This window comes from Heptranchias perlo, chromosome 4, assembly GCF_035084215.1.
Source record: "Heptranchias perlo isolate sHepPer1 chromosome 4, sHepPer1.hap1, whole genome shotgun sequence".
Taxonomy (NCBI): Eukaryota; Metazoa; Chordata; class Chondrichthyes; order Hexanchiformes; family Hexanchidae; genus Heptranchias; species Heptranchias perlo.
The window spans coordinates 109,573,970-109,646,058 of NC_090328.1; positions in this window are offsets into that span (position 1 = coordinate 109,573,970).

Below are 72,089 nucleotides of genomic sequence, written 5' to 3' on the forward strand. Positions count from 1 at the left end.
GCCTCTGAAGGATCAACAAGGTCATCTATGTGCGGAACCACAAGAGATGGGTGAGATCCTAAATGAATATTTCGCATCGGTATTTACGGTTGAGAAAGGCATGGATGTTAGGGAACTTGGGGAAATAAATAGTGATGTCTTGAGGAGTGTACATATTACAGAGAGGGAGGTGCTGGAAGTCTTAACGCGCATCAAGGTGGATAAATCTCCGGGACCTGATGAAATGTATCCCAGGACGTTATGGGAGGTTAGGGAGGAAATTGCGGGTCCCCTAGCAGAGATATTTGAATCATCCACTGCTACAGGTGAGGTGCCTGAAGATTGGAGGGTAGCAAATGTTGTACCTTTGTTTAAGAAGGGCGGCAGGGAAAAGCCTGGGAACTACAGACCGGTGAGCCTGACATCTGTAGTGGGTAAGTTGTTAGAGGGTATTCTGAGAGACAGGATCTACGGGCATTTGGAGAGGCAGGGACTAATTAGGAACAGTCAGCATGGTTTTGTGAGAGGAAAATCATGTCTCACGAATTTGATTGAGTTTTTTGAAGGGGTAACCAAGAAGATAGATGAGGGCTGTGCAGTAGACGTGGTCTACATGGACTTTAGCAAAGCCTTTGACAAGGTACCGCATGGTACGTTGTTACATAAGGTTAAATCTCACGGGATCCAAGGTGAGGTAGCCAATTGGATACAACATTGGCTTGACGACAGAAGACAGAGGGTGGGTGTAGAGGGTTGTTTTTCAAATTGGAGGCCTGTGACCAGCGGTGTGCCTCAGGGATCGGTGCTGGGTCCGCTGTTATTTGTTATTTATATTAATGATTTGGATGAGAATTTAGGAGGCATGGTTAGTAAGTTTGCAGATGACACCAAGATTGGTGGCATCGTGGACAGTGAAGAAGGTTATCTCGGATTGCAACGGGATCTTGATAAATTGGGCCAGTGGGCCGAGGAATGGCAGATGGAGTTTAATTTAGATAAATGTGAGGTGATGCATTTTGGGAGATCAAATCGGGCCAGGACCTACTCCGTTAATGGTAGGGCGTTGGGGAGAGTTATAGAACAAAGAGATCTAGGAGTACAGGTTCATAGCTCCTTGAAAGTGGAGTCACAGGTGGATAGGGTGGTGAAGAAGGCATTCAGCTTGCTTGGTTTCATTGGTCAGAACATTGAATACAGGAGTTGGGATGTCTTGTTGAAGTTGTACAAGACATTAGTAAGGCCACACTTGGAATACTGTGTACAGTTCTGGTCACCCTATTATAGAAAGGATATTATTAAACTAGAAAGAGTGCAGAAAAGATTTACTAGGATGCTGCCGCGACTTGATGGTTTGACTTATAGGGAGAGGTTAGATAGACTGGGACTTTTTTCCCTGGAGAGTAGGAGGTTGAGGGGTGATCTTATGCAAGTCTATAAAATAATGAGGGGCGTAGATAAGGTAGATAGTCAAAATCTTTTCCCAAAGGTAGGGAAGTCTATAACGAGGGGGCATAGATTTAAGGTGAGAGGGGAGAGATACAAAAGGGTCCAGAGGGGCAATTTTTTCACTCAAAGGGTGGTGAGTGTCTGGAACGAGCTGCCAGAGGCAGTAGTAGAGGCGGGTACAATTTTGTCTTTTAAAAAGCATTTGGACAGTTACATGGGTAAGATGGGTATAGAGGGATATGGGCCAAGTGCAGGCAATTGGGACTAGATTAGTGGTATAAACTGGGCAACATGGACATGTTGGGCCGAAGGGCCTGTTTCCATGTTGTAAACTTCTATGATTCTATGATTCTAACCCTCTCATCCCAGGAATCAATCTAGTGAAGCTTTGATGCACCGTTTCTAAGGCAAGTCTATCCTTCCTTCGGTGAGGAGACCAAACTATACCCAATACTCCAGGTGTGGTCTCACCAGAGCCCTGTGTAATTGCAGCAAGGCCTCGTTATTCTTCTACTCCAATCCTCTTGCAGTAAAGGCTAACACACTATTTGCCTTCTTAATTGCTTGTTGTACCTGCATGTTAACTTTCTGTGATTCATGTGCAAGGACACCCAAATCCCTCTGATGACCAACATTTCTTAGTATCTCACCTTTTAAAAAATATTCTGCTTTTCTATTCCTACCAAAGTGGATAATTTCACATTTCCCCACATTATACTACATCTGCCACTTTCTCGTCCACTGACTTAACCTGTCTATAGCCCTTTGCAGTCTCTTAGAATGAGAGAATTATAGAAAGGTTGCAGCCCAAAAGGAGGCCATTCGGCCCATCAAATCCGGGCCGGCTCTATGCAAGAGCAATCCAGTTAGTTCCGCTCCCCCGCCCTTTTCCTGTAGCCCTGCAAATTTTTTCCTTTCAAGTACCCTTTGCGTCCTCCTCACAGCTTACTTTCCCACCTAGCTTTGTATCGTCAGCAAACCTGGATACATTACACTCGGTCCCCTCATCTAAGTCATTGACAAAGATTGTAAACAGCTGAGGCCCAAGCACTGATTCTTGCAGCACCCCACTAGTTACAACCTGCCAACCCGAAAATGACCCATTTATTCCTGCTCTCTGTTTTCAGTCCGTTAACCAATTCTCAATCCACGTTAATATATTACCCCCAATCGTATGAGCCCTATTCTTGTGTAACAACCTCTTGTGTGGCACCTTATCGAATGCCTTTTGAAAATCCAAATATACCTTTATCTACCTTGCTCGTTACATCCTCAAAAAACTCTAATAGATTTGTCAAACACGATTTTCATTTCATAAAAGCTCATTGCTGCTCCTGCAAATTAAATTAACGAAAATACTTACTGCCGGCACTGTGGCGTCGAATTGCTTGATTTTGAACTGTTTGTAAATTGTCCGATATCAACCCAGCCTCTGAGCAGCATGAGTTGATGCACATGGAACAGTCTGTGAGAATAGAAGACACGCCCACAAAATCTGTCAGGAAGAGAGGCCACACCCACAGATTCAGGCTGCATTGCTCAAACAGGCAGCAGACTTCATTCATTTAAAGTTAGTATTCTGGATGTCATTGTAAATTTAAAAAATTACATTGTTTTTATAAAAAGCCAAATAAATAATTGAATTAAATTAAAGAGACAGAAGGGAAAAATAAAAAAAATATATTTTTACATTTTTTTTTAATGACCAAAAACTATTAAAATAAGGAGTAATATGAGACTTCACATTTTTAAAATTTAATTTTTAGTTGTTTGGCAGTCATTAAGCGTAACTTTTAAAACTTAGTTTAGACCTGGTATTTTTACGTGTACCTTTTGGTGGCATAATTTGTTACTTTCCAACTGGGCAGATCAGCAAGTTTGCGATTTTTCAATGATTTCTCTAATGGCAATGTGCGATGGCCCTTTAATTCAAAGCTGTAAAATCGCTGGCGAACCAATAGGAGCAAGTTCACAATTTCCACATTTTAGTGCGCATGTGTAAACATGGGAACTTGCTCTTTCAATTCACCACTAAAAACAGAGAGCGCTGTTCAGCTCCTCCATTATTTATGGAGCAATTTCTGGCCCGTTGACTCTACCTAATCATATTATAATTTTCTAAGTGCCCTGTTACTATGTCCTAAATAATAGATTCTAGCATTTTCCCTACCGATGTCAGGCTAACTGGCCTATAGTTTGCTGTTTTCTTTCTCCCTCCTTTCTTGAATAGTGGGGTTACATTTGTTACCTTCTAATCCATGGGGACCGTACTGGAATCTAGGGAATTCTGGACAATCAAAACCAATGCATCCACTATCTCTGCAGCCACCTCTTTTAGGATCCTCCTAGGATGTAGGCCATCAGGTCCAAGGGATTTGTTGGCTTTTCTTCCCATTAATTTCTCCAGTACTTTTTCTTTACCAATATTAATTACTTTAAGTTCCTCACTCTCATTAGACCCTTGGTTCCCCACTATTTCTGGTATGTTTTTTGTGTCTTCTACTGTGAAGACAGATACAAAATATTTGTTTAACATCTCTGTCATTTCCTTATTCCCCATTATAATTTCTCCTGTCTCTGCCTCTAAGGGACCCACGTTTACTTTCGTTAATCTCTTCCTTTTTATATACTTGTAGAAGCTCTTACAATCTGTTTTTATATTTCTTGCTAATTTGCTCTCATATTCCATTTTCTCCCTCTTTATCTATTTCTTGGTCATCCTTTGCTGATTTCTAAAACCCTCCCAATCCTCAGGCTTACTGCTCTTTTTGGCAACATTGTAAGACTCTTTTAATCGAATACTATCCTTAACTTCTCTAGTTAGCCATGGTTGGATCATTTTTCCCGTGGAGTTTTTATTGCTCAAGGGTATGTATATTCGTTGAGAATTATGAATTATTTCTTTAAATGTTCGCCATTGCTTCTCTACTATCATATCTTTTAATCTGATTTCCCAATCTATCTTAGCCAACTTACCCCTCATACCTATGTAATTGGCTTTGTTTAAATTTAAGACCCTAGTTTCAGACTTAACTACGTCACTCTCAAACTCAATATGAAATTCTATCATATTATGATCACTCTGCCCCAGGGGATCGTTTACTATAAGATTACTGTTTAACCCTATCTCTTTACAGAATACAAGATCTAAAATAGCCTGTTCCCTAGTTGGTTCCTTGACATATTGTTCTAGAAAACTGTCGCAAATGCATTCTATGAACTCATCCTCCAAACTACTTTCGCCAATTTGGTTGGCCCAGTCTATATGAAGATTAAAGTCCCCCACGATTATTGCATTACCTTGTTACATGCCCTAATTTCCTAATTTATATTCTGCCAACACTATAACTACTGATAGGCGGCCTATAAACTACCCCCACCAATGTTTTCTGCCCCTTGTTATTTCTTAGCTCCACCCATACTGATTCTACATCCTGATTTTCTGAGCTATGATCCTTTCTCATTACTGTTTTTATCTCATCTTTTATTATCAGGGCTATCCTCCCTCTTTTTCCATTTTGCCCATCTTTTCTAAAAGTCAAGTACTCTGGAATATTTTGTTCCCAGCCTTGGTTACCCTGCAATCATGACTCAGTAATGGCCAATTCAGCCACCTTGTTACGAATGCTTCGTGCATTCAAAAAAGCACCTTTAATTTTAACCTTTTACTAAATTTCCCTGATGTGACCTTAGTCACTGATGCTCTGTTACCTTTGTTAAACTCTCTGTCCTGACACACTCGGCATGTTTTTACCCAAATCGTACTCTGCTCTACAGCCTTGACTTTTCTCTTTAGACTGATAAATTTACCCTTACCTGAACCCTCCCTTTTTTCATCTAATAATTCCTATGTTCCGATGATATGTTTGGAAAGAAAAACTACTTAAATCTTCACCCTAACTTTTTTTTGTGCTCACGACACTTTGTACTTATTAAGGGATATGGGCCAAAGGCAGGTATATGGAGTTAGATCACAGATCAGCCATGATCTTATCAAATGGCGGAGCAGGCTTGAGGGGCTGAATGGCCTACTCCTGTTCCTATATTCCTATGTTCCTACTGTCCAGATATAGCAACACAACTCCAAAAATTCATCAGTGAACTGAAGAGATTGCCATAAATATCGGGCTTAAAAACCCCTCACTGTGTTTGTTGATTTGCTCTGTGCTGATGAGGGTTGGAGAGTTACAAAGTAACTTGTACAACACAGCACAACTAAATATTGTCACAAGTTTCCTGCCTGTAATAATGGTGTGATTGAACAGAAATAATCACACTTGTACCCAAGTTACCCATTCTGGAGGGTGTGCAATTTCTCATTAAGACTTGGCCCCTGTGAAACATCAGGATTGTTTTCTAAATTATATATTCATTCGTTGACTATCACAATAGTAGCAAAAGAACTTGGCTTTCTGTGAAGCAGTGTGTCCACTCATATATTGTAGAGATTGGGCCTTGGTTTAATGTCTAATCTGATGCACATCCAACAGTGCAGCACTCCCTCAATACATTAAAATCAACAGTGGAGGTGGTACAGGAGGAGGCAGCAGCTTTTATACTCAAGATAAACCATGGATAAATGGCCTAGTTTTATTCATAGAATCATAGAAAATTTACGGCACAGAAGGAGGCCATTCAGCCCATCGTATCTGCGCCAGCTGAGAAACGAGCCACCCAGCCGAATCCGACTTTCCCGCGTTTGGTCCGTAGCCCTGCAGGTCATGGCTCTTCAGGTGCACATCCAGGTATTTTTTTAAAATGAGTTGAGGGTTTCTGCCTCTACCACCCTCTCAGGCAGTGAATTCCAGACTCCCACCACCCTCTGGGTGAAAAAATATTTCCTCATTTCCACTCTAACCCTTCTACCAATCACTTTAAATCTATGCCCCCTGGTTATTGACCCCTCCGCTAAGGGAAATAGGTCCTTCCTATCCATTCTATCTAGGCCCCTCATAATTTTGTACACCTCAAACAAATCACCCCTCAGCCTCCTCTGTTCCAAGGAAAACAACCCCAGCCGATCCAATCTCATCATAGTTAAAATTCTCCAGTCCTGGCAACATCCTCGTAAATCTCCTCTGCACTCTCTCTAGTGCAATTACATCCTTCCTGTAATGTGGTGACCAGAGCTGTACACAGTACTCAAGCTGTGGCCTAACTAGTGTTTTATACAGTTCCAGCATAACATCCCTGCTTTTATATTCTATGCCTCGGCTAATAAAGGAAAGCATTCCATATGCCATCTTAACCACCTTATCTACCTGTCCAGCTACCTTCAGAGATCTCTGGACATGCACTCCAAGAGCCCTCTCTTCCTCTACGCTTTTCAGTATCCTTCCATTTATTGTGTATTCCCTTGCCTTGTTTGATCTCCCCAAATTCATTACGTCACACTTCTCTGGATTGAATTCCATTTGCCACTTTTCTGCCCACCTGACCATTGATATCTTCCTGCAGTCTACAGCTTTCATCCTCACGATCAACCACACGGCCAATTTTTGTATCATCTGCAAATTTCTTGAACATGCCCCCTACATTTAAGTCTAAATCATTAACATATACCACAAAAAGCAAGGGGCCTAGTACTGAGACCTGCGGAATGCCACTGGAAACAGCCTTCTAGTCACAAAGATACCCGTTGACCATTACACTTTGTTTCCAGCCAAAGAGCCAATTTTGGATCCAATTTGCCACTTTCCCTTGGATCCCATGGGCTTTTACTTTTTTGACCAGTCTGCCATGTGGGACCTTGTCAAAAGCCTTGCTAAAATCCATATAGACTACATCAAATGCACTACCCTCATCGACCCTCCTTGTTACCTCCTCAAAAAATTCAATCAAGTTAGTCAGACACGACGTTCCCTTAACAAATCCATTTTGATTGTCCTGGATTAATCCACGCCTTTCTAAATGACGGTTTATGCTGTCCCTCAGAATTGATTCCAATAATCTGCCCACCATCGAGGTTAGACTGACTGGCCTGTAATTACTAGGTCTATCCTTTTCTCCCTTTTTAAACAACGGTACAACATTAGCAGTCTTTCAATCCTCCGGCACCATGCCTGTAACCAGGGAGGATTGGAAAATGATGGTCAGAACCTCTGCTCTTTCCTCCCTTGCTTCTTTTAACAGGCTGGGATACATGTCATCAGCTCGCACTTCCAGCAACTTACAGTTCAAAACATTTTCAAGCTGAAGGGTGAGGGAAAAAGTCTAACTAACAGATCACACCGTGAGATCAAAGAATCATAGAATGGTTACAGCACAGAAGGAGGCCATTCAGCCCATGGAGTCCATGCTGGCTCTCCGCAAGAGCAATCCAGCTAGTCCCACTCTCCCGCCCTTTCCCTGTAGCCCTGCAAATTTTTTCCCTTCAAGTACTCATCCAATTGCCTTTTGAAGGCCAGGATTGAATCTGGCTCCACCACCTCCTCAGACAGATCTTGACCACTTGCTGTGTAAAAAAGTTTTTGCTCATGTCACCTTTGGTTCTTTTGCCAATCACCTTAAATCTATGTCCTCTGGTTCTTGACTCTTCCACCAATGGGAACAGTTTTTCTCTATCTACACTGTCTAGATTCTTCATGATTTCGTATACCTCAATCAAATCTCCTCTCAACCTTCTCTGCTCTAAGGAGAACAACTCCAGCTTCTCCAGTCTATCCACATAACTGAAGTCCTTCATCCCTGGAACCATTCTAGTAAATCTCTTCTGCACCCTCTCGAAGGCCTTCACATCCTCCCTAAAGTGCGGTGCCCAGAATTGGACACAATATTCCAGTTGTGGCCGAACCAATGTTTTATAAAGGTTCATCATAACTTCCTTGCTTTTGTACTCTATGCCCTTATACTCTATATAAAACCTAGGATCCCGTATGCTTTTTTGACCTCTTTCTTTACCTGCCCTGCCATCTTCAACGATTTGTGCACATATACCCCCAGATCTCTCTGTTCCTGCACCCCTTTTATATTTGTGCCCTCTAGTTTATATTGCCTCTCCTCATTCTTCCTACCAAAATGTATTATTTTGCACTTCTCTGCGTTAAATTTCATCAGCCACGTGTCCACCCATGCCACCAGCCTGTCTATATCCCCTTGAAGTCTATCACTATCATCCTCACTGTTCACTACACTTCCAAGTTTTGTGTCATCTGCAAATTTGGAAATTGTGCCCTGTACACCCAAGTCCAAGTCATTAATATATATCAAGAAAAGCAATGGTTCTAGTACCGAGCCCTGGAGAACACCATTGTATATCTTCCTCCAGTCCGAAAAACAACCATTCACCGCTACTCTCTGTTTTCTGTCACTTAGCCAATTTCGTAACCATGCTGCCACTGCCCCTTTTATTCCATGGGCTTCAACTTTGATGACAAGCCTATTATGTGGCACTTTATCAAACACCTTTTGGAAGTTCATATACACTAAATCAAGCACATTACCCGCGTCAACCCTCTCTGTTACCTCATAAAAAACTCAATCAAGTTAATTAAACACAATTTGCCTTTAACAAATCTGTGCTGGCTTTCCTTAATTAATCCACACTTGTCCAAGTGTTTGTTAATTTTTTGCCAGATTATCATTTCTAAAAGTTTCCCTACCACCGAGGTTAAACTGACTGGCCTCTAGTTGCTGGGTTTATCCTTACACCCTTTTTTGAACAAGGGCGTAACATTTGCAATTCTCCAGTCCTCTGGCACCACCCACATATCTAAGGATGATTGGAAGATTATGGCCAGTAGCTCCGCAATTTCCACCCTTTCTTCCCTCAGCAACCTGGGATGCATCCCATCCGGACCAGGTGACTTATCTACTTTAAGTACAGCCAGCCTTTCTAGTATCTGCTCTTTATCAATTTTTAGCGCATCCAGTATCTCAACCATATCTTTCTTTACTGTGACTTTGGCAGCATCTTCTTCCTTGGTAAAGACAGATGCAAAGTACTCATTCAGTACCTCGGCCATGCCCTCTGCCTCCATGCGCAGATCTCCTTTTTGGTCCCTAATCGGTCCCACTCCTCCTCTTACTATCCATTTACAACTTATATGCCTGAAGAAGACTTCTGGATTCCCTTTTATGTTTGCCACCAGTCTATTCTCATACTCTCTCTTTGCCCCTCTTATTTCCTTTTTCACTTCCCCTCTGAACTTTCTATTTTCAGCCTGGTTCTCACTTGTATTATTAACCTGACATCTGTCATACGCCCCCTTTTTCTGCTTCATCTTACTCTCTATCTCTTTCATCATCCAGGGAGCTCTGACTTTGGTTGCCCTAAAGTTCCCCCTCGTGGGAATATACCTAGACTGTACCCAAACCTCTTTAAAGGCCGCCCATTGTTCAATTACAGTTTTGCCTGCCAATCTTTAATTCCAAATTACCCGGGCCAGATCCATTCTCATCTCACTGGCCCTCCTCCAATTGAGTATTTTTACTCTAGAGTGCTCCTTGTCCTCTCCATAGTTAATCTAAAGCTTAAGGGGCAATTTTCAATACGGTGCGGTTGGGAAGCAGCCTTGACCAACGGCAGCATGTATTTCAAATTTTAAATTCCGCAGTGTCACTGGACAGAAAATTGAGGGTAGTGCACCGATGATTTTCCAACATGCACTGGTTGTATGCAAGGCCCCGTTGGCAATACAAGTCTTGCAAAATTCACCCTTTAGGGTGAGCATCACCCTCCATCACAGCTCAGAAATGTTACTATGAAATCATTGCAGCAACCAAGGAAGTTAATTGGAGCTGCCAACTTACTGGTTCAACACAAGCTGCTTTTAAAAATAAATTGTATGCTAATTTTCCCCTTCTCTCCTGAAAGCATTGACTCCAGTGGGGTATACTGGCCCTCCAGTACTTGGCCCAAGAAGCCAATCTTCATGTGTGAGCCTAGACAGTAGGCAATGTCGAACTGATCAATGATGGGCACATCACAGTTCAACACAATCCTGTCCTCAGTTGACGTACAACACTCGTATCTTCTAGCTGGAATCACTAGATGGCAGTTTGAAATGTGAAGCTGTCCTGAAATTTTCCCCCTTTCTCATCTCTCTCCCTCTTCCTTTCTTTTCATCTCCCCTATTTGCTCCTCATTGTCCCCTTTCCCTCCCTTCTTATCTATGTAGGAGTAAGTATATTGATGTATGCTTTTGTAATAATTGATATCTTTTTTGTACCAAATTGTCTATTTAACAATAGTTCACTGCAAACAGTGATAGTTGTTCACCAATAAGACTGGCAAATACACCCAAGTCAACAATCTCCAAGTCATAGCACCTTAATTAAATTAGGTGCATTATAACTACTCCAGACTATTCTGAACATGCCAACTGTGAGAGATTGGCCAAAGGATGTACAAATCCTCAAAATGGTGATAATTTGCATTCTAGGACTATATATAATTCTCAATTTTATATATATATATATATATATATGTATATGTATGTGTATATGCATACATGTGTGTATGTATGTGTGTGTGTATATATACATTTGCCAACATGCTCATTCACTACACTATGTTCACACTTCTGTTGCCAAGGTTGATGCCTTCCATTGATGTCAATGCTTTCTCCTACTTCTGCACAAAATATAAGACTAAAGTTCATAAAATATACTGGTCCTATGATACCCGTGGTACATCCAGCTACCCAGATCTTGTGGATGAAAAATGGACGAGAGAATTAATAGTTTCTTAATTACAAGGCCTGCAAGAAATTGCTTGTTAATTGGTTACTAATTTCCGAACACAAGCAAAGGGCAGCATTATACTAGTATTATTTCCTCATATCTATTTCAATTATGTCAAGACCCAATTTCCATGGGCATGGTATTCTTTGATTGTGGTCGATTTTAATGGGAGCACGAGTAGTATTGCTTACTATGCTGTGTCTTCAGTTATCCTTCCCTTGTTTATCTTTTCTTGCTCAGGTTTTCTTTATTTTTTTGGCTCCACAGTGAGTTATGCGAGAGTGATATTGACAGAACTTGCTTTAGGTAATTCAAGAATCAACCAATGGGGGCATGTTTCCAGAAGTAATGAAGCTTATTGGACCTGTTGGACTTTACTGAAAGTTTGGAAAACTTAATTTTCTCATTGACATTTTCTTTCTGCATGTAGACTTCACTACAGACTGTTGTGATACCTGACTCATTTCTTTACACTGTTATGTTGATGATCCTTGTTGTTCAGATGTGAGGGTTGAAGATAAGATTCCCTCAAAAAAGAAAAAAACATAAGGCGCCTTGGGCAGTAAAATCAACTAATTAAAGAACTGGAGTATACAAAGGCATTTGCGGTTCATTAAAAACAAATACTTGGAAAGGGATAAGTGGGAGGTACACATGCTATTGAAAGAATTCCAGTGCTGTGGCAGTACTTCAATCTATGAGGTGCTGTCCTTCAAATGAGATATTAAACTAAGGTTGGTGTTCTGTTCTGTTGATTCAGGTAGATGTTAAAGATCCTACATTTGAAGAGGAACAAAGTTTTTCTAGTGTCCTGGGCAACATTCCTCCCTCAACTCCATCAAAAATTTCAGATTAGCTCACTATCCATTTCATTGTTGTTCTGGAATTGCTATGTGCAAAATAGCTGCTGCATTTGTCTATCTAAATAATCAATGCACTTCAAAACAATTAATTGTGTAGGAAGCAATTTGCGAGATGCTTTTGAGAGATGTGATAAGGTTTTATAAAAATGCAAGTCATTATTTCTGAGCATCCTTTAACAGAGACGTAGATATGAGAAATCTCTCATGTTCTTACCAATGTTTATAGTTTTCTTCAAATCCTTAAAAGTGCTAATCCAGCTTCTGTTCCTCCCACAGCACCAAATGGTCCTGATAAATGATATTCTCTGTGACTGTGACGATGGTGCTTTATTCCTCCTCGATACCTCAGAAGCCTTAGACATAATCAATCAAACCACCCTCCTCCAATATTTTTCCCCTGCTGCCCTCACTTAGTTCCACTCTTGCCTATCCAATCATTGCCAGAGCATCTATAGCAATGTCCTTTCTTCCCACCCGTGCACTGTCACATCCAGAGTCCCCCAAGGATCCATCCTTGGCTCCCTCCTCGCCTTCATCTATATGCTGCCCCTTGGCACATCAACTGCATAATTGGGGTCAGCTTCCAACTTAATGCCAATGACAGCCACCTCTATCTCTCCACCGCCTGTCCCGACTCCTCCACTGCATCTGTGCTTTCAGGCTGCTTGTCTAACATTCCGTCTTGGATGAAGCGCAATTTCCTCCAGCTAAACATTGGGAATTCAATCCCCGCCATAAACTCTGTACACAAACCTTGGCCAATTGTCTCAGGCTGAACAAGATTGTTTGCAACCTCTGTCTCCTGTTTGACTCTGATCTGGGTTCCTATTCCCATATTCTCTCCACCACAAAGATCACCTATTTCCACCTCCATATCATCGCCTGCCTCTGCCCCTTCCTCAGCCCATCTGCCCCTGTATCAGTCATAGGTGCCTTTATCACCTCCAGACTTGATTATTCTAATGCTCTCCTGGCTGACCATCCATCATTCAGTCTCCATAAACTGCCTCAGAGCAGTGTCCTAGGCCCAACCATCTTCAGCTGCTTCATCAATGACCTTCCCTCCATCATAAGGTCAGAAATGGGGATGTTCGCTGATGACTGCACAGTGTTCAGTTCCATTCGCAACCCCTCAAATAATGAAGCAGTCCGAGCCCGCATGCAGCAAGACCTGGACAACATCCAGGCTTGGGCTGATAAGTGGCAAGTAACATTCGCGCCAGATAAGTGCCAGGCAATGACCATCTCCAACAAGAGAGAGTCTAACCACCTCCCCTTGACATTCAACGGCATTACCATCGCCGAATCCCCCACCATCAACATCCTGGGGGTCACCATTGACCAGAAACTTAACTGGACCAGCCATATAAATACTGTGGCTACGAGAGCAGGTCAGAGGCTGGGTATTCTGCGGCGAGTGACTCACCTCCTGACTCCCCAAAGCCTTTCCACCATCTACAAGGCACAAGTCAGGAGTGTGATGGAATACTCTCCACTTGCCTGGACGAGTGCAGCTCCAACAACACTCAAGAAGCTCGACACCATCCAAGATAAAGCAGCCCGCTTGATTGGCACCCCATCCACCACACTAAACATTCACTCCCTTCACCACCGGCGCACTGTGGCTGCAGTGTGCACCATCCACAGGATGCACTGCAGCAACTCGCCAAGGCTTCTTCGACAGCACCTCCCAAACCCGCGACCTCTACCACCTAGAAGGCGCATGGGAACAACACCACCTGCACGTTCCCCTCCAAGTCACACACCATCCCGACTTGGAAATATATCGCCGTTCCTTCATCGTCGCTGGGTCAAAATCCTGGAACTCCCTTCCTAACAGCACTGTGGGAGAACCGTGACCACACGGACTGCAGCGGTTCAAGAAGGCGGCTCACCACCACCTTCTCGAGGGCAATTAGGGATGGGCAATAAATGCCGGCCTTGCCAGCGACGCCCACATCCCGTGAACGAATAAAAAAAAACTTCAATTTGTCCAGTACTCTGCTGTTCATATTCTGTCGTGCACCAATTTGCGTTCACTGACCTAGATTGCCATCCAGTGCCCAAATGTCTCAAATTTAAGGATGCTGCCTGTGTTTTTAAATCCCTCCATAGCCTCGCCAATCCATATCTTCAAAGCCTCCTCCAGTGTTGCAACTCACTGAATTTTCGTTCTTCTGATTTTGGTGTCTTCTTTATCCCCCTCCCTTTGCCTTACCGTTGGCAGCTGTGCCTTCAGCCATCTAGGTCCCACTCTCTGAAATGTCCTCTAAACCCCTCTACCTCTCCCCCACCTCGCCTAGTTTAAGACACTCCTTAAAAACCACCTCTTCAATCAACCTTTTGCTTATTCCTCCTACTCTTTCCTTTGGCTCAGCATCCGTTTTCATCACTTTTCTCTGTTAAAGGTGCCATGTAAATGTAAGCTGTTGCGATTAAGGGAAATGAAAGAAAATCATTGCCTTGTTAAGAGTTGATCTGCACTGAAGAATTCCTCAGCTTGGGCTAATCAAACCAGACCTGTGAGTAAATAATACAGAAGATGGATGAGTTATCAAAGTCTGGCCAGTGACAGAAAACAGCGCAGGAATGAGGGATGAATGGGATGTGACCACATCTCCTCTATTAACCCATCCTTGCCCTGTCAACCCAAAGCAACCTGACCCTACTGTCATCCAAGTTCCCATTGCCCTGCACATCCTTCACCAACTCCTGGACCCCGCTAATACATTCAAACATATGAACTTTAAACTAGGACGTCAGTCACTGTTAGATAGGGTGACTGTAAGACCACAAAGTGTTAGGATTTTTAAAAAACACTAATTACAAATGGAAAATAAAAACATTCACATGAATGAAGTTACAACTTCATACCTTTGAATGCGTGACTTTTATTTATTCATGCTATTAAAAAAAATCTTTAATAATTACTTCAACTTTCTTCTATGACTACTCTATCCACATTAACAGTTGCTGGTCAGTGAAATGTGCTTTGCATATTCTCTGCTGTTGCTCGTCCATCTGATTCTCCACATTCCACAACTGCGTTCATGGAGACTTTGCCATCTTTGCAGACAAGAGCCATCAGGCTGATCCCCAGTGTCAGGGCCTCCGTTATCAGGAAAGACTGGAGAGACTTGGGCTTTTCAGCCTGGAAAGGAAGCAACTGCGAGATCATCTTATATGGTTATATAAGATTGTTAGCGGTATAGAAAAGTTTAACATGGCATGTTATTTATAATTAAACTGCGGAAGTACAACTAGGGGACATGAGTTGAAGCCAGGGAAAGGTCATTTTAGGACAGATATTCTTTTTCACACAGTGATCAACTTGTGGAACAAACTTCCAGATAAAGTAGTGGAGGCAAAATCCCTGAAATCATTTAAGAAACAGTTGATTGCTGCAGTGTCCACCATCCCCATGGGAGGGGGGTGTTAAGCTCTCTCTGGATGGATGAATTAAGATGGGCCAAATGGCCTTTCTCATCCATTATTATCTTGTGATCTATATCACTTAAATGATACTTCACCAGCTTAAGAAGTGTGAACACTCCATTATTACTGGTCAATGTTTAGCAGCCCACTCACTTCTGTTAATGTGGGTTTGAAAAGGAAAATGACATTTTCACTACATAGACACGTTCTTTGATTATCCAGGAGATATGAGCTATTCACCTGTTCTCTGGAAATGAAATGGGCTATTGGGGTAAATTTTATGATTTATCGCTCCTTCTGCATGGCCTTGCGTGATGGAAACGCGTATTGGGAATTCGGGAGCACAAGATTCGCAGATGGTGCAATTTTTCATTTTAAGTCGTGTGAGCCACGAATCAGGTGCACTAACCTGTGCAGCCGAATTTTTGACAGGGGCCCCATTGTACAAGCTATGTGCTGGTAACAGTAAATTGTAACATTTACCCCAATATAGGAACAAAGGAACAGGAGTAGGCTGCTCAGCCCCTCGAGCCTGTTCTGCCATTCCATGAGATCAAGGCTGATCTGTGTACTAACTGCATTTACCCGCCTTGGCTCTGTATCCCTTAACACCCTTGGCTAGCAAAATTCTATCGATCTCAGATTTAAAATTATTGATTGAGCTCGCATCTACTGCTTTTTGTGGGAGAGAGTTCCACACTTCTACCACCCTTTGCATGATGAAGTGATAACTTCTCTCTTGAATGGCCTGGCTCTGATTTTAATGTTATGTCCCCTTGTCCTAGACTCCCCCCACCAGCGGAAAAAGTTTCTCTCTATCAACACTGTCAATTCCTTTCAAAATTCTAAAATCCTCAATCAAATCACCCCTTAACCTTCTATATTCCAGGGAATACAAGCCTAGTTTATGTAATCTCTCCTCATAATTTAACCCTCACAGTCTTGGTAACATTCTGGTGAATCTACGCTGCACTCCTTCCAAGGTAAATATATCCTTTCTAAGATGCATTGCCCAGAACTGTACACAATATTCCAGATGAGGTCCAACCAGGGCTTTGTATAGCTGTAGCAAAACTTCCTCCCCTTTATATTCTAGACCTCTAGATATAAAGGCTAACATTCCATTAGCCCTTTTGGTTATTTTTTGTTCCTGGCTACTGCATTTTAGTGATCTGTGTACATGAACACCTAAATCTCTTTGGGCCTCCACTGTTCTAGTTTTTCACCATTTAAAAAATACTCAAATCTATCCTTTTTTGGTCCAAAATGGATGACCTCGCACTTACCTGCCTTGAAATCTATCTGCCACAGTTTTGACCACTCACTTAATCTATCAATGACTCTTTGTAATTTTATGCGCCCATCCACACTACTTACTATGCCACCAATCTTTGTGTCATCGACAAACGTGGATGTATGGCCCTCCATTGTGGTACCTAAGTCATTAATAAATATAGTGAATAGCTCAGACTCCAGCACAGATCCTTGTGGGACACCACTAGTCACTTCCTTCCAATTTGAGTACATAGCCATTAACCCTACCCTTTGTCTTCTACCGCCTAACCAATCTCCTAACCAGGTCAATAATTTGCCTTCAATTCCATGAGTTTTAATTTTAGCTAATAGTCTCCTATGTGGAAGCTTATCGAATGTCTTCTGGTAGTCCATATAATCTACATCCATAGACATTCCCCTGTCTATTACTTTAGTTACTTCCTCAAAAAATTCAATTAGGTTCATTAGACATGACCTATCCATGTTGGCTCTCTCTAATCAGTTCAAATTTTTTCAAGTGCTCAGTCACTCTGTCCTGAATTATAGATTCCAATATGTTTAGTAAGCGATGATAATTGATGCTATTAGTAAAGGCAGATTGAAGTAAAGAAAAGACATGCCTTCAAGTGGCTCCTTATCCTATTTCTCAGAAACACTGCATAGAACTTCACGTACAATTACGTAGCAAGATCCCACAAACACCAATGCAATAACTGACTGGTGATCTGTTTTTGGCTGTGTTGGCTGAGGGAGGAATATTGGACAGGAATACAAGTGAACTCCTGGCACTTCTTTGAAAGTGCCATAGGATCTTTAACGTCTATTTTAGCATGCAGACAGAACTTCGGATTCATGTCTCATTCGAAGAATAACACCACCGGCAATGTAGCACTTCCTTAGTGCTGAACTGAAGGGTCACCTTAGACCCACAAGCTAAAAAGGTTAACATGGGGCTTGAACCCACAATCTTCTAGTATAGAAGCAAGACTCCTACCAATTGAGCCAAGATGGTACACTAAATTGCTCTAAATAAACACCTTGTAATTTGAGCCCTTCACTATAGTGAAGCTGAAAGTAACTTCCCTAGACCTTTACCAAAACTAATGTCAGTTGTTGCACAAACTCCACCTTTAAAAATAAGCTCCAGGGAAACCAGTTTGAACGAAAGAACAAATGATGTTGATTTGCCCAACTCCAACTGTTTATCAGTGTGGACTTCTCGTCTGGGTCTGTTGTAGACCAATTGAAAGAGAGATTGACTGCTATGATTAGTCAACACCTCCATTATCATTGTATCATGCGACTACCTGGTTGGTAGAAGATGAGCTAGATGGACCTTGGTCTTTTCTCGTCTAGCAATTTCTATGCTCCTACGTTCTCCAAATTAGTCATCAAAAAAGACAATAATTCATATCAGTTAAAAAAACTTTTGGGGAAGTGGCTATCCCTATGTTTGTCTCTACTTAGCACCTTCTAGGATTTCCTACAGTGACTGCAAAGGTATGTTCAATAACCCTTGAGAAAAGAGTTGAAAACCGATTCTGCTGGTATTCCACTCTGTGTTGTCAGAATATTTATTTTATGGCAAGGGGGGAAGTGGACATTTGCCCCCTACAAGTTGGCCAGCTACATAATAATGGGGGTGAATTTCCTCGGGGCTTCTCGTACTCCATAACCACAGCTTCAGCGGAAGTTTGGCAGAAACCCCATATTTATTTACATGCTACTCTCCCTCTTTCAGGGATACTAAGTTTACATAAGTCTCCTGATTCAATATTTAGTACATGGCAGCTGCACAGTGAATTACTGTTTCTGTAGAATTAAATCCAATTTACTGTAATTTAGCTGAAGTTTATTGACAAACTCGTTGGTGTAGTCATGGAATGATGCAAGTTTCATTTAGAAGGTTCACTACGGAAAACAAATCCATTCTGCAGTGTTTAACAAAAATAAATCAGTGGGCCCGAAACTCCAGCCTGAGCCAAGGCAGAAACCTTTCAGATCTCTGGGTAGGGGAACAGAAAATGGGACGGAACCTGGATCTGCTGGGATTCTGTCCCTTATTTTCGGGAAAGCCACTTTCTGGTTGGGGGAGTAGGTGGAATTCTGCCCCTACTGTCCTTATAAGGCCTCAGCGGGTCTCTCGTCGGATGAGAGATGGCATCAGTTCCCCTGGGAGCCTTACGAAGGCCCCAACCATTTCCCAGGGAAAGGTAATCAATCCCAAAGGGGATGGATTATCTTCTGCCAGAATCCCACTTTGATCCACTTGGAGCCTCTTTCCACCACTGGAGTGGCATGGCACTGCTCTGATCTTCCTGTCAGCGGTATGGGGTGGGTGCTGCTGAAGCACCTTTATTAGTGTGATGTGCCCATCCCCTCCAATACCTCACCTCAACTAGCCATTCTTCATGTGTGTACCTCACCAATCAACTTTTGAGCGGGGGCTCACAGCTGAACCCAATCTTGTCATCGCTCTGTCATTTAGTCCGGGGCACCCCCAGCAGGTGATTAGAAGTAGGGGACTCTGCCTGATAGTTTCCCCAATTTTAGGATGTGACTGCTGCCAATATGGAGATCAACTAACCCAGCATAGCCCAAGGGTTGAAACTGGAAGTTTCCTCGACTGTGTGGCTCAGTAATAAACCCATAGTATTATTTATTATAGTGACATTATCATGGTTTGGGTGTAGCGAGTAGTCTGTGCTCATTATCTTACTAATTATACACCTTTGCTGGGAATTGTCTTGTGGATTCACCCAATCGGCCTCTGTAACTTTAGCAGAAGAACGACAGGAAAACCTTTCACACGTCTTTCTGGGATTTCTGCCAACCTTCCGCTGAAGTTACAGCAACTGATTGGCAGAAACTCCAAGGAAATTCCAGGCACCTGTATAGATTCAATAGCTTTCTTTGTAAGGGGGCACAGGAAGGAGAGAGTGAATTCTGAGTTCTATTAAGGTGGTACATTGTAGACCTCAAATGGATGGACAAAAGGTTGACAGGATGTTTTGTGTGGCATTGGGAGTGCACTGCACCTTAAGGGAGACTCATTTTCAGGAGAGAGTACTGCCTTCCAATTTTGGGCTTTGTTACTGAAATGGTGATCAAATTAATGGAATTTATTACTCTTTAAAGTTTGGATTACTAATAATACTTGATGTATTTGAGTTTCTTATTCAATGAATGATTTTCCCCTGCTCTTAATTGTTTTCATAACTCAACGCTTCACTTCCATTTGTCAAATTACTTCATCAAATTCTACTTCTCTTTGCCTTGATAGAATGATGTGCCCGTTTATTTTCTGTTATTGTGTAAATGTTTCTCTGACTAGAATGCTCCTCAGTCTGCCTCCCAGGAGGAAGGAGAAATGGTATTGGTGGCACGTATGAGATTACCAATTCATACAATGAGCTGTTTCACTGTTATGACCTCTGGTATGACCAACTCCTGATCATGGGTGATATGGAGTCTGCTTACAGGAAAGACCAATAACATGGAAGCTGTGGGAATATCTAGAGCAGGCTTGAAATTTGTAACAGGGATTTAGATTGAATTTATCTACCAAGGCAAATTATTTTTTTCTGATCCAGAAGATAAAGATAAAGAGGTTAGAAAAAGGACCTGCCTTTTGGGGGCTCCTGATCAAAGGATAAGTACAAATGGCTTTGTTGCCTTTGTTAATACAAAGCACATTTCTGTGCAAAGAGTAAATTCCATTTGGCACCAGGCACAGTGTCATACTGCCAGATGAACATTAATAAATTTCTGGATCAAAATCACCTTTGAACCTTAAAGATGAAATGGCATCACATGACAGAAGAAATCTAAACAGATCATTAACAGTGCCCCGCCCTTTCCATTTGGCTCATGGTAAAAATGTGGAAAGGACAATACAAAAGGAAAAATGGGCATCGCTTGAACATTTTTAAATAGCAATAGTGCTGTCGATCGTAACATTGGGCCTGAATTCGCTGCAAACTTGCGCCATAGTAATGACGCATTAATGATGTGTGCCAATGTTAATACATAAAAGTCGCAGGAAATAATGGAGTAAGTGAGTTATGCCACTAGTTTCGTTGCACCATAGTTTCCTGGCACATTTGTGCCGCTCTGTCATTAGCTTCGCCAAAGCTGATACAAATCCGTTCTCACCGCTCAGCTCTCCATTACAGTCAGTGGCAATCACTAATTTCCTAGATTTATGCCATTATTCGCTCCGCAGGCAATTAGACTGAAAAATAATGGCGTCCATGACCTGGTAATGACTTGATTTATGACCTAGACATGAATCTCAGCCTGGGAGGCCAACAAAGGAACCACTGAAGCTGTGGAGCCTCACCCCAGCAGGCTGGAAATTGTATTTTCTTCTTAAATCGCTCATGTTTGGCAGTTTATTCTTGCCAGCTTTGCCATCCAGAGCGTTGTTAGTATCTGAAGGCAATTAATTTCAGGACACTCACCTACTTGTACGTGTAAGGAAGGTGAAAGCATTGTAATGGCTCATCCACTGAGCAGTCCCCTCTTCCTGATTATTATGGATGACCTGGAGAAGGAGTAGAGGGAGGTGGTGTGGCACGTGAGGCACCATGGCCGGACTCTGAACCAATCTCACTCCTACCCCCCACATAGAGTGTGTGGGAACAGATGCCGTTTGAGGCACTGTTGGAGGAGCTGTTTGTGTGCAGACTGCACTTCAGCAAGGAAGCAATTGGCCACCTGTGTGAAGAACTGGGGTTCAATTTTAAAAGGGCGAGGGATGGCAGCGGGGAGGGGGGGGGGGGGGGTCAATGGGTGCTCCGCAAACCCGAATAATAAAAACTTACCTTTCCCCACGTGATGGCGACTTAATTGATGGCCATTAATCTTGTTTCTGGGATTGTTGTCTGAAAGCTGCACAGTGGGTGGAGTGCGCACCCGCATGTCAGGCTGTCAGCTGGAGTGTCTGGATTTAAAGGGTCTTTGCTCCATTGGATTTTGCTGGATCAAAGATCCAGAAGACCCAATGGAACAGCACAGGGGCAAGGCTGCTTCAAGATTCAGCGATGCCTCACTTCAGGTGCTACTGGTCGGGGTGAGGAGGAGGAGGGAACTATTTTACCCGGCCGACAGGAGGAAGTGCTCTGCCTCTGCCACCAAGAAAGCCTGGCTCGAGGTGGCAGAGGAGGTTACCAGCAGGAGCAACATATCCCGCACCTGGGTCCAGATCAGGAAGAATTTCAATGACCTAACTAGGTCATCAAAAGTGAGCACACTTATTGATTCTCCTACATTTCAAGGTGCACATCACCAACCCACCACCACCACCCCCCCAACTCATTCTGCACTGCCAACACTACTCCATCACATCACTCCTCACACCCACTTAAAGCTCATCCTCAACTTACCTGCACTTCCTCACCTCCCCATTTGTGACCCCACCACAACCACTCACCCCAATCCTGATCCAATGTGATGGCTTTGTCTCGTACCCTCTGATGCACCTCTTTCATGGTCAGCCTCACCTGAACCAATGCATTCATTGGTTGGCCACTTCACCATCACTCACTCGCACGTCTGTACTTTCTCCCCTTCTAGGAGAAGAGAGCGCAAAATGCACGGGAGAGGGTGAGGACTGGAGGGGGGCCACAACAAATAGTGGTCCTCACAGACGCGGAGGAGGAGGCCCTGGAGATCAGCCGCACCCTCGAGTGCCTGTCTGTCGGGGACTCCGAGACTGGCACCCCACAAACATCTGGTGACACAACTTTAACATTCATCGCACACAATATAAATTGATGTTAACAATGTTTGCCATGTTGAACACCTCAGTATGCTCATCGCAACATGATACATCTGTGATGATGCTTAATATTGCCTTCTGTTCTCTTACAGGCCAATCAACGACTGCAGTGTTGGCAGGGGGCGATTCCACAGAGGAGCTCCAGGCCTGTGAGGGTGCACCGCCACATCATAGTGAGCCATACTCACATCTCGGTGGGTCCTAGTACTCAGTTAGTTGGGTTGGCACCTGGTGAGTCACCACACACAAGTGAGCATGAGCAGACACTGGTGGGCAGGGAAGGCTGTGGAGAGATCGCGTCAGGGGGCGCACTCCTCTCCAGGCTCTGCTCAGCTGGACGCAGATGCTGAACCCCGGGGGCCATCCTTTAAAAGGAGAATGATCGAGGGACAGCAGCACATTTGCGAGGTACAGGAACAGGTGCCATGCACACTCTCCACTATAGCGCAGAGGATGGAGGAGTCCAACTGCTGCATGAGTGGAATGGTGGTACAAGTACGGGAGGGAATTTCTGAGATAGTGTCACAGGGACGTGAGCAACTGTCTGAGATACTGTCGCATGTAACTGCTGAAATGTCTGAGATAGTGTTGCAGGTAAATGCGGGAATGTCTGCGATGGAGAGAAGGCTAGCCTCCATTGAGCTTCAAGCACAGCTCACAAATGAGTCAATTCAGGCCCTAACAACGGCCATGCAGACTCAGGGTGAACAACGTTCTGCGCCTTAAACAGGCTGACAGATACACTAGCATTGTCCTTACAAGACATCACACATGTCCTCCAAACTGTTCTCCAGCAGGATGGTAGAAGTAATGTGGGCCTGGCCCAAGGAAGGGATGATGGTGAAAGGGGACATGGAAGTGGGGATGTCACTCAAAGCGCTCCCACGTCTCACCCATTGCCCCCCAGTACCCACAATGCTGCCTCCTCTCCAGGTGGCCAAGTCCGCCCCTGCACAGGTGCAGGTGGAGCAGTCATTGGCGGGGCCCTCACAGGCTCCAAAAGCAAGAGGCCGTAGACCAAAAGCATCTATGCAGTCGGGCCATGGACATGAGCAACCTGCCACTACCTCTGCTGCAGCCACAGGGGATGCACCACATAGAAGTAGTAGGAAGAGGAAGCCTAAGGTTTTGAGAGCACGCCAGGTATGCACAAGGGGTCTGACAGACTGTCATGTTTTTCATTTATATTTGTTTTTTGTTAAAGTCACATTAAATGTTATCATTCTCATCACTACTGCCACGTCGTGCCCATTGTTGAATGGCTTTTGCAATAGGGCCCTTTCATGAACTTCACCATGAACGGCGACACTTGATGCTACCCAGTGGGTTACTTTACAGTGGGGTGTATGTGTAGTTGCAGGACCGCTTTGTGCGGTGGGAGGGGGTGGGGGTTGGGGCTGGCGTTGGCGCTGATCTTCCCAGGTGGTGTGAGGACTGGACTCCTCTCACTTTCTGATCTTACAAGAACCGTTCACATATCAGTGACTCCCTGGCCTCACAAGCAGACTGGTGAGCCGTAGCTCTGCCCGTGGGTTCGTCTTCCTCCTCCTCTTCCTCCTCCTCCTGCCCCTCCTCAATGTGGATGGCAGATGTGGATGGTGGATGAGGGGATGGGGCCTCCTCAACCGGTACCCCTCTCTGTTGTGCCATATTGTGCAGGACACAACACACCACTACATGCGACCCACTTTCGCTGGAGCGTATTGAAGTGCTCCCCCAAAACAATCGAGGCACCGAAATCGCATCTTGAGCAGCCCCATCGCATGTTCAATTATAGACCTGGTGCCGATGTGGCTTTCGTTGTATCGACGGTGTTGCTCGCTGATGGGGTTCCTCAGAGGTGTCATGAGTCACGTGTGCAGGGGGGTATCCCTTGTCCCCGAGGAGCCAGCCCTTAAGGGTGTTCGGTGCGTGGAAGAGGCACAGGATGTTGGATTCCCTCAGAATGAACGAATCATTGAAGCTGCCAGGGAATCTGGCACATACGTGAAGAAATCTTTTGCGGTGGTCACAAACGAGCTGAGCGTTGATGGAGTGATGACCCTTTTCTATTGATGAACAGTCCTGGCTCATGTGGAGGTGCTTGAATTACTATATGGGTATAATCGATTGCACCCTGTACACGCGAGAAGCCAGCCACAGAGTGGAATCCCACTGCCCTCTCTGTCTGGCTGAGGTCGTCCATGGGGAAGTTGACATATTGCAAGGCCCTGCGAAGCAAACCGTCGGTGACCTGCCTTATGCACTTGTGTGCAGATGACTGAGAGACCCTGCCGATGTCACTGGTGGCACCCTGGAATGATCCGGAGGCGAAGAAGTTGAGGGCAATGGTGACTTTGACAGCGACGGGTAATGAGATGCCGCCAGTCCCAGCCGAGAGCAGCTCTGCGTGAAGGACACTGCAGATGTCTGCGACCACCTGACGACTCACTCTGAGGCTCCATATGCACTGCTCGTCAGACAGGTCCAGGAAGCTGAGCCTCGGTCTGTAGACCCTCTGACGAGGGTAGTGCCTCCTGTGGCGTCGCTCCCTCTGTTGTTCCCCTCTGTGCTCTTGTGCAGGTGCCTGTGGCGCAGCACTGTGTTGTGGAGCTCCAAGTGGTGGAAGTGCACGCCGTGCCTGGCGAGGATGGTGATGTTGCTCGTCCTCGGATGTATTGGTGAATCCCGATGGTGTCATTTTGAGGGGGTCTGGAAAGTTGGTAAATATGTGTAAACAGAACAATTCTTAGTGGAAACCAAGAATTCTTAGTCTAAACACAAAGATCTCCCAGCCAAAGGTTTGTCTGAGAGAACTGAGTGCCCTGCTGCAATAACTCACCTTTTATCCCCATCTGTCAAACAGGCATTTAAATGTCAAAATGGCTGTCGGCTGAAACACGACTCCTTCACCATGGCGTGTTTCACACAGCACGAGAAACACACTGAGGCAGCATTGAAATCGCTTGCCAGCATAATTGATGACGTTCATGCATATTTCAAGTGCATGCCAGCTTTAATTGCCGGTGGGACTTCTGGGTTCGGGAACAGCGCACACACCCAGATGACTCTGGGTCGTGTGTGTTCTTCAATGTGTTGGAGCCAGGATTTCTGCCCGCTCCAAAAAAACACCATTTTCTTTGCCCCTCCCCCGCCTCCACGCACCTGAACTTTGCTTTTAAAATTGAGCCCCTGAAGTCCACCTCCCACAGGGCCTTGATAGTGGCCATGAAGGTAATGATAGCTGTTAGAATTTGCTTTGTGTCCCATCAAAGTTAATCACATCTCGGATCAGGATATGTGTGAATATCAGAGGTTAGCTGGAACAATGGAGGCCAGCCAGTCATCACATTATCTATCTGGGATGCCCAGGGCATCTCCTGTCCCTTTGTATTACCAGGCAGGAGACATCAGGTTAAACAGATTAGCAATTAAACTATCAACATGGCCGTTATGTTGGGTTCTGGAGGAACCTCACTTCAATATACATTCTGGGCATCATGTGAGATGACTCACATTAAAGAGGAAGGTTTTGGACATGGAAGGGGAAGATATAAGGACAAGCAGCAGGCTTTTTGGTTAGTTAAGGGTTCAGGACGTTCGGAAGTCCAACCTACAGAAGCCAGGCTGGATCACCTTGGGTCTGCAGGAAACCAGGTTGTATGAGTCTATTGCATAACCGTAATAGTTATTATACGATTGGTGTCTGAGTAATAAACTTGCATTTGGACAATATGCTCGAGCCTGAACCATGAGGAATCATTTAATTGAGTTTAAGAGGTTTCCTTACAATGGCTCTCAATTTCTACGGCCCCGGTTTCTTCCAGTTAAACATTGGAGATCTCTGTAACATCAGCCAAGAAGCTGTGAGGACCTGCGTTCAACAGATGACAGATGCCCTCTTCCGAAGGGCTTCCGACTTCATTAAATATGACATGCCCATCAACGTCCACAGGATTACTGGCTTCCCCAGGGAGCAGGGGGCGACCTGCCGCAGAAAGCTCCACTTGTGGAACCTGTCACTTTCATTAACAGGAAGGGTTACCACTCGCTAATTGTCTGCGATGCCCAACTGAGGATTCTGCATGTGAACTCAGCGCATTGGGGAAGTACTCACAACGGGGAGGTGCAGGCATTAGAGATTATTTTTTACAGCATTTTAAAAAGTGCTTTTTAACTGTAATTAACTTTTTAAAGTCAGATTGAGGTCTGACACTGTTATTTATAGAACCATCTGATTGGTCTGTGGAGTAAACCATTGGCTGCACTGTCCATGAGGTCCCTGATTCACCATTGACCTCACTATGCCGTAAACGGATCCAGCAAATTATAATGTAAATATAAATCGATACGAACAGGGAGCAGAAAAGTCCGAATAACTGCGTGCTCTGCCAAACAACCAGCTCCAGCAAATTTAGGCCCATTAAAATTGGTTAGCAGTAGTCTACTGTGAACAGCCCATATGCTGTAGACTGACTGTTTTACCTTATAGATTTGATTAACTGGTTAGAGCGATGACCAACATTGCCTTATTTGGAATCGGAACAATTGGTGTAATGAGCTTGCATTCATATGGTACCTTTCACTTCCTCAGGATGTCCCAAAGCACTTCACAGCCAATTAATTATTTTAGAAGTGCAGTCATGTTGTTATGTAGGCAAACAAGGCAGTGAATTCACGCACAGCAAGATCCCATGTACAGCGATGAGATAAAGGAATATCGTGTGCAAATTACTTTTTGAGCTTTTTCAGCAAAACCAATCTGAAAACCATATTGTGCAGCATTGAGATAAGAAAGTTTAATCTTGCAGAGACACTGAGGCTATTAATGACCAGTTTACACAATTTTACTTCATATTATTTCTGAATTTGTACCACTTCCTTCATTCCCAAATGATGACCTGGAGGATTAGGTTTTACCTGAACCTTCTCTACCTTGGCTATCAGAGCACCTCTATACCAAGCTGTCTAGTAAGAAGAAATTAAGATTTGAGTGTCATAAAAAAAAAGATAAAATCCGAAGCTTTTGTGGTTTCCCAATGACTGGAATTATTTACTGTATCACAAAATTTGCTTTAGTTGTTTAAAGAAATGTCTGCTAATGGTATTGTGACAAGCAGCATGCCCTCTGCACTGACCTCACTTAATCCCGAATCAGTAAACTAGGGGACTATGTTAATCAGAGGCTGATCTTCCTCAACCGATGCTGATTGCAAGATACTGTGAAAATAGTTGCAGTTAAACCAGAACACTCAAAATCCGTGCTTATTAATTCTAACCAATTTGGATTTGTCACACCTCATTTCTCCCCTGATCGCTCTGGGAGTTGTGCAATGTTATTTGTGTAGCTGGAGAGGAGGAATCTCGATCAGATGCTCGCACTCCCTCTTGGTGTTGACAAGGTTTACAATAATGATTGAGTAGAAATACAGCCTCTGCACCCGGGAACATTCGGCCCCGGCTTTTTGTTTATTGGACAGTGAATGCTCTATAATGTTCATTATATTTCAATTCATTTTCTCCTACCTACTGAGGTGATAAAGCATCTGGCCAATGAAATGTCTTTTCCCCATTATGTGTCGTTCATAAAATAAAAACTAGGACAAAAAGGAAACCACGAAATCGGAAATAAAAATAGAAAACCCTGGAAATGCACAAGTCAATCAACATCTGAAACAGAAAGATATCTTGACAATTTGGGGGTGACCCTTCATCCTTTCATATACTGCGCTCGCCTGGTTCCATTCCTATCTATCCAATCGTAGTCAGACAATCACCTACAATAGCTTCTCTTCCCACTCCCGCACCATTACCTCTGGAGCCCCCCAAGGATCTATCCTTGGCCCACTCCTACTTCTCATCTACATACTGCCCCTCGGCAACATCATCTGAAAGCACAATGCAGGTTCCACATATACACTGACGACACCCAACTCTACCTCACCACCACCTCTCTTGACCCCTCCACTGCCTTTGATTTGTCACGCTGCTTGTATGACATCCAGTATTGGATGAGCACAAATTTCTTCCAACAAAGCCATTGGGCACGATTTTAAATGTGAAAAACGGGTGGGTTGGTGCAGGGGGGCATTCAAAATTGCAACTATTTCAGACCCACCTCCAACCCGCCCATTTCTGGTTTTCACCGGGGCAGAAAAAGGGGCGGGCACCAACCCGCTCCGAGGAGGCGGGTCAGGCATTAAAACCTCTCAAGGAGGCTTTGGGTCACCATTTTCCCAGAGTTTTTGATTTCAACCCTGGGGGGCCAGGATTCCTGGGCCTCTTTCACACCACATGAAAGGAGGCGAGAAGGCCCGAGACTAATAGAGAGGTGTATTTCTGGCACAGCTTGTGGGCCCGGAGAAACATGAGTGTTTCCCCAGGCCCAACAAGTCTACCTGCAGCGACCCTCCCCAACGATCGCGGAACCCCGCGATGACCCCAATCCCCCCCAACGATCGCGGACCCCAACGATGACCCCCAATCCCGACACCCCCCCCGCCGTGACTGACCCCCATGTGACCCCCTGCCAACCCATGCCCCGTGCCAACCTATGCCCCCCGTGCCCCCCCCATCCATACAAACAAAGACTCACCTGAAGTCTTACCTGAACGCGTCCTCTCCCTGACTGGTCTCCCATCTGACTGACACCAGCCTGTCAATCAGGCCAGTCAGTCAGATACCAAACCAACAAAGAAAAATAAAAGACGTCAAAATCATAAAGGACATCCGGGAAACCCACCCCCGCCTCCCTTCCTGGCTCAGAGTCAAAATCATGCTCATTGTCTTTGGACCCCACCACAAACTGAATTCCCTAGCCACCAACTCTGCCCCTCTCCCTGGCCACTGTCTGAGACTAAACCAGACCATTCGCAACCTTGGCCTCATATTTGACCCTGAGATGACCTTCCAACCCCATATCCGTTCCACCTTTGTAACATCGCCCATCTCCACTCCTGCCTTAGCTCATCTGTTACTGAAACCCTGATCCATGCCTTCATTACATCTGGACTCAAAAATTCCAATGCTCTCCAGGCGGCCTCCCATCTTCCACCCTCCATAAACTTGAGCTCATCCAAAACTCTGCTGCCCGTATCCTAACTTGCACCATTTCACCAATCATCCCTGTGCTCGCTGACACAAATTGACTCCCGGTCTGGCAACGCCTCGATTTTAAAATTCTCAGCCTTGTTGTCAAATCCCTCCATGGCCTCGCCCCTCCCTATCTCTGTAACCTCCTTCAGCCCTACAACCCTCCAAGATCTCTACACTCCTTCAATTCTTGCCTCTTGCACATCTCCGATTTTAATCGCTCCATCATTGGCGGCCGTGCCTAGGCCCTAAGCTCTGGAATTCCCTCCCTAAACCTCTTCACCTCGCTACCTCTCCTCCTTTAAGATGCTCCTTAAAACCTACCACTTTGACCAAGCTTTAGGCCACCGATCCTAATATCTCCTTATGTGGTTTGGTGTCAAATTTTATTTGATAACGTTCCTGTGAGGTACTTTGGGACATTTTACTATGTTAAAGGTGCTATATATATGTTGTTGTTGTTAAGACACAACCATGACCTCCCTGTGAACTCAGGAAGTGGAAATAGAGAATGTGCTTCTTAAATAGCATTGCCAACAGTCATGGGGGCAGAACTTACTGAATGGCGGCCTGTCCAACCATCGTCAAATCCATTGGAGCAAGTTCGCGAATGCGCACACGTGCATTAAAACCCAGAAGTCGCAAACTTGCTCCAATTGGTTTGCCAGCGTTTTGATGAGCTCGGAGAGGGCATGAGGGGAAATAGGCGGGAAACTAGAGAAAGATGCGAGTTCAGGGCTAGGGCAGGGGGAAACCTTGGGGGGAGTTTAGCTTGGTGGGCTAGGGGAAGGGAGGCAAGCGGCTGAGACAGCTGAACAGATCGTCCCAACCTTAGTGACCCAAGGGATAATGGCCCAGAAATTACTAACCTTGGACGCCGCTCCGTAATGGTGTACATCCGAACCGCCGTCGAATCCATCGGAGCAAGTTCGAGAATGCGCACATGTGCAGTAAAAACCGGAAATCACGAACTTGGTTCACTGGTGTTTTGACAATTACTAATTAAAGGGCTACCTCCTCTGCAATTAATACAATCAGCAAACATCTGTAAACTTACCCGTCTGCCCAGCTGGAACAAGGGTACTTATGCCACGAGAAGGTACGTTTGAAAATACCAGCCCTACACTACTTTTTCAAAGCCCGGTGACTTATAATGACTGCAAAACAGAAAAAATTAAATTTAAAAATGTGGAATGTCTAATTATTCTCATTTTAATATTTTTTGATCATTAAAAAAATGTTTAAAAAATTATTTTTTTAACTTTTAATTTCTGTATGTTTCAGTACATTATAAATAATTTCCTTGCCTTTTTATAATAAGATATGTTATGTTACATTTTTACTTAGACTAACATAGGGAATGTCACTTTAAATGAATGTGTGTTGCCTGCTTGTGGGCGGGGCTGACATTCCCACAGTCTTTGCACGCACACATGGCCTGCGCTGACCTCGGAGCGCACCACTGGAGAAGATTTCAAAATTAAGCAGATGGATGTCGTGGCCTACGCAGTGAGTACATTCGTACTTTTTATCCGCAGGATGTGCGGAGAGCCTTGCCACGCCGGTCGGAGCAAGTTCCGGCCCATTCATGATGCTCAAGGCAATCCCGATCCAGCATCCAGGTGGAATTGCAAGGTAGCACTTTGGAGAAGAAGACCGGGCGTGGTGTAAAATGGGCTGCTGATTTGCTACCGCCTGTTTTGCACTGGCACCCAAGACCAATTTCACTCTCATGGTGTCAGAAGTGAGGTCTGTGGAAATACAACCGTGAACTGCTCTTCCATCCTGATGGGAAAGGGCAAAAACATCCCACCAAATAAAAGAAATATAATTTCAGCAGAAACACAAAGAGGTGAGAAGTTGAACAAAGTAACATAACGGGATTGGGGTATAATACAGTAAGGCTGAAACTGATAAAGTAATTTGCGGGTCCATGATGTATGAGAATTTTGACCTAAATGGAGAACAATTTCACTCCATACTATAATAGTATTGATTTGCTGTATACTATTGTTGGGCTGCACATACTGTAATGATAGTGTCATCTCAATTAAACCTATCCCCCAGAAAAAAATATTTTTTGCACCCAGGTGAGTGGCTATGTCACAGATAAGTCACTTTAAAAGATTCAGACAAGCATCAGAATTACTAATGAAAGAAGATCCAAACCAAATAAGTGCACTGATTTACTCTCTGAGATCTGATGCAGACAATATCATGAACTCCTTTGAGTCGGCTAAATGTAAAAGCAGAAACAAAAGAAGGTATACTGGTTGATTTATTTATTATCCCATTGTACCGCCTCTTTGAACACTGTGGATTTGGTGAATTCCATGACAAAGTGCTTCACAATGTTCCAAGAGGCGCGCAATGGCCCATAAATTGCTTTGAGTGGCCAACCAACAGTGCTCGCCGCTCATTAGATTTAAATTCACCCACTAAGTTACCGCGTTCTTTATGGCAGCAACGTCCTTGAAATTGGAGTTCAAAAAACATCAGCGTTCTTTCCCGGGCTGTGTGAGCGGGGAAAGGACCTTGATGTCCCCTCAACCAATCAGCTTGAAGCAAGCCACGCTGCGAGAACCAGGAAGTGAGACTCATTGACAAACCATGCAGATTAAAAACCAGGAAATGCCCGATAAAGTTAGTAAATGTACTATAATATGAGATAGAGAAAGCGAAATAAAGAGATGGTAAGTTTAAAAGACTGAGATAAAAGAGACAGAAAGACACTTTTAAAAAAAAATGTTTTAATTTTTAATTATTTTTTTTTAAGTGGCCAAAAACTATTAAAATCAAGAGTAATAAGACTCCACATTTTTAAAAGCTAATTTTCAGAGCCAGAGAGGTTGTTTGGCTGTCATTAATCCTTACCATGCCATTAAAAGTTAGTTTATACCTAAAAAACTCAGTGTACCTTTTTTGTGGCGAGATTAGTCAGTTTTCAGCTGGGCAGGAGAACAAGTTCACGTTGGTCCATTGTTTGCAGCCGGCGAGGTCCCTTTAATGTGAAGCTCCTTTTGCCTTGCACCATCATCACCCACCTTCACTAAAACCAGAACTCCCATGACACCTTTTATAATTGCTACTCATTTTGTCTAAAAACTTGAGGTTCCCACATTTGCCCTTTTTATAACCTATCCAGTACGCTTCTCTTGTAAACCAGAAATAATATGAGCTATCGGCACTCACCCTCATTTGTAGAATCTACAGCATCCAAACTTTCTTTTATGTATTTTTGTTCCCTTGCATATTGCAGCCATTGCTATGGAATTCAAAATTAAATGTTTTAAACAAAAAGTCAAACTGATAAAAAAGGAGTCTGCCTTGGACATTTATAAATTATTATCTGGTAATTCCAATCTATTATAAAGGGCTGAAAATAACTTGGGAAATAAATCTAAATACCAGCACTGACAATGATGGATGGTGATGTATTTAGAAGAAGGCCAAGTCTACAGGTTTGAGAAATTTGTTCAATTTAACAGGTTATATCAAGTATATTGGTCCCCTGCTAAACTGTATAGGGCATGTCTATTGAATTTTCCTTGTGTTGAAGTGGCCCAAAAAGAAAAGGACGCTTTACCTGTCTGAATGCTCCCAGCTTCCATACTAGTTTGAAATGGAGAATACCCTTTTAAACTGTAATGCGATGAATCTTAAGTTGGCTGTCTTTGGGAATCTGCCATGTAGCAGCCTGCTGTCTAAGAGCTGGAGGCTTTTGCTCTGGACTATCCTGACAAATACTGAACAGGTCATCCTTAGAGGCTGGAAGCCTGAAAATTGCCTGGAGTGAGTGATATTATCAATTCACACAGCAAAATAGGAAAATCTTTGGTGTAGTTCTACAGTGCCTTTGTCTTTTTTTAAGAATTTTTGACAATGGATCTGAGCCCTGATGCTACATTATTATTATGTTCACCATGGCTCAGTGGTAGTACTCTTGCCTCTGAGTTGTAAAGTTGGTGGGTTCAAGTCCCACTCCAGGGACTTGAGCACAAAATCTCGACTAACATTTCAATGCAGTACTGAGTGATTGCTGTGCTGTAAAAGTTGCCATCTTTTGGATGGAGACGTTAAACTGAGGCACCTGTCTGCCCTCTCAGGTGGATGTAAAAAATCTCCTGGCACTATTTTGAAGACGAGCAGGGGATTTCTCCCTGGCGTCCTGGCCAATATTTATCTCTCAACCAACAGAACTAAAACAGATTATCTGGTCATTATCACATTGCTGTTTGTGGGACCTTGCTGTGCACTAATTGGCTGCAGTGTTTCATGTTTCCTACATTATAGCAGTGACTGCACTATGTTGACCGGAGGTCACCGGTTACGGTTATTGGCTTAGTACACAGAGGAGAAGAGTCAATTCTCTCTTAACTCTCAATTCACTTTATTCACGCCGTTAGATCATATACATATAGCTTATACGTCTGGTTAGATATAGGCATGCAGTTTACACCAGGTTATACAGTCTTATACCCAAACTAAGATCTAAACGCACACCCACTAGGTTTCTCTGACACTCCCTGAGTGGTCACTGAATATAAAGGATAATACCCGAAAAGGAGAGCTGATGCTGGCCAGGCGTTCCGTTCTCTCTCTCTCTCGACGTCGTCTCTATGTCCCTGACGTAGGGTCTTCCACTTCATTCTTATTCCGAATCTTATCTCTTCAAGCTGTGCTGTCTCTCCCCCTTTGGTTTAGGCCTGCTTGCTTTTGCCTGGGTCTTCTCCTCATTTGCTCTGTCCCAAGGACTTAGGTAGCATTACCTCATTACTCCTTTTCTAAATAAGGACTTGTGTCTTATCACATTTCCTTTGTCTTTCACAAAACTTGGTTAATTCAAACCGGTTCCAGGCGGCTAAGGCCAGTGACTGAACCCAAGTTACTTTAGTTCAAAAGTCGTTCCTGCCTGTGTATCAGCAGCTGACGTCTCAGGTTACCTTCTGCAGCCCCTAGCCAACAACTTCAAAAGTACTTAATTGGCTGTAAAGCACTTTGGGACATCCTGAGGTTATGAAAGGCGCTATATAAATTCAAGTCTTTCTTTTTACAAATATAATCCCTATTATGCAATAGTGACTCACTTCAAAAGTACTTCATTGGTGCTGAAAAGACTTTTGAGACATCCCAAGGTAATGAAAGGCGTTCTATAAATCCTTCCTTCCTTCTTTCCTTCTTCTCTCCTTCCTCTTTTTTTCTTTCTATACATCTAAAAACTGATACAAAAAAGGGAGGAAAGACTTGGCTGCAATTCCCAGCATGGGCTGGAGTTTAACAGATTGATCTGCTCCAGCAGAATGATTTGCAGGAAGTCCTTGATCCTTCTGAGACGTGTAGTTTGTTATAATGCCCCACTCTGTCTCAGTGACACTACCATTTACAGTTCCCAGTGACACTACAAGCATGAGCTACTACAAGCTGCAGTGACTGCAAAGATCTTCACTTCAGCTCATTGGAATAAAAATGGCATAGTCCAGTCCCTAAAATATTTACCCAGGCAAATTGTGTATTCTTGCTGATTTGCACTCTCAATAAATTGAGTTATGTAACACATACAGTGCACTAAAGGATGCAAAAATGCAACTTTAAATGAAGAACATGACTTATCAAACTACTTTAGAGTCCACATTTTCCATCAGAGTGCAGCAATCAGTTTAATTATTTACAAACTTTGTCAAATTTTGCCTCTGTAAAGATACTTTTGAAGAAACTAAATCATCCAGAATCCTGAGACCTCTACCTGTTTTCAATGTCACTCAATGAAGTCCATTTTGAATAAAGCTAAAACGAGTCATTTTTTTGATTGTGGCATTGAACATTCTGTATAACGGTACAACTAGTACAAAGATTGCTGAAGAGAAAAGACTGTTGAGTCCAAGTCATAAGTACTAAAATACAGCAACAACTTACATTGATATTGCACAGATGTAAAAGTTTCACAGTGTACTACAAGTGGGAGATGCAGACAGCAGGAATTTAGTGCGGGATGACTGGAGCCATGGCTGAAGAGGTAGGTTTTTGGAAAGCTTTCGAAGGCACAGAGATATAGTCAAGCAAAATGATTTTTGAAGAGAATTCTAAAGGTTAGGGACATATTGACTGAACGACTGGCCTTCAGTGGAGCTGAGGGTTGCAGGATAATTGGTAACCTGGAGTTAGAGAATTGGAGGGTGTGAGCTGGAACATGTGAATGGTGAAGATTACTCAAATAAAGTGGAGTGAGGTCCTGGAGGGATTTGAAAATGAAGACCAGGGTCTCAAGGGCAATTCATTGAAGCACAGGGAATCAGGGCTCATGAGCTTCAAACACAATGGTTATTTAAAGAATGACTGCAACAATACATAAATGCAGCAGCTTACACAGACTCAAAAGTTCCATAATTCTTTTGGATCAGGATTTTTAAACAAAATAGCCCACTGAATGACATTGCTCATATAACTTCCAAATGATTGAGATACTGCCGATTTTCCTGGGTTTAGCTCCCATATAGTGCCTGAAGAACGGGTGTCATGCACAGGAAAATGGATGCTAATCCTTTGTCCCCATTTTGCACCTGAATCGTACTGCAGCTGAATTTCCTATATGGTTTTTCAGCCGGTTGCATCTGGTAATGTAAATTGGATACAAATGAGTATTGGAGACCTATGCACTCACACTTCCTGCTCTCGTGCTAGGTGCAATTTAGGGTCAAACTGCTCCCAGAATATCCTGACGCTACCGCTTCCAGAACTGCCATTTTTGGTGCTTAAGGGACAAGGTATATTTGTCAAGTGATAAAGCCTGTGTTTAGCCTGTGCTACTCTCCCCTCCCTTTTTTTACAGTGGTAGCACTTTTGCCTTTGAGTCAGAAGGCTGCGAGTTCAAGACCCATTTCAGAGATTTGAGCACATAATCTAGACTGGCACTTCAGTGCAATACTGAGGCAGTGCTGTCTTTTTGATGAGGTGTTAAACCTGCCATTTCAGATGGACATAAAAGATCCCATGGCACTATTCAAAGCAGAGCAGGGGAGTTCCCCCGATGTCCTGGATAACATTTATCCCTCAACCGACATCAGTAATACAGATTATCTGGTCATCTATCTCATTGCTGTTTATGGGATCTTGCTAAGTATAAATTGGCTGCCACATTGCAAAGAAAAGTACTTCATTGTCTATGAAGTGATTTGGAACGTCCTAAGGACATTAAAGGCGCTATATAAATGCAAGTTCTTTCTTTCTATTTGGAGGCAGGCAAGAGGAAAGCAAGGCAAGTCTCTTTGACAGCTGCTGAAGCCATTTGCCTGGCCCTTTCCTGAGTCACAAACAACTGTTTCTCAATCACAAAGTAGGAATTCTCCCACCCCTGACCGCAGAACTGTTCCATGTCACCTGGAATGAAACAAGAGGCCTCACAGTTAAACCAATGCCTTCTCCGATTCCCACTCTATCATTCTTCATACACAAACTTGTTTTTCTGATTTTTCACTTACTGCTGGCTCTAATGCATTTTCGCCCTAAATACAAGTTCAAGCTGCAAGTTTAAAGTTACCTGGGCCTTCTGCCATCCCCTGACCTTACCTGGTCTTCGTTTTCATCAATGAGCACTGGATCTTTGCTCAAATTTGGCTTCCAAATTCCTGGACTTGTCTGCCATCAAGGCTACTCTGCTCCACTGGACTACACTGTAAGACTCAGCTGCCGTGACTCTGATCTGCTATTCAGTTGCTTAAGTTTTAAGGTAGCTTTGACTAGCCTACAGCCCTTACCCCACCGCTGCTGTTACCTACTGGTTTTTCAGCTTTATTTTGTTACAGTGTGGTTCCTGCCCAGAAATTCACTCTCCTGGGCCGTAATCCATTCCTCCACCACTTCTGGATCTTATAATGACCTTCAACTTTGCCACAGTTTTTCTGCCCCACGATTGATTCAGCATACCTCCTGGCTCTTCATTCCCACGGAAATACCTCCAGCAGTGCGTCCTCTGATACTCTACTCTATAGCTTCTGGGCTCCATCGCCCTCTTCACCTGTCTCTGAACCTGGACATCAGTTCGTCAATGCTCCAAGCTGACCCCACCCTATCTACGTCAACTTTATCCCACCACGGGATCTCTGACTTTAACTTCAGACTCCCTCCTATTGTCTCCTTTATATTCCCCATTTATTAACAGGACCGATCTATTCTAATCTTGCTTTGTAACCCTGCCTATGTAACTTGAGTTTCCCTGTGTCCATTTGCGTGTGCGTTTTGGTTGCCGCTCCAGACCCGAGCCCATTACTTCTATTTTCTCCTGTCGTCATGCCTCCTTTCATTTCTCCCCTCTTGGGTACTCTGCCCCCCCCAAATACCTACCCCAACCCTTCAGCATTCTTCGGACTTCCTACTCTCCTGCCGCCATCCCAGGCTTGACTCATTCTTAGATAAGCCTACAGTTTCCCTCTGTGCCTCTCTTGGTGTCCTCCTAAGGGTCCATCGAGAAACTCGTCACTGTCTCCTTACGGGCAGCAACCCCAACTGCCCCATCCTACTCTCTCACCAACCTTCCCGCCCAGCACGCCTGCTGGGGGCTAATCTTGCTAATCTCTTTCCCGTCCCACTCACCTCTCCCAGTGCTGACTCTGTGGACTCTGCCGCGGATCAGCTCTCACCGCCCCTCATGGCACCTCCCCCTAGAATGTCCGTTCACTTGTGAACAAGACCCTTGCCATCCATGAGCTTATTGTGGATGATTCCATCAACATCATGGCCTTGATGGAAACTTGGCCAACGGGTGGTGACACTTTCCCCCTTAATGAAGCCTCCTCTCCTGGCTATATCTTTCAACACATGCCCCACCCAGACCGCTGCAGTGGTGGTGTGACCCTTATCACCAATTCACACCTTGGTCTGTCCCCCTGCTCTTCTGGCACCGTCTCCTCCTTTGAACATCTCACTTTGTTCCAGCCTTCTCACCTCTCCTTTAAAATCCTCGTTCTCTACCGCCCACCCAAATACCACGCCACGTTTCTCACTGAGATATCTTCACTGCTTTCCTCCTACAGCCTCCGCACTGAGCGACTTCTGAGCCTCGGTGATTTCAACCTCCATCTCAACTCATCATACCCTCTCTCCTCTGAGTTCACTGCTCTCCTATCCTCCCTTAATTTAGGAACATAGGAACATAGGAATAGGAGTAGGCCATTCAGCCCCTCGTGCCTGCTCCGCCATTTGATAAGATCATGGCTGATCTGTGATCTAACTCCATATACCTGCCTTTGGCCCATATCCCTTAATACCTTTGGTTGCCAAAAAGCTATCTATCTCAGATTTAAATTTAGCAATTGAGCTAGTATCAATTGCCGTTTGCGGAAGAGAGTTCCAAACTTCTACAACCCTTTGTGTGTAGAAATGTTTTCTAATCTCACTCCTGAAAGGTCTGGCTCTAATTTTTAGACTGTGCCCCCTACTCCAAGAATCCCCAACCAGCAGAAATAGTTTCTCTCTATGCACCCTATCTGTTCCCCTTAATATCTTATAAACTTCAATCAGATCACCCCTTAACCTTCGAAACTCTAGAGAATACAACCCCAATTTGTGTAATCTCTCCTTGTAACTTAACCCTTGAAGTCTAGTAAACCTACGCTGCACTCCCTCCAAGGCCAATATGTCTTTCCGAAGATGCGGTGCCCAGAACTGCTCACAGTACTCCAGGTGCGGTCTAACCAGGGTTTTGTATAGCTGCAGCATAACTTCTGCCCCCTTGTACTCTGGTCCTCTAGATATAAAGGCCAGCATTCCATTTGCCTTCTTGATTATTTTCTGCACCTGTTCATGACACTTCAATGATCTATATACCTGAACCCCTAAGTCCCTTTGGACATCCACAGTTTTTAACTTTTTACCATTTAGAAAGTACCCTGTTCTATCCTTTTTTGATCCAAAGTGGATGACCTCACATTTGTCCACATTGAATTCCATTTGCCACAATTTTGCCTATTCACCTAATCTATCAATATCCCTTTGTAATTTTATCTTTTCATCTACACTGCTAATTTCTCCCTCCATATAAACTCCCCTACCCATATTAATCCCCTGGACCTTTCCAACTCACGAGGCCTCTTTACTCCCATCGTGTCAATCACAGATAAGGCCATTTGTGATAATTTCCTTTTATCCCTCTACATTCACATCCCTCTTCCCACATCCCCACTTCATTCTGTGTGCACCCCTGGAAAAAACTCTCCCCCAAGTCACTTACAATGGCACTTTCAAATTCCCAACTTTGGCCTTTGGCCCTCCATTCACCATGACATTTCCACAGCTACCGATCTGCTCAATCACACCCTTACGTCCACCTTTGATGTCCTTGTCCCCATTAAAATCATTACTCTCTCTCACCTTGGTCATTTCCCCAGTATGGCCCTCACCTCCACTCCCTTAAGTTCAAGAGATGCAGAGTTGAACGTTTATGGTGAACAACTGGATGAGCCATTCATCACCAGATCTGGCTGGACCACATAAAGCACTATCGGGTCCTGCTCTCCTCTGCCAAAACTGCTCACTATTCCAGGATCATCCTGGAATGCAAAGATAACCCTGAGCTTATCTTCTCCACAACAAACCATCTTCTTAAACCCCTCTCCCCTGCCTCCTCCACCCTCACCTCCAACAACAAGTGTGAGGAGCTCAAGGACTTCTTTGTTACTAAGATTGAGACCATTGTTCAACTGCCTTTGCCACTTCTCTCCTTTCTCCTGGCTCTCCAAGCCAAACTTCCCCTCAGGATCCTCCCTGCCTAGCCCTAAACTTGCATCATTCTCTAGTTTCTCTCCTATCTCCCCTCATGCCCTCTCCGAGCTAATCTTGTCCATGAGATTCATCCCCTGTGCCCTCGACCCTATTCTCATCAAACTGCTGACCACCCAACTTTCCTTCCTGGTCCCCACGTTAGCTGATATTGTTAACGGTTCCCTCTCCTCAGGCACTGTCCCCCTCTCCTTCAAATCTGCGTTATCACCCCTTCCTGAAAAAACCCACCCTTGGCCACTCTGTCCTTGCAAATTATCATCTCATCTCCAACCTCCCTTTCCTCTCCAAAGTCCTTGAATGTGTTGTCGCCTCCCATATCCATTCCCATCTTTCCCACAACTCCAGGTTTAAACCCCTCCAATCAGATTTCTGCCCCTGCCACAGTAGTGAAATGGCTCTTATCAAAGTCACAAATGAAATTCTACATGACTGTGATGATGGTAAACTATCCCTCCTTATTCTTTTCAACCTGTCTGCAGCCTTTGACACAGTTGACCGCACCATCCTCATCCAACACCTCTCCTCCGTCGTCCAGCTGGGCGGGACTGCCCTCGCCTGGTTCCGTTCTCATCTATCCAGTCATAGCCAGATAATCACCTGCAATGGTTTCTCTTCCTGCTCCCACAATGTTATCTTTTTTTTTTAATTCGTTCACGGGATGTGGGCGTCGCTGGCAAGGCCGGCATTTATTGCCCTTCCCAAGTTGCCCTCGAGAAGGTGGTGGTGAGCCGCCTTCTTGAACCGCTGCAGTCCGTGTGGTGACGGTTCTCCCACAGTGCTGTTAGGAAGGGAGTTCCAGGATTTTGACCCAGCGACGATGAAGGAACGGCGATATATTTCCAAGTCGGGATGGTGTGTGACTTGGAGGGGAACGTGCAGGTGGTGTTGTTCCCATGCGCCTGCTGCCCTTGTCCTTCCAGGTGGTAGAGGTCGCGGGTTTGGGAGGTGCTGTCGAAGAAGCCTTGGCGAGTTGCTGCAGTGCATCCTGTGGATGGTACACACTGCAGCCACAGTGCGCCGGTGGTGAAGGGAGTGAATGTTTAGGGTGGTGAATGGGGTGCCAATCAAGCGGGCTGCTTTATCTTGGATGGTGTCGAGCTTCTTGAGTGTTGTTGGAGCTGCACTCATCCAGGCAAGTGGAGAGTATTCCATCACACTCCTGACTTGTGCCTTGTAGATGGTGGAAAGGCTTTGGGGAGTCAGGAGGTGAGTCACTCGCCGCAGAATACCCAGCCTCTGACCTGCTCTCGTAGCCACAGTATTTATATGGCTGGTCCAGTTAAGTTTCTGGTCAATGGTGACCCCCAGGATGTTGATGGTGGGGGATTCGGCGATGGTAATGCCGTTGAATGTCAAGGGGAGGTGGTTAGACTCTCTCTTGTTGGAGATGGTCATTGCCTGGCACTTATCTGGCGCGAATGTTACTTGCCACTTATCAGCCCAAGCCTGGATGTTGTCCAGGTCATGCTGCATGCAGGCTCGGACTGCTTCATTATCTGAGTGGGTTGCGAATGGAACTGAACACTGTGCAGTCATCAGCGAACATCCCCATTTCTGACCTTATGATGGAGGGAAGGTCATTGATGAAGCAGCTGAAGATGGTTGGGCCTAGGACACTGCCCTGAGGAACTCCTGCAGCAATGCCCTGGGGCTGAGATGATTGGCCTCCAACAACCACTACCATCTTCCTTTGTGCTAGGTATGACTCCAGCCACTGGAGAGTTTTCCTCCTGATTCCCATTGACTTCAATTTTACTAGGGCTCCTTGGTGCCACACTCGGTCAAATGCTGCCTTGATGTCAAGGGCAGTCACTCTCACCTCACCTCTGGAATTCAGCTCTTTTGTCCATGTTTGGACCAAGGCTGTAATGAGGTCTGGAGCCGAGTGGTCCTGGCGGAACCCAAACTGAGCATCGGTGAGCAGGTTATTGGTGAGTAAGTGCCGCTTGATAGCACTGTCGACAACACCTTCCATCACTTTGCTGATGATTGAGAGTAGACTGATGGGGCGGTAATTGGCCGGATTGGATTTGTCCTGCTTTTTGTGGACAGGACATACCTGGGCAATTTTCCACATTGTCGGGTGGATGCCAGTGTTGTAGCTGTACTGGAACAGCTTGGCTAGAGGTGCAGCTAGATCTGGAGCACAAGTCTTCTGCACTACAGCTGGGATGTTGTCAGGGCCCATTGCCTTTGCTGTATCCAGTGCACTCAGCTGTTTCTTGATATCACGTGGAGTGAATCGAATTGGCCGAAGACTGGCTTCCGTGATGGTGGGGATATCGGGAGGAGGCTGAGATGGATTATCCACTCGGCACTTCTGGCTGAAGATGGTTGCAAACGCTTCAGCCTTGTCTTTTGCACTCACGTGCTGGACTCCGCCATCATTGAGAATGGGGATGTTTGCAGAGCCTCCTCCTCCCGTTAGTTGTTTCATTGTCCACCACCATTCACGACTGGATGTGGCAGGACTGCAGAGCTTTGATCTGATCCGTTGGTTGTGGAATCGCTTAGCTCTGTCTATAGCATGTTGCTTCCGCTGTTTAGCATGCATGTAGTCCTGAGTTGTAGCTTCACCAGGTTGGCACCTCATTTTTAGGTACGCCTGGTGCTGCTCCTGGCATGCTCTTCTACACTCCTCATTGAACCAGGGTTGATCCCCTGGCTTGTTGGTAATTGTAGAGTGAGGAATATGCCGGGCCATGAGGTTACAGATTGTGCTGGAATACAATTCTGCTGCTGCTGATGGCCCACAGCGCCTCATGGATGCCCAGTTTTGAGCTGCTAGATCTGTTCTGAATCTATCCCATTTAGCACGGTGGTAGTGCCACACAACACGTTGGATGGTGTCCTCGGTGCGAAGACGGGATTTCATCTCCACGAGGACTGTGCGGTGGTCACTCCTACCAATACTGTCATGGACAGATGCATTTGCGACAGGTAGATTGGTGAGGACGAGGTCAAGTAAGTTTTTCCCTCGTGTTGGTTCGCTCACCACCTGCCGCAGGCCCAGTCTGGCAGCTATGTCCTTCAGGACTCGGCCAGCTCGGTCAGTAGTGGTGCTTCCGAGCCACTCTTGGTGATGGACATTGAAGTCCCCCACCCAGAGTACATTTTGTGCCCTTGCTACCCTCAGTGCTTCCTCCAAGTGGTGTTCAACATGGAGGAGGACTGATTCATCAGCTGAGGGAGGACGGTAGGTGGTAATCAGCAGGAGGTTTCCTTGCCCATGTTTGACCTGATGCCATGAGATTTCATGGGGTCCAGAGTCAATGTTGAGGACTCCCAGGGCCACTCCCTCCTGACTGTATATCACTGTACCGCCACCTCTGGTGGGTCTGTCCTGCCGGTGGGACAGGACATACCCAGGGATGGTGATGGAAGAGTCTGGGACATTGGCTGAAAGATATGATTCTGTGAGTATGGCTATGTCAGGCTGTTGCTTGACTAGTCTGTGGGACAGCTCTCCCAATTTGGGCACAAGTCCCCAGATGTTAGTAAGGAGGACCTTGCAGGGTCGACTGGGCTTGGTGTTTTGCCGTTGTCGTGTCCGGTGCCTAGTGGTCCGATGCCGGGTGGTCCATCCGGTTTTATTCTTATTATGACTTTTCGTAGCGAGATTTTACAACTGAGTGGCTTGCTCGGCCATTTCAGAGGGCAATTAAGAATCAACCACATTGCTGTGGGTCTGGAGTCACATATAGGCCAGACCGGGTAAGGGCGGCAGGCTTCCTTCCCTAAAGGACATTAGTGAACCAGATCTCTGGAGGCCCCCACCTTCCACCCTCCATAAACTTGAGCACATCCAAAACTCTGCTGCCTGTACCCTAACTCGCACCAAGTCCCGTTCACCCATCACCCCTGTACTCCCTGACCTACATTGGCTCCCAGTCCGGCAAAGCCTCGATTTTGAAATTCTCATCCTTGTTTTCAAATACCTCCATGGCCTCGCCCCTCCCTATAGAAAATCAGGGATGCACATGAGGCCAGAACTGGAGGAATGGTGAGTTCTTGGAGGGTTGTAGGGCTGGAGGAGGTTACACAGATAGGGAGGGGTGAAGCCCTGGAGGGATTTGAACACAAGGATGAGAATTTTAAAATCAAGCCGTTGGTGGACAGGGAGCCAATGTAGGTTGGCGAGCAGAGGGGTGATGGGTGAAAGAACTTGGTGTGAGTCAGAATACGGACAGGAGAGTTTTGGATGAGCTCAGGTTTATGGAGGATGGAAGATGGGAGACCGGTCAGGAGAGCATTGGAATAATCAAGTCTGGAGGTAACAAAGGCATGGACGAGGGTTTCAGCAGCAGGTGGGCTGAGGCAGGGGCAGAGACAGGCGATGTTACAGACTTAGAAGTAGGTGGTCTCTATGATGCAGAGAATATGGGGCCGGAAGCTAAGATCAGGGTCAAATAGGACGCTGAGGCTGCTTCCAGTCTGATTCAGCCCAAGACAATGGCTAGGGAGGGGGATAGAATCGGTCCTTTCAGGTCCACTGCAATGCTGCACACCATTGCTGACCCCGCTCGGCCCCTTCCCAATTGGTCTCCCTCCCTCCTGATCACCCCCTGATTGCTTCCCCCACCTCTCCCAGGACCTACCTGAGGGCCGCTGCAGTGGCCCCGAATTGAAATGCTCTTTGCTGGTGAGCTGCCCGAGGTCCAATACCGGGTGTGCCTCGGGCCGACCGTTCCGACATACGGATCATTCCCTCTGCCTAGTTTGCGAACCAATTTCTAGGCCAATGAATGTGGACATAGTTAAGATGGACTGTCACCCAGTACAATGCACATGGACTCATTTGGAATAGATCGTCAACGAATGCAATGAATGTAGATTCGGTTGACATGGACTGACATTCAATGCAGTAAATGTGTACTCAATTAATATAAACTGTCATGCAGCAATCATGTGGACTGAATTGGACTAGATTGTCAACCAATGCAGTGAATCTATACTTGGCTGGAATAGACCATTAACCATGCATTAAACGTGGACTCAATTAATATAGACCATCACTCATAACAGTGCGACTGATTTTAACTAGTTGAATTTGTCGATAATGAGGCTGTATCAGCATCAAAATTGTGTCAGTAGACTTATCGCCCCATTAATGCTGATGCTCTGGTTACCAATATTTTTAATGGGACTTCCATGGGCCTCCAGATTGCCTGCCTCTTTTGGCGGTAGGCTTCTTATAGTTTGGACCTCAACTACAATTTTAAGGGACACATGGGCGGAGTGCATGTCCATGTGTTCTGGCATCAGGCGGCCTAACCAGCGGCCCTCAAAGGGAAAGCATTGACAGGTCCCAGCAGGACCTATTGTGTTAGCCCGAAGCTGGCGAGCTGCAGCAGGATGCCTGTTCAGGGTGTGCAGTTCATCCGTGGCATGGAAATGAGGCCCAGGACTGGAAATAGCTCAGGCCTCCCGCCACCAGGCAGAGGTGGGCAGTTTGCATGCTCCACTGGTTGGTTACTGAAAGTTAAAATCTACTCAGTTCACGAGAACTCAATTGGAATAGACTGTCAACCAGCACAGTGAATAAGGACTGGGTTGGTATAGATTGCGACTCACATTTTATAATTAAATTCTGTAGTTTGTATAGTCACCGGCTTCATTGCAGATGTGGTTCATTGGGACCATCTAGTGCATGTTTATTTCATCATTACTACTGGTGAGCTCTATATTGAAAGAGAAAGAAAGTAGCAAGGAAGGATCAGACAAGGAAACAGATAAAGTGTGCGTGTTGGGCGGGGTAGTGTGGAGGTTTATCTTGTGTTTTGCATGCATATGGGGAATAGAAAGACCAGCAGTGCATTTCAGGGGAGTGGTGGATATGATAGAGTAGTGGTTATGTTCCTCAACAAGCCTCGGGACCAAGAACAATAATCCAGAGAATATAAATTCAAATTCTGCCATAGCAGTTTGAGAATTTGAATTCAGTTTACTAAACCTGGAAATATGAGGACGACACTGTCCAATTGTTATAAGAACCCAACTGGTCCACTACTGTCCTTTACGGAAAGAAACTTGCCATCCTTATCCAGTCTGGCCTATATGTGACTCCAGTCCCACAAAAAAGGGGTTGATTCTTGACCGCCCTTTGAAGTGACTCAGCAAGCCATTCAATTGTATCAAACCACTACAAAGTATAATTGCAACGATTTAAGAAGAAGGCCCACCACCAATTTCTCAGGGCGTCTAGGGTTGGGTAAATAAATGGTGGACTTGCCTGCGATGCCCACATCCAGACAATGAATAAAAAACCAGGCAACCAAATGAATAACACAAAACGAGCCTGGGATAAACAAGGAGAAAGCCAAGGCCACTAGATGCAGTAATCTATAAGAAGGAGATAAGAGGCTGAAAACTCTTTTAAAAATCATAGGAAAGAATGACAAGAGACAGATGGACCAAAGACAAAGATTGTTTGTGGAGAAGCTTGTACTGGGGCAGACAACACTGCAAATACTGTCAAGCTGTTCCAGCACTGCTGAATCAAGACCAGAAGAAGTGATAAATGAGAAATTAAGTTCACCCTTAAGAGCTCATGTTTCAGGCCCTGGCCACTTGTGGCCAATATTTGTAAACCATTGTTGAATGGTATAAAATGATTAATCGATCGCTCTTACCAATAGTTATCGCCAGTTTAACAGGTGCCTGTCAAAGGAGAAACCTGAGATACCTTTAAGGTAGAATGCCTCTTAATCTTAGTGTATTGTAGACCATACTTGCAAACCAGTGAATCAGACTCTAAAAATCAGGGACAAGTCAGTGGAATCAGGGATCTTTTATTTTACTATTTGTAGCACAGTGAATATGGCAATATTTATCTAATGTAAAATTCTCTAATTTTTGTACTACTTCTAATGACTTTCCACAAATCTCAATTTAAGAAGTCTCCAAAATATAAGAACGTTAACACATAACATTTGAAGGATTAATAAAAGAAAAATAAATATCAAATCAAGCATATGGGGTAAATTGAATCCCAAAGTAAAAGGTCTTGGAGGAGTAAATTTCCACACCTCAATTGCCAAAAGGTACTTGTGATATTTCATATCAGCAGCACTCATTTGTAAAATTTAATTCGTAAAAGGGTTCGAACTCACAATGCACAAATAAAAACAGGACAATTTAACAATTGTTTTCCCAGAAATTTTACAAAAGAGATAATGCAGCAGTGAAACTACTCCTGTTCTATACGAGTGCTTTCCAGGACAATTCCGTGCAAGTAACACAACGGTACCTCAGCCTCATGAAACAAGCCTGTTCTGTAAGCATTTTAAAAAAATGTATTGAACTGCCCGGTGGGTCGATTATTGATCTGGATCTACTACTGGGGATTTCACGACTCACTGGCATAGATGTTAGGCTCACCACTGAGAATTTCACGACTTACCGCTGGGGATCTCATGACTCACTGCTGAGAACTTCACGACTCACTGCTGGGAACTTCACGACTCACTGCTGGGAACTTCACGACTCACTGCTGGGAATGTCAGAACTCACTGCTGGGAACGTCAGAACTCATTGCAGAGAACTTCACAACTCACTGCTGGGAACTTCACAACTCACTGCTGGGAACTTCACAACTCACTGCTGGGAACTTCACAACTCACTGCTGGGAACTTCACAACTCACTGCTGGGAACTTCACAACTTCTGCTGGAAACTTCACAACTCACTGCTGGGAACTTCACAACTCACTGCTGGGAACTTCACAACTCACTACTGAGAACTTCACAACTCACTGCTGAGAACTTCACAACTCACTGCTGGGAACTTCACAACTCACTGCTGAGAACTTCACAACTCACTGCTGAGAACTTCACAACTCACTGCTGGGAACTTCACAACTCACTACTGAGAACTTCACAACTCACTGCGGAGAACTTCACAACTCACTGCGGAGAACTTCACAACTCACTGCTGAGAACTTCACAACTCACTGCTGCGAACTTCACAACTCACTGCTGAGAACTTCACAACTCACTGCGGAGAACTTCACAACTCACTGCTGCGAACTTCACAACTCACTGCTGAGAACTTCACAACTCACTGCTGAGAACTTCACAACTCACTGCGGAGAACTTCACAACTCACTGCTGAGAACTTCACAACTCACTGCGGAGAACTTCACAACTCACTGCTGCGAACTTCACAACTCACTGCTGGGAACTTCACAACTCACTGCTGGGAACTTCACAACTCACTGCCGGGAACTTCACAACTCACTGCTGCGAACTTCACAACTCACTGCTGCGAACTTCACAACTCACTGCTGAGAACTTCACAACTCACTGCAGAGAACTTCACAACTCACTGCTGAGAACTTCACAACTCACTGCTGGGAACTTCACAACTCACTGCTGAGAACTTCACAACTCACTGCTGCGAACTTCACAACTCACTGCTGAGAACTTCACAACTCACTGCGGAGAACTTCACAACTCACTGCTGAGAACTTCACAACTCACTGCTGGGAACTTCACAACTCACTGCTGAGAACTTCACAACTCACTGCTGGAAACTTCACAACTCACTGCTGAGAACTTCACAACTCACTGCTGAGAACTTCACAACTCACTGCGGAGAACTTCACAACTCACTGCTGAGAACTTCACGACTCACTGCTGGGAACTTCACGACTCACTGCTGGGAACTTCACGACTCACTGCTGGGAACTTCACGACTCACTGCTGGGGATTTCACGACTCACTGCTGGGGATTTCACGACTCACTGCTGGGAACGTCAGAACTCACTGCTGGGAACGTCAGAACTCACTGCTGAGAACTTCACAACTCACTGCTGGGAACTTCACGACTCACTGCTGAGAACTTCACAACTCACTGCTGAGAACTTCACAACTCACTGCTGAGAACTTCACAACTCACTGCTGGGAACTTCACAACTCACTGCTGGGAACTTCACGACTCACTGCTGAGAACTTCACGACTCACTGCTGAGAACTTCACAACATCTGCTGAGAACTTCACAACTCACTGCTGAGAACTTCACAACTCACTGCTGGGAACTTCACAACTCACTGCTGGGAACTTCACAACTCACTGCTGGGAACTTCACAACTCACTGCTGAGAACTTCACAACTCACTGCTGGGAACTTCACAACTCACTGCTGGGAACTTCACAACTCACTGCTGGGAACTTCACAACATCTGCTGAGAACTTCACAACTCACTGCTGAGAACTTCACAACTCACTGCTGGGAACTTCACAACTCACTGCTGGGAACTTCACAACTCACTGCTGGGAACTTCACAACTCACTGCTGGGAACTTCACAACTCACTGCTGGGAACTTCACAACTCACTGCTGAGAACTTCACAACTCACTGCTGGGAACTTCACAACTCACTGCTGGGAACTTCACAACATCTGCTGAGAACTTCACAACTCACTGCTGAGAACTTCACAACTCACTGCTGGGAACTTCACAACTCACTGCTGGGAACTTCACAACTCACTGCTGGGAACTTCACAACTCACTGCTGGGAACTTCACGACTCACTGCCGGGAACTTCATGACTCACTGCTGAGAACTTCACAACTCACTGCTGAGAACTTCACAACTCACTGCTGGGAACTTCACAACTCACTGCTGAGAACTTCACAACTCACTGCTGGGAACTTCACAACTCACTGCTGAGAACTTCACAACTCACTGCTGAGAACTTCACAACTCACTGCTGGGAACTTCACGACTCACTGCTGGGAACTTCATGACTCACTGCGGAGAACTTCACAATTCACTGCCGGGAACTTCATGACTCACTGCTGAGAACTTCACAACTCACTGCTGAGAACTTCACAACATCTGCTGAGAACTTCACAACTCACTGCTGGGAACTTCACAACTCACTGCTGGGAACTTGACAACTCACTGCTGGGAACTTCACGACTCACTGCTGGGAACTTCACGACTCACTGCTGGGAACTTCACAACTCACTGCTGAGAACTTCACAACTCACTGCTGGGAACTTCACGACTCACTGCTGGGAACTTCACGACTCACTGCTGGGAACTTCACAACTCACTGCTGAGAACTTCACAACTCACTGCTGGGAACTTCACGACTCACTGCTGGGAACTTCACGACTCACTGCTGGGGATTTCACGACTCACTGCTGGGGATTTCACGACTCACTGCTGGGAACGTCAGAACTCACTGCTGGGAACGTCAGAACTCACTGCTGAGAACTTCACAACTCACTGCTGGGAACTTCACGACTCACTGCTGAGAACTTCACAACTCACTGCTGGGAACTTCACGGCTCACTGCTGAGAACTTCACGACTCACTGCTGGGAACTTCACGACTCACTGCTGGGAACTTCACAACATCTGCTGAGAACTTCATGACTCACTGCTGGAAACTTCACGACTCACTGCTGAGAACTTCACAACTCACTGGTGGGAACTTCACGACTCACTGCTGGGAACTTCACGACTCACTGCTGGGAACTTCACGACTCACTGCTGGGGATTTCACGACTCACTGCTGGGGATTTCACGACTCACTGCTGGGAACGTCAGAACTCACTGCTGGGAACGTCAGAACTCACTGCTGAGAACTTCACAACTCACTGCTGGGAACTTCACGACTCACTGCTGAGAACTTCACAACTCACTGCTGAGAACTTCACAACTCACTGCTGAGAACTTCACAACTCACTGCTGGGAACTTCACGACTCACTGCTGAGAACTTCACGACTCACTGCTGAGAACTTCACAACATCTGCTGAGAACTTCACAACTCACTGCTGAGAACTTCACAACTCACTGCTGGGAACTTCACAACTCACTGCTGGGAACTTTACAACTCACTGCTGGGAACTTCACAACTCACTGCTGGGAACTTCACAACTCACTGCTGAGAACTTCACAACTCACTGCTGGGAACTTCACAACTCACTGCTGGGAACTTCACAACTCACTGCTGGGAACTTCACAACATCTGCTGAGAACTTCACAACTCACTGCTGGGAACTTCACAACATCTGCTGAGAACTTCACAACTCACTGCTGAGAACTTCACAACTCACTGCTGGGAACTTCACAACTCACTGCTGGGAACTTCACAACTCACTGCTGGGAACTTCACAACTCACTGCTGGGAACTTCACAACTCACTGCTGGGAACTTCACAACTCACTGCTGGGAACTTCACAACTCACTGCTGGGAACTTCATGACTCACTGCGGAGAACTTCACAATTCACTGCCGGGAACTTCATGACTCACTGCTGAGAACTTCACAACTCACTGCTGAGAACTTCACAACATCTGCTGAGAACTTCACAACTCACTGCTGAGAACTTCACAACTCACTGCCGGGAACTTCACAACTCACTGCTGGGAACTTCACAACTCACTGCTGAGAACTTCACAACTCACTGCTGAGAACTTCACAACTCACTGCCGGGAACTTCACAACTCACTGCTGAGAACTTCACAACTCACTGCGGAGAACTTCACAACTCACTGCTGAGAACTTCACAACTCACTGCTGAGAACTTCACAACTCACTGCTGAGAACTTCACAACTCACTGCCGGGAACTTCACAACTCACTGCTGGGAACTTCACGGCTCACTGCTGAGAACTTCACAACTCACTGCTGAGAACTTCACAACTCACTGCTGGGAACTTCACGGCTCACTGCTGAGAACTTCACAACTCACTGCTGAGATCTTCACAACTCACTGCTGAGAACTTCACAACTCACTGCTGAGAACTTCACAACTCACTGCTGGGAACTTCACGGCTCACTGCTGAGAACTTCACAACTCACTGCTGAGAACTTCACAACTCACTGCTGGGAACTTCACGGCTCACTGCTGAGAACTTCACAACTCACTGCTGAGAACTTCACAACTCACTGCTGAGAACTTCACAACTCACTGCTGAGAACTTCACAACTCACTGCTGGGAACTTCACAACTCACTGCTGAGAACTTCACAACTCACTGCGGAGAACTTCACAACTCACTGCTGGGAACTTCACAACTCACTGCTGGGAACTTCACAACTCACTGCTGAGAACTTCACAACTCACTGCTGGGAACTTCACAACTCACTGCTGGGAACTTCACAACTCACTGCTGGGAACTTCACAACTCACTGCTGAGAACTTCACAACTCACTGCGGAGAACTTCACAACTCACTGCTGGGAACTTCACAACTCACTGCTGAGAACTTCACAACTCACTGCGGAGAACTTCACAACTCACTGCTGGGAACTTCACAACTCACTGCTGAGAACTTCACAACTCACTGCTGGGAACTTCACAACTCACTGCTGGGAACTTCACAACTCACTGCCGGGAACTTCACAACTCACTGCGGAGAACTTCACAACTCACTGCTGAGAACTTCACAACTCACTGCTGGGAACTTCACAACTCACTGCTGGGAACTTCACAACTCACTGCTGGGAACTTCACAACTCACTGCTGGGAACTTCACAACTCACTGCCGGGAACTTCACAACTCACTGCTGGGAACTTCACGGCTCACTGCGGAGAACTTCACAACTCACTGCTGGGAACTTCACAACTCACTGCTGGGAACTTCACAACTCACTGCTGGGAACTTCACGACTCACTGCTGGGAACTTCACAACTCACTGCTGGGAACTTCACAACTCACTGCTGAGAACTTCACGACTCACTGCTGAGAACTTCACAACTCACTGCTGAGAACTTCACAACTCACTGCGGAGAACTTCACAACTCACTGCTGGAAACTTCACGGCTCACTGCCGGGAACTTCACAACTCACTGCCGGGAACTTCACGACTCACTGCTGGAAACTTCACGGCTCACTGCTGAGAACTTCACAACTCACTGCTGGGAACTTCACAACTCACTGCTGAGAACTTCACAACTCACTGCCGGGAACTTCACGGCTCACTGCTGAGAACTTCACAACTCACTGCTGAGAACTTCACAACTCACTGCTGAGAACTTCACAACTCACTGCGGAGAACTTCACAACTCACTGCTGAGAACTTCACAACTCACTGCTGAGAACTTCACAACTCACTGCGGAGAACTTCACAACTCACTGCTGAGAACTTCACAACTCACTGCTGAGAACTTCACAACTCACTGCTGAGAACTTCACAACTCACTGCGGACAACTTCACAACTCACTGCTGAGAACTTCACAACTCACTGCGGAGAACTTCACAACTCACTGCCGGGAACTTCACAACTCACTGCCGGGAACTTCACAACTCACTGCGGAGAACTTCACAACTCACTGCTGAGAACTTCACAACTCACTGCTGAGAACTTCACAACTCACTGCGGAGAACTTCACAACTCACTGCTGGGAACTTCACAACTCACTGCGGAGAACTTCACAACTCACTGCTGAGAACTTCACAACTCACTGCGGAGAACTTCACAACTCACTGCTGAGAACTTCACAACTCACTGCGGAGAACTTCACAACTCACTGCGGAGAACTTCACAACTCACTGCTGGGAACTTCACGACTCACTGCTGAGAACTTCACGACTCACTGCTGAGAACTTCACAACTCACTGCTGAGAACTTCACAACTCACTGCTGGGAACTTCACAACTCACTGCTGGGAACTTCACAACTCACTGCTGAGAACTTCACAACTCACTGCGGAGAACTTCACGACTCACTGCGGAGAACTTCACAACTCACTGCTGAGAACTTCACAACTCACTGCGGAGAACTTCACAACTCACTGCGGAGAACTTCACAACTCACTGCTGGGAATTTCACAACTCACTGCTGAGAACTTCACAACTCACTGCTGAGAACTTCACAACTCACTGCTGAGAACTTCACAACTCACTGCTGAGAACTTCACAACTCACTGCGGAGAACTTCACAACTCACTGCTGGGAACTTCACGGCTCACTGCTGGGAACTTCACAACTCACTGCCGGGAACTTCACAACTCACTGCTGAGAACTTCACAACTCACTGCTGAGAACTTCACAACTCACTGCTGAGAACTTCACAACTCACTGCCGGGAACTTCACAACTCACTGCTGAGAACTTCACAACTCACTGCTGAGAACTTCACAACTCACTGCTGAGAACTTCACAACTCACTGCTGGGAACTTCACAACTCACTGCTGGGAACTTCACAACTCACTGCAGGGAACTTCACAACTCACTGCTGAGAACTTCACAACATGGCAAGTAACATTCGCGCCAGATAAGTGCCAGGCAATGACCATCTCCAACAAGAGAGAGTCTAACCACCTCCTCTTGACATTCAACGGCATTACCATCGCCGAATCCCCCACCATCAACATCCTGGAGGTCACCATTGACCAGAAACTTAACTGGACCAGCCATATAAATACTGTGGCTATGAGAGCAGGTCAGAGGCTGGGTATTCTGCGGCGAGTGACTCACCTCCTGACTCCCCAAAGCCTTTCCACCATCTACAAGGCACAAGTCAGGAGTGTGATGGAATACTCTCCACTTGCCTGGATGAGTGCAGCTCCAACAACACTCAAGAAGCTCGACACCATCCAAGATAAAGCAGCCCGCTTGATTGGCACCCCATCCACCACACTAAACATTCACTCCCTTCACCACCGGCGCACTGTGGCTGCAGTGTGCACCATCCACAGGATGCACTGCAGCAACTCGCCAAGGCTTCTTCGACAGCACCTCCCAAACCCGCGACCTCTACCACCTAGAAGGACAAGAGCAGCAAGCGCATGGGAACAACACCACCTGCACGTTCCCCTCCAAGTCACACACCATCCCGACTTGGAAATATATCGCCGTTCCTTCATCGTCGCTGGGTCAAAATCCTGGAACTCCCTTCCTAACAGCACTGTGGGAGAACCGTCACCACACGGACTGCAGCGGTTCAAGAAGGCGGCTCACCACCACCTTCTCGAGGGCAATTAGGGATGGGCAATAAATGCTGGCCTCGTCAGCGACGCCCACATCCCATGAACGAATAAAAAAAAACTCACTGCTGAGAACTTCACAACTCACTGCTGGGAACTTCATGACTCACTGCTGAGAACTTCACAACTCACTGCTGAGAACTTCACAACTCACTGCTGAGAACTTCACAACTCACTGCTGAGAACTTCACAACTCACTGCTGGGAACTTCACAACTCACTGCTGGAAACTTCACAACTCACTGCGGAGAACTTCACAACTCACTGCTGAGAACTTCACAACTCACTGCTGGGAACTTCACGACTCACTGCTGAGAACTTCACAACTCACTGCTGAGAACTTCACAACTCACTGCTGGGAACTTCACAACTCACTGCTGGGAACTTCACAACTCACTGCTGAGAACTTCACAACTCACTGCTGAGAACTTCACAACTCACTGCTGAGAACTTCACAACTCACTGCTGAGAACTTCACAACTCACTGCTGAGAACTTCACAACTCACTGCTGAGAACTTCACAACTCACTGCTGAGAACTTCACAACTCACTGCTGAGAACTTCACAACTCACTGCTGAGAACTTCATGTCCCACCACTGGCCCGCCCATCTCTCTGAAAATGATCTGACACAAGCTCACAGAAAAAAGTGGGATCTCTATTCTCAGGAATGCTGAAGAAAGTTAAGTACATACTTCCTGATTTTTAAATGACCACGTTAGGGAATTAAACGGATAAACTCTTGGAGATTTTAGCATCTCATACCTCTACCAATTTCCATTTGTTCCCCTCTTCCAGACTAACAGTTTTATAGGTTGTACATTTAAAAGGGGTTTAGGGCTACTCTGAAAGCATTTGTTACCAGATTGTTATCTTTTCAATTAGGTTTATATTTATACATATACGCAAGTTTATGGTTGAATGCTGGCTGGCCTGTGCACCAGCAGTATTCGAAACATTTAGAGTAAACACTTTCATTTAAATCATAAGTGATGTAAACTAGACTAACCTTTTTACTTTGTGTACTAGAGCCAGCACTGATTGGAAAAGCTCAGAATCAACAGCATTGTTTTGGGTGCAGATTACTGCACATTGTTTAATATGAAGAAGGGATTTCTTTAATAGAGGCAGGAGTGTGAGATTATCTGTTAATCGGTTGGAGTTTTGGTCTGGAATGTGTTTATTTTATTTTCACACTTCTCAATCAAGTGGATTAATATTTTAAATTATGTCCTATCAAAATATAATAAGGTGTTAATGTCCTGACTGAGATGTGTGAATAAAAAGCAAAATACAAGCGAAATACGTTCCAGAATTCCTTTTCTTCCCTCATTTCCTGCAAAGTCTCACAATGCCAACACAAAGTGAAACAGCTTGAAAGACATAAGAATGTTTTATATTTGGAAATAACATTCCAAGATCAAGGTAGGTTTACAGTGTGTGAGGTATTCTGTTATCAAGTTCCCTGGATGAGATTTATATTCTATACACAATGAAAAAGGGAAGGTAATATGACTGTATTTGTTAATGATAGACTTCATCCGATATAATCACGGTATTAAACGTGCCTTCCAATTATGTATTTTGTAAAATGATCCTCGCCTATGAATTCATAATCCTTCTGCATGTTTTCATTGAAGGATAAAATAGCAGACAGTTTTGATAATTGACCATTTCACTTTGATTGAGTGCCAGTTAGTCACATAATAATTGATCTCTTACAGGTGTATTTACTAGTTTCCGTACAACATCTTGTTACCTGTCAATACCTAGAGAGAAAACATTTCCCAGTGTTTGTAAGAGTACATGGCATATATACCAACAGAATGCCAATGCTCCGTAATCATGATCAGACTTTTCCTGTATTGCACCCATTTACTTCCTATGGTTTGTTTACCTGTATTTTTCCGACTGTTTCTGGTGCAATTGCAACTTGCATTTCTATCGCCTTTAACATAAAAAAGTCCCAAGGGACTTCACAGAGAAAGAGAGGAATGGGGTGCTGAGTCATTGTGAGGAGTTAGAAGCAGTCTTTGAAAGGTGGAGAGAAAGGTTAAGGGCTGGGCTTAGAACAGAGTTTCAGAGAGTAGGACCAAGGTCATAGAATGATACAGCACGGTGGCCGTTCAGCCCATCGCGCCTGTGCCAGGATGACTGAAGGCTCTTCCACCAGTGGTGGAATAAAGGGAGGGAGTTGTACAAAAGACCAGAGTCAGGAGTATGAACAAACCAAGAAAAGTATTTCATGAAACTACCTTCCATACTGTTCTGAGTGTGCTCTTACCTTTGTGGAAAGAGAAGAATTTTGATCCAAGGTTATAACTTACTGTTTTTCCTTCTCTGTCTCTTTAGATATCCAGTGTCACATTTCTGTTTTTGCTTTAACTTTCTTTTTGCTTCCTCTCTGACATTCATAGCTTTTTTCCCTTTATTTCACTTCCTGAAAGAAGTCCTTACTGCAATGATTCCAAGAACTAACCATAGTGATTAACTCCAATGACTGAGTGACTAACCATAATGGCTACAGAGAATTATTCAGCGTGGTCACCTTGGACATTCCATGGTCAGCGAGGGGTGTAAAGTATCTTTTTCAGGAAATTATTCTCGTAACTGTATTTTGGTTATTGTTCCTGCATACAACAGAAATCCCTGCAGAAATGACAGCACGAGAATTTAAATTTTAAATGTTAGTGAACAACTAAACCTTTAAATGATAAAGCTATTCATGGGATTAAAGGGGCAGTGGCAGCGTGGATATGAAATTGGCCAAGGAACAGAAAACAGAGAGTAGTGGTGAATGGTTGTTTCTCGCTGTTGGGAGCACTGCACTTTTTGATATATATATTAATGACCTGGACTTGGGTATACAGGGCATTATTTCAAAATTTGGAGATGACACGAAACTCGGTAATGTAGTGAGCAGTGTGGAGGATGGTAACAGACTTCAGGAGGACATAGACAGACATGTGAAATGGGCAGACATATGGCAGATGAAATTTAACACAGAGAAGTGTTAAGTGATGAATTTTGGCAGGAAGAAGGAGGAGAGGCAATATAAAGTAAATGGTACCATTTTAAAGGGGGTGCAGGAACAGAGAGACCTGGGGGGGGGGTATATGTGCACAAATCTTTGCAGGTGGCAGGACAGGTTGAGAAAGCTGTTAAAAAGCATGAATACATAAACTAAAGAGGAGATCTAAAAAAAGGGAATAAGAGGGGCAAAGAGAGAGTATGAAAATAGATTAGCAGCTGATATAAAAGGGAACCCAAAAGTCGTTAATAAGCATATAAATGGTAAAAGGGTAGTCAAAGGAAGGGTGGGACCGATAAGCGACAAAAAAGATCTTCTTGTGGGTATGGCTGAGGCACTAAATGAATACTTTGCATCCATCTTCACCAGAGAAGAGGATGCTGCCATTGTAGCAGTCAAGAAGGAGGTAGTAGCAAAATTGAATAGGACAAAAATAGATAAAGAGGAGGTACTTAAAAGATTGGCAGAACTCAAAGTAAAAAAAGTCACCTGGTCCAGATGGGAAGCATCTGAGGTAACTGAGGGAAGTAAAGGTGGAAATTGCAGATACTGGCCACAATATTTCAATTCTCCTTAAATATGGGAACAGTGCCAGAGGACTGGAGGATTGCAAATGTTACACCCTGTTCAAGAAAGGGGAGAGGGGGATAAACCTGGCAGTTACAGGCCATTCAGCCTAACGTCGGTGGTGGGGAAACTTACAGAGACAATAATCCAAGACAAAATTAGTTAGAACTTGGAAAAGTATGGGCTAATAAATGAGTCAGCATGAATTTGTTGAAGGAAAATTGTGTTTGACTAACTTGATTGAGTTCTTTGATGAAGTAATGGAAAGGGTTGATGAATGTAGTGCGGTTGATGTGTGTATAGAATTTCAAAAGTACCACATAATAAACTTGTTAGCAAAATTAAAGCCCATGGGATTAAAGGGACAGTGGCAATGTGGATATAAAATTGGCTAGGGGACAGAAAGCAGAGAGTAGTGATGAACGATTGTTTTTCAGATTGGAGGGTAGTATACAGTGGTGTTCCCCAGGGGTCAGTACTGCTCTTTTTGATATATATTAATGACCTAGAGTTGGGTACAGAGGGTATAATTTCAAAGTTTGCAGATGACACGAAACTCAAAAATGTCGTAAACAATGTGCAGGATAGTAACAGTCATCAGGAGGACTTAGGCAGACTGGTGAAATGGGCAGACACATGGCAGATGAAATTCAACACAGAGAAGTGTAAAGTGATTCATTTTGGTAGGAAGAATGAGGAGAGGCAATATAAACTAAATGGTACAATTTTAAAGGGAGTGCAGGAACAGAGAGACCTGGGGGTGTATGCACACAAATCTTTGAAGGTGGCAGGAAAAGTTGAGAAGGCTGTGAAAGGGTATATGGGATCATTGGCTTTATAAGTAGAGGCTTAGAGTCCAAAAGCAAGGAAGTTATGCTAAACCTTTATAAAAAACTGGAGTATTGTGTTCACTTCTGGGTACCACACCTTAGGAAGGATATCAAGGCCTTAGAGAGGGTGCAGAAGAGATTTACTAGAATGGTACCAGGGTTGAAGGATTTCAGTTATATGGGGAGACTGGAGAAGCTGGGGTTGTTCTCCTTAGAACAGAGAAGTTTGAGGTAAAATTTGATCGATGTGTTTAAGATCATTAACGGTTTTGATAGAGTAAATAAGGAGAAACTGTTTCCAGTGGCAGAAGGGTCAGTAAATGGAGGACACAGATTTAAGCTGATCAGCAAAAGAGCCAGAGGCGACATGAGGAAAGAATTTTTTACGCAGTAAGTTGTAATGGTATTGAATACATTGCCTGAAAGGGTGATGGAGGCAGATTCAATAGTAACTTTTAAAGGGAACTAGATAAATACTTGAAGGGAAAATATTTACAGGGCTATGGGGTAACAGCAAGGGAATGGGGCTAATTGGATAGCTCTTTCAAAGAACTGGCACAGGCATGAGGGGCCAAGTGGCCTCCTTCTGTGCTGTACCCACTATAATACTATGATATGATCCTTGGCTTTATAAACAGGGGTATAGCACCCGATAATAACGCAGAGGTGGGTTCTGAACGGGGGGGGAGGCAATAGTGGGCGCAAAACCCGAATGATGTTTGGGTGCGTGGGAATGTCTGATTTCAACATGGATACCTCATTACCATTTTACTTCTGGGTTTCGCGTCTCCAATGCGTGACAGCGAGCATGATTCGAACCCACATGATGCAATCTCAACTTGACTATTTAAAGGGACAATTCAAAGGTGGAATTTGGAGGAGTTTGGACCATTTGTAAAGACATGGAAAAATTTGCACATGGAGTCAGGATGTTCAAAAGCTCTGCCCCATTTCAATTCCTCCTCACTTGATGCACTGGTGGGTGTAGTAAGGAGCAGGAAGAACGTAATGTTTCCCAGCAATGGCAAGAAGAAACCTGCTGCTGTCACCAAGAAGGCCTGGTTAGAGGTGGCTGAGGAAGTCAGCAATAGCAGTATAGTGCCCCGTACCTGGATCCATTGCAGGAAGCACTTTAATGACCTAACCAGGTCAGGAGAGGTGAGCATAGTTGCAGATTTACCTACATCCTGTTGTGCACCCTTTCCCCCCACCTCTCACTCCGTCTTGTCAAGTGTATTCCATCACATCATTCCTCACACCCATTGAAGTTTCAAGAGCACTCATAGTTCACTTTCTATGCACTTCCTCAGCTCCCCATTTATCCATCCACCTCTGCCACTCAACCCAATCCTTAAGCAATATGATGCTACCTCAGTCAACACACCCAATTGTAAACCCAGGTCCTCAAATGCATGCCAGTGGCAATCATGATGCATCTGCCCGATAGTCACCCCCACTGAGTGCACTGCATCCATTGGGTAAACACATGCCTTACAGACATTCATAGTCTGTTGTTCCCCCTTGCAGGAGAAGCGAGCACAAAATACAAGGGAGAAGGAGAGGACCGGAGGTGGCCCACCACAGATAGCTGGCATCTGCGGAGGAAGAGGTCATGGAAATCAGTGGCTTATCTGCATCCCTGACCATTGGAGCTGGAGAGACTGGGAGTTCGCAGCTGCATGGTGACAGCGTTAAATATCTCCGACCCACATCTCATACAAAACCTAGTCGTGCTGACTTGATTTCAGCACCGAGTGAAATATGATCATCTTAATTATGCTAAGTAGCAACATTTTTACATTGTCTTTAGTAATTAATATACATCTCTTGTCTCCTCCAGGGCCATCACACAAAGAACAGCAGTCCTTGGACCTTCCGGACAATGATTCCTCAGAGGAGCTGATGCCTTCTGAGGGTGCATTGTCACAGGACATGTGCTTACCAGGTACCAACATAGATACGAGCAATTCAGTGGGTCTTGCTAGAGAGTTAGGTGGGTTCTCACCTGGTGAATCACAGTTCTTAAGTGAGCACGAGCAGAGAGTGGTGGGAGGGACAGCAGTGGAGAGTTTGTGTTGAGGGTGCAGTCCTCTCCAAACTCTGCTCAGCTGGACAGAGATGCTGAACCATGGGGGCCATCGATGAAAAGGATAACGATAGAAGGACAGCAGCAAATTTATGAGGTACTGGCGGTCGTGCCATGCACGCTGTCTGCAATAGCAGATAGGATGGAAGAGTCCAGCTCAAGCATTTGAGGATTGATGTTGTAGGCCTTTGCGAGGATGTGGCCTTCTCTGTGGAACTTCAATCACGGCAATCTAATCAGTGCCTGCAGGCCATGACCACAGCCGTGCAGACTATAGATGCCAACATGTCTGCCACCTTAAACAGGATGACAGATACCTTAGCTGTGGCCTTACAACGTGTCACCGATCTGCACCAATCTATTCCCAGGCAGAGAAGTAGGAGTGATGTGCTGCTGGCCCATGAGAAGGACAGTGACGAATGGGGACATGGAAGTGGGAACTCCACTCAAAGCGCTCCCACGCCTCACCCGTTGCCCCCCACCCCCAACCAGTACCCGACATGCTCTCTCCTCTCCCGATGGCTGAGTTTACCCTTGCACAGGTGCAGATGGAGCAGCCTTTGGCAGGGCCCTCACAGGCTCCAATACCCAGTGGTCATCGACCAAGAGCATCTCAAAGTCAAAGCAGGGGTCTGAGCAGCCTGCCTCGATCTCGGATGAAGCCACAGGGGTTGTACCACGTGGGAACGGTAGGCAAAAGAAAAGAAAAACTTTGTAGTTCACCAGGGATATGCACATGGGTGTTTGTGAAAATGTTATGCTATTAAGTTTCCTTTTTTTAATCAGCTGACATGAAATTTATTCGTTGCCCATTCTCGCATGCCGGGTGTCAACTCTACTTTTCAGTTGCTTGGTGCTGAATGCGAAGAGATGAACTGACGGAGACCAATTGGTGCATGTGCAATAGGTGGATGGTTCGTTACAGGACTTTTTTGTTTCAGTGGGGGTGTTTGGGGGGGGGGGGAGGGGCTGGGGGATGTGATAGTTCCAGTGTGAGTGACTAACTAAACCACCGAGCTATTAGGGCATCCCTGCATTCCGAGCAGCAAAATGAGCAGCTGGTCTAGCCTCATCTTCATACTCTTCCTCCTCCTCCTCCTCATCCTCCTCCTCTCCATTGGAACCCTCATCAGATGATGAGTGATGAGCAGCTTGTTCCTCCTCCATTTCTGGTCCTCGCTGCTGCGTTGTGTTGTGCAGAATGCAGCACACCACGAATATCCTAGAGATCCTCGCTGGTGAATACTGCAGGGTGCCTCCAAACCTGTCCAGGCACCTAAAGTGCATCCTCAGCATGCTGATGGCTTCCTCGATGACACATCTGGTTGTCGTATGGCTCGTGTTGTAGCGCTCCGTTGTTCATTGGTGGGGCTCCTCAGATGTGTCATCAGCCAGGTTTGAAGGGGGTATCCTTTATCGCCTAGCAGCCACCCCTTAAGGATGGTTCCAGGTACGAACAGGTTGGGGATGTTGGACTGCCACAGTATGAAGGCATCATGGCAGCTCCCAGGGAATCTGGTGCAGACCTGCAGGAACCTTTCCTTGTGGTTACACACCAGCTGAACACTGATGGGATGAAATCCCTTGTGGTTGACGAATGCTCCTGGTTGATCTTGGGATGCTCGGATTGCCACTTGTGCTCAGTCGATGGCACCCTGGACCTGTGGGAAGCCAGCCAGAGATGAGAATTCAAGTGCCCGCTCATTCTGGCTATTTTCATCACAGGGAAGTTTACATACCTCCCAGCCCTGACAAACAATCCATCAGTTACCTACCTGATGCATTTAGGTGCAGCCGACTGCGAGACCCTCAATATGTCTTTGGTAGTGCCCAGGAAGGAACCATAGGCAAAGAAATTGAGGGTGGTGGTAACTTTCACAGTCACTGGTAATGTGTGGTCACTAGGTCCAGCAGGCAGCAGGTCTTCTTCTAGGAGGCTGCAGATATTTGCAACCACCTGACGTGACAATCTCAGCCTTTGGAAGTACTGCTCTTCCGAGACGTCAAGGAAGCTGAGTCTCTGTCTGTAGACCCTGTTAGGTGGTTAGGGCCTCCTGCGAACTCGACCTTTTTGTTGCTCTCCTGTTTGTTGCTTCCACCTCCGTTGCTCTCCCCTCTCCGTTGCTCTCCCCTCTCCGTTGCTCTCCCCTCTCTGTTGTCCACCTGCAGCTTCCACCATAGCACGACCTTGCTGCTGTGGATACTGATTGGACTTCAGACAGGGAAGACAATCTCAAGAAGCCATGATGCCACCCATTCTGATATTCTCTGTATGAACACCTCCAAACTGTACAAATACGCCTCTCACAACAAGAACTCTCATCAAACCGTTTCCCAGAGGGAACTGAGAAAGCAGCTGTGAGCACTGAGCCTTTATTCATATGGAGACACCTGACCATTAACCATCCCCACTGAAGTGCCACTCAATCTCGCCTCTGTTTTACTGCTGGGTTTCTGTGCTAGAGGTGTTAATTTCAAATCGCTGCCAAAATCTCATGAAAGGACCCTAATTAACATATTATAATCACTGACCCACCTCTCCAGAGCAGGTTACTCGGCTACACCCAGACCCACCAAGGTTAAACCGGAAGTAGGTGCTTTGGTGGTGGGTTGCAGACGATTTCAGATTTTTGCAATGTAACCTACTCTCCCACCACTGTCCTGCCCCTCATGGGGCCTTAAAATTACCCATAAATAGAGTACAAAAGCAAGGATGTCTAAACCTTTATAAATCACTGGTTATGCCGCAGCTAGAGTATTGTGTCCAATCCTGGGCACCATTCTTTAGGAACGATGTCATGGCCTTAGAGAGGATGCAGAGGCGATTTACTAGAATGGTACCAGGGATGAGGGACTTCAATTATGTGGAGAGACTGGAGAAGCTGGGATTGTTCTCCTTAGAACAGAGAAGGTTAAGGGGCGATTTAATAGGGGTGTTGAAAACCATGAAGGGTTTTGATTGAGTAAATAGGGAGAAACTGTTTCCAGTGACAGAAGGGTCGGTAACCAGAGGACACAGATTTAAGGTAATTGGCAAAAGACCCAGAGGCGAGAGGAGGATAATTTTTTTTATGTAACAAGTTGTTGTGATCTGGAATGCACTGCGTGAAAGGGTGGTGGAAGCAGATTCAATAGTAACTTTTAAAAGGGAATTAGATAAATACTTGAAGGGGAGACATTTTCAGGGCTAGGGGGAAAGGGCAGGGGAGTAGGATTAATTGGATAGCTTTCAAAGAGCTGGCACAGGTACGATGGGCCAAATGGCCTCCTTCTGTTCTGTATCATTCTATGATTCTATTCTTTCATAACACTACTAACTATTCTCTCAATTTAATCACTCTGAATGGCTCTGTGAGTGATATTTTCAATTATTTAGACCACCTGGGTTACCACAACATTTTTTGTCTCTTACTAGAAGTTACTAGATTGATATTGCTGTGTATTCTTAGTTCCCATGCGATATTGTCCTAGTACTGCCAATTAGATAATTAAATTGGCTCATGTCACATATCCTCTGATTTATCCATATGTCTCCTAAATAATGTCACATGACTTCAGAATCATCTGTTCCATTGTAGATGTTATTCACAAAAAAATTGGAATTATTATACAGCTGTATACCACAATCTGGAATGCAATAATTTCTCTCAATTTAGCCCTTCTGCCCTCTAGCCATCCCTTTCTCTACCATTTACTCTACCATTTACTCTATGTCATTGCTCTCCCTGGCCACTGTCTGAGGCTAAACTAGACCATACACAATCTTGGCGTTCTATTTGACCCTGAGATGAGCTTCCCACCACATACCCGCTCCATCACCAAGACCGCCTACTTCCACCTCCATAACACTGCCCGTCTCCGCCCCTGCCTCAGCTCATCTGTTGTTGAAACCCTCATCCATGCCTTTGTTACCTCTAGACTTGACTATTCCAATGCTCTCCTGGCCGGCCTCCCATCTTCCACCCTCCATAAATGTGAGCTTATCCAAAACTCTGCTGCCTGTATCACACAAAGTCCCATTCACCCATCACCCCTGGGCTTACTGACCTACATTGGCACCCAGTCCTGGAATGCCTCAATTTAAAAATTCTCATCCTGGTTGTCAAATCTCTCCATGGCCTCGCCCCTCCCTATCTCTGTAACCTCCTCCAGCCCTACAACCCTTCGAGATCTCTGCGCTCCTCTGTGCCTCTTGCGCATTGCCGATTTGAATCGCTCCACCATTGGCTGCCATGCCTTCAGCTGCCTAGGCCCTCAGCTCTGGAATTCCCTCCCTAAACCTCTCCGCCTCTCAACCTCTCTCTCCTCCTTTAAGACGCTCCTTAAAACCTATCTCTTTGATCAAGATTTTGGTCACCTGTCCTAATATCTCCTTATGTGGTTCGGTGTCAAATTTTTGTTTGATAATGCTCCTGTGAGGCGCCTTGGGATGTTTTACTATATTAAAGGCGCTATATAAATGCAAGTAGTTGCGTCATTCGGGGACTTTCCATACAAATTCAGCCATCAGTTGGGTCATTTGCTCATAATCCTTAGCAAGAAACCAATGCCATTGTGCCTTGAATAAATTAGCATGTAACATCTTAACCAGCCAAACAGAGAAAAAGCATATTCCTTGTTCAGTTAAAAAAGAAAACAAACTCAAATCTGGAATAAAAGCAGAAAGTTCTGGAAACTCATATCACGTCAATCAGCATCTGAAAGGACACAAAGCAGGACCAGTCCCTTCCTTAGACCTGTTCATACAAAGGGTCTACGCTAGAAATATGAACCTGCTTTTTCTGTTTTCATATGCTGACAGGCCTACATTTTATGTACAGTGTTTTTTTGTTTTTATTAGTTCTCTGTTTCGTTACATATTTTGGCATACTAGACAAAAATATCTAATATTATAAACCATTAACTGTATACATCTCTGGTAGTCATTGTTTTTCATTCAGATTTTTTTTTTTATTCGTTCACGGGATGTGGGCGTCGCTGGCGAGGCCAGCATTTATTGCCCATCCCTAATTGCCCTTGAGAAGGTGGTGGTGGTGGTCTGTGACATGCAAGCTTAAATAATCAGTTCCTTTGTGGAAATTTCTGAGCCTTGTAAAATTGTACGGAAAGGCAGAGAACCTGAAGTAGAGCAATATAAGTGTTATTGTTACAGTAAAATATATCAACTATTAGCTATCATTTTGAACTGAGTACATTGAACCAAACTATTGCAATTAAATAAGAAAAGAACAATGTTTGTTAACTTCAGCCCTTGTTTAATAATTGCATCTGCAGCTGATATTCTCTGCTTATTAGAGAATATTAATGTATCTTATAGTTGTGATAAATTGCAAAACAAAAGTACAAATGGTTTTCTCACAGGGCCTTTGGTCCACTGTGCAGCGCTGATTAAAGAGTGTGGAGCAGTTGATTAGAATAACTTAAAGCATGCTACCAATTCACTTTAAAGTCTCTGTTATGGCTTGATTACTAATCTTATTGTATAAATAGAAAAGCTGTCAAATAACTCTGTTGACAAGAATTGGTCAAGATTGAGTCCCTCTGTAAAGGTATGTCTGAATCACTGAATCTTGACTGTAAATGTGACCTACAATGCAGGAGACTTGGGTTAATGCAGCACATCGCCTTCTGCCAATTTGGACAGATTATCCAATTGCAGTTGTACATAACTGGCGCCCAATAGTTTGTATGCTTTGTTGAAGTCAAATTTACAATGTGGTAAGTTAAACCAGGATTGTTATGACATTGGGTATTTCACATTAAAAAAGTCACTCAAAATGACTTAATTGCTGGGATTCAAACAGCACTTGAAAGACATTGCAATAGCTCTCCACTGGCTGTAAGGGTCTCACATGAAATTAATTTGAGCAGACTCAAAGAGGTTCCCTGTGGCTTTGAGATTTGACCACCAACTGCTCATAATTTGCCATGAATTGACAATCTCACTCAAACTGGGATTGGCAATAGCTCAGTGGATATATGCACCCCATGATATGGCACCAAGAGAGAAAGAACTTGCATTTATATATAGCATCTTATCATATTCTTGGAATGTACTAAAGCACTTCACTATCAAAGAATTAAATTGTCACGTTTATGTAGACAAACTTGTACACAGCAAGGTCCCACGAACAACAAATGAGAGATGACTGATCATTTAATCTGTTATTTTGGTGTTGTTGGTTGAGAGAGGAATGTTGGACAGAATGCCAGAAGAACTCCCTGTTCATTTTCAAATAGTGCCATGGGATCTTAAGGGGTAGAAATTAGTCCTGTCTGCCCTCTCAGGTGGACATAAAAGATCCCATGGCACTATTTCGAAGAAGAGCAGGGGAGTCCTGGACAATATTTATCTCTCACCCAACATCACTAAAATAGATTATCTGGTCACTATCTCAATGCTGTTTGTGGGACCTTGTATGTGCAAATTGATTGCCACATTTCCTACATTACAACAGTGACTACACTTTGCAAGTACTTAATTAGCTGTAAAGTGCTTTGGGACATCCTGAGGTCATAAAAGGTGAGATATAAATGCAAGTCTTTCTTTTCTGTAGGAATGTTGTCATGTCTGATCAGATAAGCCAATGGCAACTGTCTTAAAGCTGGAAGCATTATGTATATTTAGTAATTTCAGGTAACAGTAGGAATGAAGATGGGGAGGATGGAAAACCTGGATCTGCCTTTGTGTTTAAGTCTAACGGAGCCTAATTTATCTTGAGTTCCTAAACATGTGTCAATGAGAATGGGTTCAAAGATTAAATGATTTTTCTCTATATCTCAATTATGCCAATAGTACTGTTACTAGACTTTCCATTTATTTTCATATTTACTGTGGATAGGAACATAAGATACTAAGCATAATTTTAAGAGGTCACAACAATAAATTGTGCTGTACTCAAAAGCTGTAAAGGAAAAGATTGAACAATTTTGAAAAGGACAACAGGAGTTAGCAGCTAATGAAATTCACAAGGACTGACTTGCAGTTTTCAGCACAGTATTTTCTTCTCCCTGTGTCACATATTCAAATCCAGCCCATACCGATGGAATAAGGGACTCCTCCTTCTGTGCATAATGTACAGGTCATGCATGAAATGAGTTTTGGCAGTTTTCACTCGGTTCCTTATTAATATGGGCACATTATACAAATCAACAAAAGAAAAATCAAGGACAGGAATAGACCAATTGGCCCATCAAAACTCATCCCTCCAAATGCCCTAACTCTTCCATTTTAGTATTCAACTGCATTCCAAACATCGCTAATATTTGTGTTTCAACTACCATCCCTGGCAGACTATTCCAAACATTTATTACTCTTTAAGTAGGTAAGTTATGGCTAATATCAGATTTAAATTCAATTCAAATACATATCTTCTGATCCTATTCACTTATTCTGAATTTACCTTATCTGTACATTTTAAAAGTTTATATACATTAATAAGCTTCCTCCATTACTCTTTTTGCCAAATTGCAATGCCTGCACTTCTCCAATCGTAACTCATAGTTCAACTCTTTTGCACTTTGATTGGTTTGTTGCTTTTCTCTGCATCCTCTGCAATATATTCAGTCTGTTTATGGCATGATGATTAGAATTCAACATCGAACTCTGAGTGTGGTCTCACCATCCTGCCATTATAAAGCCTTACCATAACCTTTGAAGAATTCAGTAGAATTCTTGTTCTGGCCATATATACCAGTATTTTATTATCCTTTTTAACTGCTTCATCACATTGTGTGGGTATTGAAAGTGGTGAGTTTCCTATTAATCCCAGATTCCTTTCTGAAACTCCCTATACCAAATCAGTTCCATTCCTTGTGTCTTTCTGACATTTTTTTCAACCAGTGTGCAGTACTTTCAGTGCCATATTTCATTTCACAGATGTCTGTCTAATTGCAGAACCATTCTCAATATTTTAGCTGTGTCCTCTGCCACTACTGCCCTCCAAGTTTTAGTGTCAGCACAAATTTGACAAACTTACATCTTGGTTTCAGAGTCCAGGTCAATAATGAAGAATAGACATGGGTACTTTCTTTTTCCTTTTTTTTGGAACAGCTTCTTCTCCAGTCCCATGTTCTACTCTGGATTCTTATTGGCTTTTAGTTTAATCAGAAGTCTTTCATGTGGAACTTTTGTCAATAGCTTTCTGAAAGTCCAAATAAATTATACCAGAGGGAGTTCCACTGCCTACCTTATCTGTAATATCCTTAAGGATGTCAAGCAGGATCTTCCCCTTATGAATCCTTTTTGATGAAACCTAGTGTTCCACACATTTCTTTAGCGTCCTAGGATTATATATTATCTGGCTCAAGTTTATTTATTAGTTTTTAATCCCTTTACCTTCAGCGATCATTTCCAGTTAATTGCTTTTAGTTCATACCTGGGGAATTAATAATGGAGAAGGATACAAATAACATGCCAGAAATAAAGGGAGGGAGGAACTTAAAACAATTACAATCACCAGGGAAAGGGTTCTGAAAAAATATTAGAACTAAAAACTGACAAGTCCCCAGATCCTGACGTACTTCATCTTAGGGTCTTAAAAGAAGTGGCGGCAGAGATAGTAGATGCATTAGTATTAATTTTCCAAAATTCCCTCGATTCTGGAAGGGTCCCATCAGATTGGAAAATAGCGAATGTAACTCCTCTATTCAAGAAAGGAGGGAGACAGAAAGCAGGAAACTACAGGCCGGTTAGCTTAACATTTGTCATAGGGAAAATGCTAGAATCTATTATTAAGAAGGTTATAGCAGGGCACTTAGAAAATCGCAATGCAATCAGGCAGAGTCAACACGGCTTTGTGAAAGGGAAATCGTGTTTGACTAATTTATTAGAGTTCTTTGAGGAAGTAACAAACAACGTGGATAAAGGGGATCCTGTGGATGTGGTGTACTTGGATTTCCAGAAGGCTTTTGATAAGGTGCCACATCAAAGGCTACTACACAAAATAAGAGCTCATGGTGTAGGGGTAACATATTAGCATGGATAAAGGATTGGTTAGCTAACAGGAAACAGAGAGTCGGCATAAATGGGTCACTTTCAGGTTGGCAAGATGTAACATGTGGAGTGCCACAGGGATCAGTGCTTGAGCCTCAACTATTTACAATCTATATCAATGACTTGGATGAAGGGACCGAATGTATGGTTGCTAAATTTGCTAATGACACAAAGGTAGGTAGGAAAGTGAGTTGTGAAGAGGACATAAGGAGCATGCAAAGGGATATAGATAGGTTAAGTGAGTGAGCAAAATTTGGCAGATGGAGTATAATGTGGGAAAATGTGACATTGTCCACTTTGGCAGGAGGAATAGAAAAGCAGTATATTATTTAAATCGAGAGAGATTGCAGAACTCTGGGGTACAGAGGGATCTGGGTGTCCTAGTACATGAATCACAAAAATTGTGGTATGCAGGAAGGCAAATGGAATGCTGTCATTTATTGCAAGGGGACTGGAATATAAAAGTAGAGATGTTTTGCTGCAGTTGTACAGGGCATTGGTGAGACCACATCTAGAATACTGTGTGCAGTTTTGGTCTACTTATTTAAGAAAGGACATAATTGCTTTGGAGGCGGTTCAGAGAAGGTTCACTCGACTGATTCCTGGGATGAGGGGGTTATCTTATGAGGAAAGGTTGGACAAGTTGGGCCTGTATACACTGGAGTTTAGAAGAATGAGAGGAGATTTTATTGAAACATATAAGATCCTGAAGGGACTAGAAGGGGTAGATGCTGAAAGGATGTTTCCCCTTGTGGGAGAGACTAGAACTAGGGGCCACAGTTTAAAAATAAGGGGTCTCCCATTTAAGACGGAGGTGAGGAGAATTTTTTTCTCTCAGAGGGTCGTGAGTCTGTGGAACTCCCTTCCCTAGAGAGCAATGGAGGCAGGGTCACTGAATATTTTTAAGGCTGAGTTAGACAGACTCCTGATTAACAAGGGAGTCAAAGGTTATAGTAGGTAGTCGGGAAAGTAAGGTTGAGGTCGCAATCAGATCAGCCATGATCTTATCAAATGACAGAGCAGGCTCGAGGGGCCGAATGGCCTACTCCTGCTCTTAATTCGTATGTTCGTACCTATACCTGATTCCTTTTTTTGGTCCTAATCCTTACTGGTGATAATTGCCAGATAATCTTAAATTATTCATACTATGGCCATTGCTCCTCGAAGGCAGATGGGTGCTCTGGTGGTGGGAATGGGCACCGTGGGCTGCGAGGTCATTCCCATCACAACTTCTAGATCAAGGATAACTGCCTATTCCATGACAGCTCCCACAGTTTCATCTAACAATCACTCGGAGCTTGCAAGGTGGGATTGTTTTGGGTGATTCTGCA